General features: G+C 41.7%; 1 protein-coding gene, 1 non-coding gene and 1 pseudogene across 5 annotated transcripts; 1 reads left to right on the plus strand and 2 right to left on the minus strand.

Moving 5' to 3' along the window:
• Positions 1 to 4,518: 4,518 nt before the first annotated feature.
• On the minus strand, positions 4,519 to 4,590 carry trnac-gca (transfer RNA cysteine (anticodon GCA)). Its single transcript has one exon. It is a non-coding gene; the product is annotated as a tRNA-Cys (tRNA).
• A 7,615-nt stretch (positions 4,591 to 12,205) lies between these two features.
• serpinh2 (serine (or cysteine) peptidase inhibitor, clade H, member 2) lies at positions 12,206 to 32,143 on the minus strand. 4 transcript variants are annotated; one of them, XM_085267303.1, is made up of 6 exons: positions 31,689 to 32,143; positions 31,137 to 31,359; positions 29,863 to 30,518; positions 24,911 to 25,003; positions 24,077 to 24,309; positions 12,206 to 13,426 (listed from the first exon to the last, which is right to left on the minus strand). In XM_085267303.1, exons 3-6 carry the CDS (start codon positions 30,509 to 30,511, stop codon positions 13,121 to 13,123), a joined length of 1,281 nt encoding a protein of 426 aa, XP_085123429.1. In that variant the 5' UTR covers positions 30,512 to 30,518; positions 31,137 to 31,359; positions 31,689 to 32,143; the 3' UTR covers positions 12,206 to 13,120. The 4 variants fall into 4 exon arrangements, with proteins under 4 accessions (XP_085123429.1, XP_085123430.1, XP_085123427.1 ...); XM_085267304.1 differs by lacking the exon at positions 31,689 to 32,143 and having other exon boundaries at positions 29,863 to 30,513; positions 31,137 to 31,580; XM_085267301.1 differs by lacking the exon at positions 31,689 to 32,143 and having other exon boundaries at positions 31,137 to 31,579.
• Positions 32,144 to 60,103: 27,960 nt separating this feature from the next.
• On the plus strand, positions 60,104 to 61,964 carry LOC146580529 (zinc finger MYM-type protein 1-like; annotated as a pseudogene).
• The last annotated feature ends 10,125 nt before the right edge of the window (positions 61,965 to 72,089 follow it).

Raw genomic sequence — 72,089 nt, forward strand, 5'->3', positions numbered from 1 at the left:
CCGACAGGATTTTGACAAATTAGTTAGAGAAAGAAGGACACTGAGAAAAAAGAGAGCCCGTGCTTTAACAATGGCCGCCATGCTTTCTTGTTTGTCTTCTCCGGCACTGATAATCCGGTCGTTAAGTGATGACATGACGAATCCTGCATCCGGGCCTAAAGTAGTCTGCGTTTAATATGGCTTTTGTGTTGTTAACATGTTTAATGTTTTGTATTTTCTTCTATTTAATCTCAAAAAGCTCCTAAAACAGTCAGTGATCACTGTTGACCTCCCTCGGCTTTTATTACCGCTAATCATTTATTTAAGCTCAGTTTTTAAAACCTTAGGATGTAACTACAGCCCAGCCCATGCAGCAGTATATGAATGACTAACCTCGTATTGTGGATGGATTATCTCAGTTGTTCTCCTGGCTGAAGTTTGGTCCTTTTACAGCATCCTGCCATGCGATTACATTTGTTCCTGACCACCGAGAACACTCACGTTAACTTTTATCGAGTGGAAAAAAAGTTAGCTTGTTTATATTATGCTAACGTAGCTGTGTCGCTAGCGGTCACGTAGCACATCATTATATACCAGCTAGCCAAACTTCAGTAACCCTACAAACGTCACTGCTGTTTAGTTTTCTGTCTTCATTTATGTTGGAAGTGATAACAGAGCTGTACGTTTTAATTTGTTTCCAAAACCCCGCAGTCAGGACATGCTATATTGTATTTAGATAGAAGCTAGCGAGCTAACTTCCTGCTAACTTCTAACTCCGTTAAATGTCATAAATTCCGTTTTCATGGATGCCTGGATGTTAAACTCAACTGTTACACCTGGTAGAGCAGAACGCTGATCATTTTATTAAAGATTAAAGACTTTAGACAGGTTTTCAACTCTCAGTAATGCCATAGTGATCATTTGATATATGGACCTGCAGCGGAGTTTAGACCCAGACACGGCTAGTGACGTCAGACTTAACAACCGGATTGGCATCTGTGTGGTGTCAGTGACGTAAAAGACAGATTTAATGCGACATGACCATTCAAACAGCAGTCGCTTTCTAAAACATCAGGTATGTATCTGATTCAGTACCACATACGAAAGTGACCCAGGTCAGATTTGAAAATATCGGATTTGTGCTGTTCGCACTGTCATACCATGATTGGATATGGGTTGCATAGGGTCAAAAAAGTCGGATTTGATGTGCTTTAGCCTGCAGTGTGAACGTAGCCTAAGAGTGAGAGACAACTGGCTCTCCAGTCAAAGTCAATGGGACTTTATCATTTCACTATTTCAGAAACTGTACAAATTTAGAAAATCTGAATGCACGATGGAGCTGAGTGAACGAGTGAGAGAAAGCTGCTTATTCGGTTTATGATGATGTCAACACGTAAGGGCAAACACCGCAGTCAAACGGCAAAAAAAGATTTGCACAATTACACCCAAAGACACGCATCCCCCAATTATAACGATGTATATCATAATTGGAGAAGGTTGCATTCTAGCTGCGTGAAGCCCCACACCCCTGTTCCCACCTGGCCTCCATTTTTCACCAGCAATTTCAGCACAGAAGCAGGTGGCGCCTAAGCTAGCTGCAATATTATCCAAATGATATCACTATGCAAATTACACAGGGAGCTGTCTTGTCCAATAATGCTAACAGGCAGGTACAGCAAAATGTGCGTGTGCCATTGTGTGACTGTAGGTATGTGTGTGTGTGTGATCACTGTCCATGCTTAGCAGCTGTTCTTTTCAAGGGTAAGGTGCATGAACACACACAAACGCATAAACACTGCAGAGAAGGGATTATGGGTCACCGCATGTAAATGCCAGCAGAGTGTTCCCAGGCAGAGAGTCATAATTAATTCTGTTAATTCAACTGATGAGAGAACAGTGACTGTGCAGGTTCACTGAGCACATGCCTGCAATCTCAACCTGGCCACCATATTCTCAGAATCTGGCATTTTTTTCTCTGCTGCTTTCTCTTCACTGAAATTGCTTGCATAATTTATGCTAGGTCAAAAAAATGAAGGACCAACGCTGAAAAGGGACAAATATGAGTGAAATTAGGAAAATTAGAAGATGTCAGAGTGTTTTCTTAACTCTGTAAAGCCCGAACCATCAAATAATTTTCTTTTAAAATTTTTAATATTTTTTTTAACCTTACCTTACCAAAAAAATAATAAAAATAATAATAAAATAAATTTGCATATTTAACTTTAAATTTGTATCTTTTTGCTTAATCTGGCATTTCTGTGCAAGTTGTTGCTTAAAAAATGTATTGTGCAATTTATTCTGGTTTTTCAGGAAAGAAAATCACACTGAGGATGTGGAGTCAAACACTCACATAGTCTCATGTGTCAAGTATGATACAGTTAAACTAGTCTTCTTGCATGGAGCACATTTAGACCAAACACCGAATTATCTTGACCATGTCTATTATTAACCTACACTTATATATAGCCTAAATAGGAACGGAGCTAGTCCCGTCAGTTTTGTGGTGGCTAATTGTTCACAGACAGCGTGATGAAGAACTAACAAGCTTTTCTTAAGTTGACCAAGGTCTTAAAGGTCAACTTAATGATTCATTGCTAGAAAACTGAAATCCTTGTAATTTAGAAACTATGCTTCTTACAAGTGGTGTGTATTGTCAGCATGTAAAAAATTATCATGTTACATTTGACCTCTGATTTCACTTTTATGTTGTACATCTGCCTAAAATGTGTTACATTATTAAATAATTAATCCATTTAAAAAAAAAAAAAGAATAATTCTACTCAAAAATTATATTTAAAAGTATAAAATGGATTTCAAACAGGGCAAATAAGAAAAGCCTGTACATTGCATATGTTTCCATTGCACTACAAACTTCCTAAAGTGCATTTAAAAGGTGGAAAAAACAGAATGACTTTACAGAAAATACAATACTATTCCCTCCCTATTTGCGCACTTCTTGTGTTAAATATTAGTGAGGGTTGTCAGAGCATAGGTCGGGGTCGGCACTCGGGCTAGGTATCAGTGTTGGTCAAATTACTTGAAAAAAGTAATTAGTAACTAATTAATGATTACTTCCTGAAAAAAGTAATCCCATTACTTTACTGATTACTTATTTTCAAAAGTAATTCGTTACTTAGTTACTTTTCAAAACAGGATTTACACCCTAAATAAGTAATAAAGCAATAGATCTTTCAGCCCAATTCTACTGTTTCTGCATAATCCATCATATAAAATGTAATAAAATGAAAAAAATCTCTTTTTAAAACTGGTTTTATCAGTTTTAATCTTTTAACTTTATGCATCAAGCAAACATTAAATTATATACAGCATTCTCTGACTGGAAGAAATTTGTTTAACTTTTAAACCTATTCTCTACACTTTCTAGCACATAAAATATAATAGTTTTTTGTGTTTGCACTCACTCTTTCAAATAGATGCAAGTAAAACACAGCAGAAAATAAATAAAATCAAAGACTCAGCGGTCCTGTTGCTCTATTTTCACCTGTATAGCAGGAGTGGGGCAGGCGGAGGTTTACCCTGGTGCAGGTGTGTCGCGGTGGTCAATGGAAGGATACGGCAGTTTCTCTGTGAATTTCACTTTCCAGCGGCAGCGTATTTGGTGCTTGCTCGGAAGTTCAGGAGTTTTTTCGATGGAAAAAGAAGTTTTCTTCCCACGCAGTGAACAGCGGACGCTAATGTTTTTGTCACTTTTTACAGAATCAAACTCAAAGTAAGGTCAGTACTTCCACGCTTTAAACGCTGCACGCTCATACTCTGTCGCACTTGTTATATGATCCATTTTTGATCTGCACACAGCTGTTGCCACGAACGTCGCACTCGCTTACGTCACTGTCATGAGACACTCTCGCAAAAAAATCGCGATTAGTTAGTAACGTAGTAACATAGAGTTCTTACGTGAAAGTAACAGTAATGTAATTACCTAATAGTAATCCCTTACTTTACTCGTTACTTGAAAAAAGTAATCGGATTACAGTAACACATTACTTGTAACACGTTACTGCCCATCTCTGCTAGGTATAATACTTGTGGAAATTTTCTATATTAATATTTAAATGTTGTTTTTTATCATTTGCAGTCATGCTAAGGTGATGCCTGTAGCTGGATTTACGACCACTGCATAAGGGAATTAGTGCAATCTTTCACGAATTGGTTACACTTTTTTGCCTGTTTTCCCTTCATCTCCAAAAACAAACAAAATAAGAAAAAAAAAAAAACAGAAGTATATACTGTGCACACTGTCTTGACCCAATGACCTGCCTGGTATACTGAAATCAGGACAAAGCTACAATAAATCTAATAATAGTAATGATATATACTTTATTGATCCCTGTGGGGAAATTACTTGCTTTTCTCTGCATTTGACCCATTCACTCAGTGAAGCAGTGGGCAGCCACTAAGCAGGCGCCCGGGGAGCAGTGTGTAGGGACGGGACCTTGCTCAAGGGTACCTATTCAGTGGATTCGAAACCCCGACCTTGGGGCGACCACTCTAACTACTGAGCTATCCCTGCCCTAAAACAGGGGGCACCTGGATTTGAACCAGGGACCTCTTGATCTGCAGTCAAATGCTCTACCACTGAGCTATACCCCACAATCCCTATTTATTATTCTATATTGAGATTGAACACATGTTAGATTGCATTTGTATTACTGACAGGTTGGGTGATGATGTGGAAGCAGAAGCTATTGTATATACTGCATACAATATTACAATATTGCATATATGTAGTGCATCAGAGGAAGGAAAAAAAAAAGGGAAAGAACAGCAATCGCTTTTACATACTGGAAAAAAGTTTGGTTGAACACTGGTATTGTCTCTATTCAAAAATCGCCTTTAGCTTTAATAGAAAACATAAAGCAAACATCTGCCGGCTCACAAAATCTGATTTCCACTCACTGGTTATGAAGCACCGCTGAGGCAGCGAGTCTGCTCGACGCAGCAGGTAAGTCCTGGAAGTGTGCTATTTCTGGCTTTGGATGACAGCTGTTCATGTTCACAAACACTGGCTGGATTGAGGTAGAGCACATACGGTATGTCGTGATTTGAGCGATATCCCAGTCTAATGTTCATCTGCAATCTGAATAATGTTGTTCTAATCCTGCAGAGAGAGTCACTGTGGGTGGCTGGGAAGCCATGACCATCAATTCTTCACCGCTGACAAGGTTTCCATTTCCAGGTTGATGGCTTTACCAACCCAGTGTGAACATTCTGCACTTTCAATTTGTCTGAGGTTTACAGCATGTGAGTGGAAACGCACACACTGAATATGCAATGACAGATGCAGCGAAAAGATTACAGTCGCGCTGTCAAAACAGTCACAGCAGTCCAAACTTTTCAAAACTGAGCTGCGAGCTACTTTTGTACAAATGAACATTTTGACTCATGAAATATGAACTGTAAGAAATGCATTTCTTCCCAACATTATCACAGAGTTCCATATTTATGCATTTTTTATGAGTGATCCTTGTTTAAAGATTTGCTGGGGAACGCATCAGAAGCAAATTATTGGTGACAGCGGTCATGCTGTTAAGTCCTTGAGCACCTGAAACGACTAAATAAAAATAGATAAATAAATAAAAACAAATAAATCACTCGGAAAATATACAATTAAATGCACCAAAATTAATAGTACATGTAAATTTACATGAAGACTAAATCGTTCATAAGATGTGACAAATTCTTGCATTTGTTCAAATTTGCTTCAGTATTCTTTAACCCTTTCATTTTTAATTGTGCTAATAGACCACTCTGCATTGAATCATACTTGTTATTAATCTCTGTCTCTCTTCCACAGCATGTCTTCTATCCTGTCTTCCTTCTCTCACCCCAACCGGTCGCAGCAGGTGGCCCCGCCCCTCCCTGATCCTGGTTCTTCCTGTTAAAAGGGAGTTTTTCCTTCCCACTGTCGCCAAAGTGCTTGTTTATAGGGGATCATATGATTGTTGGGTTTTTCTCTAGGTATTATTGTAGGGTCTACCTTACAATATAAAGAGCCTTGAGGTGACTGTTGTTGTGGTTTGGTGCTATATAAATAAAATTGATTTGAACTGAAGTCTCCTATCCATATATTTATTAATTTTGCGTTTCTCTTTGATTGTGTATTCAGAGTTTGTCTGAAAGTGTAGCTGAAATGATTGTATGGTATTATAATAGCTTTTATAGTTTTATCAAGCTCTTTCTGAGTATGCATGCACCTGATCTCGCGACAAACTTCCAGCTCCCATCTTCCCTACAAACCCCTAATTCTGGGATTGACAGCTAAGGCCTGTGGGAAGTGCGATGAATAATTTGTAGGCAAAAAGAGCTGCAGGCGGGTGGAAAATTCTTAGCCAAAAGTAACAAAATGGTGGAGTCAACAGCTTCATGAACTATTTATCTTTCTGGAACCGATATGTCCTTCTTCAGTCTCTTTCTGTACTCCTCCACTCCTTCCACCTTACTTGTCAAAGCCTGCAGCAGTCCAGGCTTTATTGAAACTTTGATTCAGTTTCCCAAGTTGTCACTTTCTAAGGACTGTGTGCAATAAAGTAGACAGGTTATTGGGGAGAAGAACAGAGAAGGGGACTAATGAAAAAAGAAGCTTTTACTGGAAAGAAAAAAGCAAAGAAACTGCACACCCCAGTGTGATCTGAGGTTGGAAGAAACACAAGAGCTGACAATGATCAATAACATTAATATTGGCTGCCGCAGACAGCCTGCTTCGGGCAGATTAACTATCTCCTGGTGAGAAAGACAACAGACAACAGTGACAGAGTAAAGCTATTGTTTTATATTTTGCCTTGAAAATACTTTTATGGGCTTGTGATTTGAAAGGGGGATCCCACCTTTCAATATTTAAACTTGACATATTTTTATATGAAACCATCTAGTTCAAACAGTTCACATATTGACACACAGAAAAGCTCGACTTGACTTACAGCTTCCTCTTGGAATACTGCAGGGAGAGTGCAATGACTATTCTGGCTAGCTTAGCCCCATTGGTCAGTAAAACTCCAACCTGCCTGTCAGGGCATATTACTGTGTATTACCCCCATAGGCACAGGTGTAAAAATCAAGCTCCAAGCCATGCAGCCTGTCTTCACAAACATTTGAGAAAGGATGGGTTGTTCTATAGAGCTCTCTGACTTCAAATGTAGGCAGTTCATGTCATTTTTCCCTCCTGGATATTCCACAATCAACTGTAAGTGGTAATTTTGGAAAGTGAAAGTGTTTAGCAACCACAAGGTTCAAGGTTCTTTATTCGTCACATGCATAGTTATACAAGTATAGCACACAGTGTAGCCTGACACGCTCCTCGACATGTGCAAAAATTGGGGGGGGGGGTGTAGAGGAAGAACATATATATATATATATATATATATATATATATATATATATATATATATATATATATATATATATATATATATACACATACAGTATATACACTGGGTGAATGTGCAGTAGTAGCAGCAAGCAGGTGAATTCTGTACATTAATATGAATAGACCTCTGACTATTTTACAGGATAGACAATATAAACATATTTAAAATTAAAGGAATTGAAATGTACATTGTGCCTTGGTTTAGTGTCTGGAAGAGTCCTGTCTCAGTCAATTATAGATGATGTGAGAGGGCGGGTGTGTGTGTTTAGGGCACGGATGGCTTGGGGATAGAAGCTCCTCTTGAGTCTCTCTGTCCTTGCCTGGAAGATGCGGAACCTTCTACCAGATTGCAGAAGTTGGAACAGTTTGTTGCCAGGATGGGACGGGTCCTTCAGTATCTGCGCTGCTCTAGTCCGGCATCTCCTGGTGTAGGTGTCCTGAAGCGGGGGGAGAGCAATCCTGCAGCAGCGTTCTGCTGTACGGATCACTCTCTGGAGAGCTTTTTGGTCCTTCACACAGCTGTTCCCAAACCACGATGTCATGTTCTGTGTGAGGATGCTCTCCACAGCGCCTGTATAGAAAATCCTGAGGATCTTTGGAGAGACCCTGAACTTCCTCAGTTGTCGTAGGTGATACAGGCGCTGCCTAGCCTTTTTGGTCTGGACCTGAATGTGGGCAGCCCATGTCAGGTCTGAGGAGATGTGGACACCAAGATACTTGAAGGACTGCACCCTCTCCACTGGAGCTCCATTGATGATAATGGGCTTGTAGTCTCTGTGCTGACCCCTTCTGAAGTCCACCACCAGCTCCTTGGTCTTGCTGACGTTCAGCTGGAGGTGGTTGTCCTGGCACCACGATGCCAGATTCTTCACTTCATCCATGTAGGCCGCCTCATCGTTGTTGGAGATGGCACCCAACACCACTGTGTCGTCAGCAAACTTCACAATGGTGTTGGAGCCATGGGTGGCCACACAGTCTGAAGTGTAGAGGGAGTAGAGCAGTGGCGAGAGGACACATCCCTGAGGTGCTCCTGTGTTGATGGTGATGCTGTTGGAGAAGCACCTGCCCACCCTCACCACCTGAGTTCTGCCAGTGAGGAAGTCCAACACCCATGCACACAGACGGCTGTTAAGTCCCAGATCCCTGAGCTTCGTGAACAGTCTGCAGGGCACTATTGTGTTAAACGCTGAACTGTAATCAACAAACAGCATTCGCACATAGTTACCCTGTTTCTTGTCCACATGGCTGAGAGTGGTGTGTAGGACGTGGGCGATGGCATCCTCTGTGGATCTGTTGGATCTGTAGGCGAACTGCAGCTCACAACAGCTCAGCTCAGACCGCCTAAAGTCACAGAGGTTTGCAGAGAGATGAGTCAATGACTAAAGACTTCCAAACCTCTTCTTGAGTTAAAATCAGCACAATAAGTGTTTACAGGGAGCTTCCCTCCATGGGTTTCTTGTCAGATCTACTTGTCTGTCTGTGTCAAGCTAATCATTTTGACCTGGAATCCTTCCCTGTAAAACAGACTCCATCAGCTCACCTGCCTACTCACGCTCTGTGTATCTGATATTCCTTTGCTGGTGTTGTTCATGGATCATCATAATTAGTGTTTGCATTGGAGTACATTGGGTGGGTCGGGCTTTTGAATGAGATCAGAGACAGTTTTAGAGTCTTACATGTCTTGCTCCTACAGTTTAGTTTTGGGTATAGAGTATAGCCAAAGTTAGTCAGAGCAGAGAAACCTCTGACCCATGTTGTAAGGGACAGGGTTAGGGTTATGACCTCGGTTGGGTTTACAGCTAGGGTTATAGTTATGTCAGATTTACACAGACAGCTAGTTTCACTGTATGAATCCATTAATTGCCTGTTTGTACCCAAAGGAGCCACTTAATAGCAGGCTGCACTGACCATGTTGGATCACTTGAGAGCTTAAAAGCTAAGCTGGGTAGGGCCTGGTTAGTACTTGGATGGGAGACCCCATCTGATTGTCAACTGTCTTTTTTATATATATATATATATATATAAAGAAAGTCATACATGTCTTGTTTTTAAAGTTCAGAGTTGGCATCAGTGTTAACTCTTTATTCACAGCAGTGGATCCTCTGACCCATGAGGTTACAGCTAGGGTTAAAGTTGGAGCACATTGGGAGGGTTGAGTTTCTGAGTGAGAGCAGAGATGGCCCAGTGTACCATTTGAGTCAATAAAATGCCAGTCTTTGCTCGACAGAGCAGCTTATGGCCAGATTACCCTGACCACCAAGTAAAGCAGGGTAAGCTCTGGTCATTTTGGATGCGAAAATTGAAATAACAAGCTCCTTTTGTTTTTTTTCTGAAAGCCACACATAACTTGTTCTTAAAGTTCAGTGCTAGTTTAGAGTTAATTCTTTAATCAGAGCAGAGAAACCTCTAACCTGTGGGGTTAGGGCTAAGAAAGCTAATGAAATTTTGACAGCAACCTTCAGTCCAACCCAGTGCAAGAAACGTGTAAAAAAGTAAACTTTTATTAAAACTGATACACAATCACTTATTCCATCAGTTCCCTTTAAATCCCCATGTGAATAATCTATAAATGGTGTGAAGTTGACCACCTGTGTGTCTTTTCAGAATGTCAGAAAGCCATCCTTCCAGCTCACCACATAAACCTCTCTTTCCATGTACAACATGCCTGCCTCTTACTGATGACCCATCTCAAGCTTTTAACAAGAGCGAGGCGATACACTGAGAAAGTTGACCCACAGTTATAAAAAGTCACTTCTATGATTTTCTCTAAAGGGTAAGTACTGCACCATAACTGGCATGGCTCTACTGTGAGTGCTCTTTTGCTCTAAACGCTCTCTTCTCTGCCACTTGGACTGTCCGACGGTTGAACCCATCGCGTAGGCCAGCGGAGGAGACAGGAAGTTCGTGTCGCTCTAGCACATTATATTTTATTTAACAACGGGCGATTAAACATTAAATGTTCTCAAAACCTTTTTCTGTCACGTGACGGTGAAATGGTTGAAAGGAGACTACCATCGGCAATGGTGTCAAGCTATCAAGTAGTGCTCATGAAGCAGTTCACCTTGACTTCCTGTCCAAAATATTGCTGTTCTGTATTGCCAGAGTGGTCCCAGAGACACTACTCTGAGCCAACTGAACATTTCTTTCAGGTGCTTTTAACTTGAACTAGTTATCATGGACTGTTGCTTTAAAACACTGGAAATTTTTTTGTGAAATAATTGGGCACTTGAAAAATAAAACGAGTCAGAAATGGGACACAGAATTAATTCAGACAGGCAATAACTCCATCTTGCCAGCCCTCACCAGGTGATGGTTTTGATAGCACACTTCTACATATCCATTTGGCCACTGTGTATGAGCATATATGCTATTTGAGCTGATTATACCTGCCCACTTGCACCTTTACAAGTCACTGCAGCCCACCTTCACCTGAGCTCCTTCTTCTATCCCGTGTGTGAATTAATCAGTGTCACATGTTGTACAATATATTGTCACTGATGCTGGATCACTTCTGTGCTCGGGGTCTTTATGCCTCCCACTTTCCATGTCCCTGCCTACTGCATTTCACACACAGGAGTGTGTCAAAATAGAGCCATAGCACCAAATTTACATTAAATGAGATGTAAATATCAGGTCCTAACTACACTAAATAAATGGAAAATCCTAAAACATCTTTATAAAGGGAGGATACATATTATTAGTTGGCAGAACTCCCTTCAAATCACGAATTACTACATTGATTTATGCTAGGTTGAATGCTACAGCTCCACATCATTGAGTTACGGCTTTCTTACCCTTTTCTTTAAAAATCTGATTATGTCTGGCTACCTGTGAGCAGATGTGGAACATGCATGCGGTTGTAGGTGCTCCGAATGAAATGTGAAGGTGAGCCAGCAGGGAGCCGGTGTTAGAATAAGCAGGATTGATGAGCTCACAGCAGACGACCACTGATCCATCATCGGCTTGTCTGAATCGAGTCCACGGGTTATTCAGTATGAAGTATACCCGCTATATAGTGCCCTTTAGAAATCTGTGCTGCACAGACGGCCACTGCAGAGAGGATATTGTTATAGGTGCACGGCTTCACAGGAACAGTACACATGCACGCCGTGCACTGTTGCCGAGCAGACCTGTACAGGTGGCTAATTTAGGAACAAGGATGGACTAGCACAGTGGTCCTGGGAGGGATTTTGTTGAATGCTGTGAATCAGACAGTCCAGCTGTGTGCCTCTAGACCACTGCAACAAGACAGATGCATCTCACATTTACATTTTCGGTGTTTGACGCTAGGCTTTTAACACATCTGGGATAAAACCATCACACATCAAGTATTTTGTTTGTGCAGACAGATGGGCGGCCGGTGCAACGAAAAAGTCTCCTAAAATGTTCGGGTGCTTTAAATAAAACACTTCAAACACCGAAGACACCAAAACCCGAACGCTGTTTTAAGAGGAACGGCAAGCAGGGACCTTCGTTTTCTTTTATTCAACCATAGATTTGATTTCTCAATTATTTATCGGTGGAAATGGAAGAAATGCATTTGACCTGAGGTTGTTGGAGAGCATTCTGTGACTGTGTTGACAAAGTCGCCTGCTACACTTTCAATGCACTGCAATTCTATCATGTGTTGCCACTAAAATTCAGTAAGTGATTTAGTTTGGGGCTTTAAATCTACTTCCATAGACCCTGGCGGCGCATGCAAGGCCTTTTAGTTCAGGGTTGAAGTTGAGGAAAATAAATTACCTGCAACAGACATCTGACATATCAACAGGACACTTTTGTTTGTTTTGAATCAGTGATCAGGTGATGAGACTGACAATAAAGAATTCAAAAAATCCCCCCAAAACAGCCCTTTATTCAAACATTGTCCTAAATTTAAAAAAATATATTCAACATGGAGACGTCATTGAGTTTGTGTAATCTTTCTAAATATAAACTTGTTACATTTACATCAAGTAATGTAAGTTACATTTGTTTCCAACAGCATAATGGTGTCATTGATCCCCGATGGCATTAAGAGATTAAAAGGTTCCCCGTCCTCTCCGTGTTGTTGACAAGCGTTGTAACGCATTACAGTCATTAGCATTAAGCTGGCTCATCAATAAGCACTTGGCTGAGCCATCAGTCTTCCTTGGACGTAGCCCTGGGGACCCCGCCAATGGTCCCTGCCAGCTTAGAGACTGGCCACAGGGGTACCCTTGATGTGTCGGTCACTGCGCAAACACACAAACGCGCACCTGACCTGACAGCAGAGTTTCAAGTGTCACTGCGAGCTTCTGTTTGTTGAAGTTCTTTGTCGGTTGCTTATGTTGTGTCAGTGTAACTACTTGTGCTTGTCAAGCATGTTGGTGTTTGTCATCTCGTATTGTGTTGACTTGATGATAGAGTCCTTGTGCGTGCGTGTGTGTGGGGAAGGAGGGGGAAAAAAAAGGCAAGCAGTCTCTCATAGTTAGTGTTTTTGGTGTATCCGTCAACTTTAGTAATGTCTCTTACAGTATTTTTGTTCTATATGCCATGTTGGTGATACTGTGCGAGTGTGACTCTGTCGAGTATGGCGGTGTCGGTGTCAGTGTCAGTCAGTGTGAGACTACGCGGTGTCAGTCTGACAGCCAGACGTAGTCTGATGCGATTGTGTGCAACAGTGAATGACAATGTCTCCACTCAGAAACCAGTGTGCAGTCTTTTGAGAGGGGGATGCGAAAAGAAAAGAAACATCAAAGATGAGAAAAGAAGGATAACGCAACAGGAGGGAGGGTGCTACAGTTCATCGTGTAAGGGCTCTCCCTCCACGTGGTCCAGAGCTCCCATCAGCAGCAGGGCTCCCGTGGCGCTGTCTCTGACGAAGAGAATGAAGGGGTGATCGGCATAGAACAATTTAGGCCGATCAATGTGTTCCTCCTGTAGGTCAGCATCTTCTTTCCCTGCCTGAGCAGCCAGCTCCAGGGTAGCCCAGTGGAGGACGCCACCAAGGTGAAGCTTTCCTTTGCTCTTGGCTGACACCCCAGAGAAGTCAGCCAACTTCTGGTCCCAGGCATCGGTCAAACCTAAAGTAACCAACTGTTTCTGCAATTGGAGGGAAAGAAAAGATGATAAGACTTCATGGCTGCCTTGAGTAAGTTCTCAAACAAGTTCTCAAAGCTTGGTGCCATCGTAGATAAACACGCTCTCCAAGTGCAGCTGCCAGGACGCTGATCAATTATGCATGTGAGGGGACCAAACAAGGAGCAGGAGGGAAAGCAGATTTTAAAATTTCATGATGCTGACATTCAGAAGTTTGGGACGAGCGGTGCCCTAACCAAACCCTGCAATATGATTAACTTGCACATAAAGATGTGCTTAAAAACACTCAATGAGTAACTTTTCACAAGCAGCATTTTCTTTACTTACCATAATATTTATCTACTTTATATACCCAAAAATTTGAGATAGAAAAGAGGCTGACAGTTGCCCTTGTTGTGAGCTGGCAGAACAAAGTGGACGACAGGCAGAGAGGAGACGGAAGGAGGATGCAGAGGATGAATAATTTAAGAGTGATGCCCCGTGACCTCGGCACCTCCTTTGTTTTGCCTCTGATATGAATTCCACAGAAAGTCGTCGCCATGACAGGTAGTTTATCCTCCCATGGCAGAAGGCCACTCACAGTGACAGGCTTCTGCAAGGGCCAGATGAGAGCATGTGTGGGTGTGGACGTGGGGCTGTACGGACTCATCTGTGCGGATGCGCGCGAGGCCACGGCTACAGAATATCTGCAGGGGAAGATGGGTGGGTGACGGTACTGTTTTCCGGCATTCTTTAAACTTTAGCTGACAAAACTCCTTACTGGAAACGTCTTTTACTAGCAGACAACAACTAAGATCTTCCGGCTGTTCTGTGGGTGCTCCCTCGCTGAACCAAAACCACACTGTTTTTGCTCACGTCTTAAAACCACAGACTAATAGAAAACTGCAATAAACCATGTAGAACATCTGCTTTTCGTTTAAAAGCTAAGATGTGCATGCTCGAAAAAAAAACATCACCCCGATCATCACAGGTTAAACCTAAACACAAAACAAGTGCTTGTATATACAGTTGTAGGCATCTGTCACTCCCATTCCAGTGTTTTCATGCATTTGTGTCCACAGAGAACGAGCACCACCTCCTTCTCTAATGCACTTCTATTGTCCTCATCCATTATTCCTCTACTCTTCTCTCACCCCCACCCACCCCACACGGTTCCACTACATCACTGTCTTCCTCTGCAGCTCTGACACTCGACCAGCGTCTCCATACCTCATCTGGCCCACGTGCCTCCATGTTATCCTATTCTTTTTCTAACTCGATCCTTCTCCTTTTTCTTGGGCAGGCCTACTCACCCCGCTTTACAATGTTCTTGCAAACTGTCAGTCTCCATCGGAGATCATTTCAATTTTCTTCCTCCCCTAAGTTACTTAACAAGAAACTACCTGGCATCTCTCTCTGTCACTCACGACATATATATATATATATATATATATACATATATATATATATATATATATATATATATATATATATATATATATATATATATATACACATATATATATATATACATATATACATATATATATATATATATATATATATATATATATATATATATATATATATATATATATATATATATATATATATATATATATATATATATATATATATATATATATATATATGTATATATATATATATATATATATATATATATATATATATATATATATATATATATATATATATATATATATATATATATATATATATACACATATACATATACATACACACATATATGTACATATATCCTGTATATGTGTATGTATATACATACATACACACACATATACATATCTCTATATCTATCTATCTATCTATCTATCTATCTATCTATCTATATACATAAATAAGAGGACCCAGTGGCAGCACAATAAGAAGAAGCAGGCATGTTAGCGGAGCCCACTGAGGCCTTGTGCGCTGCGGAGGTGTGGCACTACATTATACGGGGAGAAAAACCTCTGGGAGGTGCTCTTTGGCTGCCCTTTCTCTCGGACGCACCGCATGAATCTTAGATGGAACAGCACTGGGTGGACTGCTGATGCCTCGCGCACAACATCAACGAGTTTTTTGTCTGCGAGTGGGAGCCACAGGCATTGTCACCTGGAGATTTCATCTAAGAGTGTATGTGTGGCCAGGGCTACCTTTACCTACAGCAGTGCAGTCTAACCAGGCCCGAGGTAGCATGGCCCTGAGGCATGCAACACTCAGCATCCCATTATTTCACCTCGATGGTCGGGCCCACTAAGAAGCTTGTCGGGTGTACCTGTGGGGGGTTTTAAGGTTGTGGCGGACATGGACACGTTACAGCTCTATCAGCGAGCAGTTGTTCTGGATGCTTTAAAAAAAAAAAAACAGACCAGCTTTAATAATGATGAAGTTAAAGAGGAAAAAAGATGAGAGAGAAAAAAAGCAAAGATCAAAAGGGAGGTCGCTGCTAGGCAGCGCTCCTTTCAGCTGTTGTATGCAAATGATGCTATTTGAACTTGGGGAAAAGACCTTAAGATGATTCAACTCTATGAAGACCTCACACCACACCAAGACTATTTACCTCGACAGTTAAAATGGAAAAGAAAAAAAAGAAACAAGTGGTTTGTCTGTAGTGCTGAATGTGTTCACTGCAAATTCTTATTTTCTTGTGACCTTTTATGTCTGTGAACTGCATACTGTATCTAATATTTCAGAAACTAAATAGTGAAGCCAACGTTTCTCTTCTAATCCTGCAAAAAATGATTTTTTTAGTTGACAATTAGAGAAGAAAAGCAGGTAAAATGGGAAAAAACCCCACTTCATTTGGATCACACAGCAGGTAAGGAAGAGGGACTACAGAAAGCAAAGGGTAGGCGAGAGTGAGGCCGATCTGTGCCTCTGGACAAAAGATAACACACTGGATAATAAAACGATTCTCACTGTGCAATCTAATTTACTTTGTACTAAACTAACAACTTTCACTTTTAGAGTCTTTGGTCTAAAACTGTTAGAACACAGAGAAATAATGAGGTTCACTATTCAAAGTTATTTGAACAACAACAACAGTAGAAAAGTGCTGGGACGACACCGAAATCCTGACAAATGAGGAGCTGGCACAAGCAATCTTTGGCATTTTTCCACCGTAATCACCGAAATAATTCATCAGTTACTAAAACACTAACTTCTGTCAGTCAACTATGCATTAGTGTGTTATTTCATTTCTATTTTAATGCTCCTCATTATCTTTTCACATTGCCTTTTACACTTTCTCCCACACTATAGCAATGATTCCACTTTCCCATACATTTTAAGTGAGTGGAATTGTTAAAAGCACATGCTACATGAACACTGTTAGCTGGAGTGCTTTTTTTTTCACATCATCCTCCTCACTCTGCTTTTGTTTCCTTCTTGGCTCAGCTCTATATATAGCTCTATATTAAAAGGCAACAAAGCGAATAAATAAATAAAAACTAAAAGAATTTCTAATTTTCTATCATCTTATACTGTTACAGTACAGTGGCTCCATGTGGTTAACACTTTCTCCACACACCTGAAACGTCTGTGGTTGCACACCAGGAGGGCACACAGACTCACAAGCTAGTAAACTACTAACTGTTCCTGTAAAAGCGAAGCTTGTGTTAAGAAGGGCAATGGGCATAAAATCTGTGCCAAATCACATGCAGACCCATCTACTATGGCAACCTTGGGAAATAAAGGACCAGCGTTGGTGCTGATTTCCCAGATTTTGCCACCTTAAGTAACTCCAGACACGTTCTGCCTAATTCAGTGCTGCCCTAAACATCCCCACGTGGGTGGTTTGAAGTGTGCAGTGTGCGGCACTGGCATCATCGCAGCACCATTTCATGGACACATTTGATGCAGGCTTTAAAGAAAGCCTTTTCTTTTTCACACATTATCGGCTCTCGAGGCTTCAAAGCCTCACCATCGCTTTATTAAGGTCTCATCAGCATCACTCCTACTGGTATCTTATTTACATGGGCTTTTACCTCTTCTACACAGTCAATGTGCTCTGTGTCTCATTCACACAGACACATGAGTAGCGCTTTATTCTATGAGACCATTTTACTGGAGAAGAGAAAAAAAAAAAAGGAAAATAAAGCCTTAGCTTTCAGCGAGATGTTTAACTAATGGCCATGAAACACATCTGATTAATTCATATGATGCAGGGCTATGGTAGCTGTGCTAAAACAGCTGCCCCTTGACACTGTATACTGCAGAGTGCGCTCTTGTAAATATTTGATGGCCTTTTGACCTCATTACCCATGACTGAGTGAGCTCTCTGGTGAACACTCATATGTCTTAGTCACCAATCGGAGATATAGCCACCGAGGAGCTCAAGTTTGGCCATTAGTGAGTGTGCGTGCATGTGTGTGGCCTGGTCAGCAGTGGATCAGAGAGAAAAGGAATGAGTGTGGTTTATTCTGTGACCTCTGGGTAAGGCTTGTTAAGAGGGTTCTCCGTCTCTGGCTGCAGACCCCGTCACACTCCTATTCTTCACCGGAGAAAAACGCCACCACCGACAAGACAGAAAGGAAGAGAAATGCCACACTTTGCTGCTCTGTATGGGTCTTCGTGTGCTTCCCACCTCGTCCCCAAGCAATCATTGACCCCTCTCGTTCTCTCCCACCTCTCCTGCTCACTTTCCCAGCCAGTGTCACTAGGGCTGGGCCATATCATAAAGTTCACGGTAATACCGGTATAATTTTGGGCAACGATAGAAAAATGAAATATCGCGATAGAATAGGGGTAAAACGCGCATGCGCAGTGCCTTTTTGCTGAGCACACGTCGGAAAAAGCATGGCGGCGAAAGCAAATCGTTGAATGAACCAGATGAACCAGAATCAGTTTGTAAAAATGCTGCAACTTCAGTGGTGGAACTGGTTTAGCTTTCGTCCGTCAGACACACAACAAAGCACTATTTTTGGTAGAGCATGCTAGCGGGCCGTCGTTATTACCATGTTTTTTGGAAAATACGGCACACTTAAAATCAATCCTTTGATTTTTCTGAAACTCGACAGTGTCCCTTATAACCCCGTGTGCCTTATGTATGAATTCTGGTTGTGTTTACTGACCTCGAAACGATTTTATGTACACGGTGCTCGAAAATCGGTCAAATGTTTTAGTACGACTTTGCTAAGCTACGAACCCGCACCGCTTGATGGATTGTCGGAGCGTTGCGGCTATTGTAGGCAGGAGCCTCGCGGAGTGATACGTACTGTGCTTCAACATAGTATTACGGTATTGTGTGTGTATAACCTCTTTAAGTTTTGTGGATATTATACATCGTTATGCTGAGGATTAGGGATGGGTATCGTTTAGGTTTTATCTGATACCGGTGCCAAATCGGTACTTTTGAAACGGTGCTCAAACCGGTGCTTAAAGAATGGAGAACACAAACTTTGTCCAAAAACCTCTCATGTTCAGCTGGTTTTTTTGTAAAAAGATAACAATGTTAGCCTTTTCTGCAGCTATGTGGCATATATGGCATCACTCTTGGCTGGAAGCAGTGCTTAAACAATGGAAAAAACACAAACTTAAACCCTCTCATGTTTAACTGTTTCCCACTTTTTCTTTGGTCATTTTAGCCTTTTTGGCCAGGGTGAAGGGAGTATCTGCCATCAAACAAGAGGACAGCCGCATGTAGCTATGATGATGTTTGCTAGTTCACCTTACATGCATTAATGTAATAACATGGTTAGCCTACTCAACGTAAATTACACACGAACAACATGAAGCTACTCACGCAGAGAAGAACAGCTGCTGCTGCTGCATCATCCTCATCATTTCTGCTACACTGGCAGGGCTAGGGGCCAGGACTCTATTCTTCGGGTTTTTGGGGGATGTTGCTCCGGGTCCGATAACAGGCACCACACCCGCAGTAGATGTGCACGGTGTGAGGTCTCGCAGCAAGCTATCAAATACGGCGCATTTCTCGGCTTTTAAAAAAAACGCTATGCGTCGCCAGCTGTTTAATCGGATTCTTGGTGTTACCTCCTTTGACAGTATCACAGTATCAGCTTAAAGCACTTGTTGCATGCTGCTGAGTTTGCATCTTTTGCTGTGAAGTACAGCCAGACTTTTGACCGCTTCGCCATTGACATTTTTAATCTGTAGCTCTGCTCTAACAGAACGTACGTACCTGGCCCCGCCTACTATCCTCGGAAACGTAAAATGATTGGCTAGAAGTGTATCACAGCTCAGGAAAAAAAAGCACCGAAATAAAGCACCGAAATGTGCGCTGCTTTTCGGTCTGGTTACTACCGTTTATGTCAGAACCGACACCGGTACCCATCCCTACTGAGGATATGTCGGCCAATTTCCATTGGAAATGCCTTTTGGTTAAACTGTCAGCAAGGAATTTGCATTTGCACTGTTAAAGTTTTATATAACTTTAACGCACATAAAAAACAGCTGCTTGTTTAAGTGAAAATACATTGATGTTTTTTTTTTTGCACTAATAAAGTTGTGGAGTTGTAAAGTATTTTGTCTAGTGTCAATTATATCGTCAGTTATATCGTTATCGCGAATTTTCAAATGTATATCGTGATAAATATTTTTGGTCATATCGCCCTGCCCTAAGTGTCACTCCCATTTAGGTCAGCGGAGCCAAGGTTCAGTCGCTTAGCGATGGTTTACAAGAGGCACATGTTTGACCTACAAAAAGGATTTAGATCCCTGTGACTGATACGACGGGGAGGACTGGGGTGAAGGAGCGAACGATGCCTTTGGATGTGGCAAATCCGCTCAACATGAGTCAGAGGTGTGCGATTTTGTTTGTGCTCATTTGCTACGCACACAAGATGAAAGTCTTAGACACACACACACACACACACACACACACACACACACACACACACACACACACACTGCTAAGATCATCGTTTTTTCCAAATGCTGCCCTCTAATCTAAGGATTCCATGGCCATCCGTGGCACTGACAGACAAAGTGGTAAACAGCATTAACGCACGGTGATGAGCAATTATTTGGCTGACCCAATTGGAAAAAATGATTGTCAGTGAAGACACGGAACTGTCGCTGGCCAGAGGGTTTGGGAAGACAGACGCAATGAGATCAGAGTGGGTAGAGTGGGTAGAGGGTTTTGTTTGGAGCTTGAGTCCTTTCGCAATGATTTCTCAAATGCGCTTATTTTTCTTGAGAGAGCAAACGGAGGAAGACAACTCATCACGAGTCAAACGGGGCCAAAACGTGCTCACCCATAATTAGGTTGCATAATGAGAACACTGTACAGCTACTTTTAGTTATTTAAGACCATTAAAGGTTTTCTGTTTTTTCTGTCCGTAAAACTGCCTCGGAGAGACAAAGGAGGGTCTGTGCAACAGGATGCTTTCTGCTCTTTCTCTGGCAAAGTCATAGGCGTGTCAGAAGCCATTTCAAGCTTTAGTTCTATGTTAATGTTAATGTCAAAAGCTTGTTCTCCGGGGCGCAGCTAGCAGAATAACATGGTAGCACAGCTCTACAGAGATGTTTGCTAAAGTAAAACGAGGGCAAAGTGGATTTCATCAGTCCATGATGAGGTTACAGCATACATATGGATAGGACGTCGGCAAAGGTTGCAGTCGGTGTCCACTGCCCTGGGGAAATGGGTTTTACTGGGATGCTTCTGCTTCTGTCAGGTTAAACTAACCTCCCCCCGTTACTACTTCTCTCTAGCTCATCTACAACTGTTGTGTTATCAACTCTGGGTGTAGTCAGATTGAAGACTAAGCAATTTTTCAAAGTAGAACAAGTCACTGAAAAGATGCAAGAGGAATGAAGAAAAAAATAATTTAAGTAATAAAAGTTTGAAATGGTAAAAAAAGCAACCTCCAGAAAAAATGGTGCCAGAAGCTGCAGTTCCTCTAACGGCCACTTGAGAGTAAACTCCATAAACCGATGTTACCGATGCTAGAAATCCACTACTGAGCTAAATCTAGGAACATTTTAATGGCTATCAAGGATCTTAAATGCCATTCCTTTCTTTACTCTCCTTATTCTTGCTTTGCTGCATGCATACCTAGATCTCTGTTAGGAAATTCCTTTATCCTACATCTCTTGCAAAGGTGCAAAGATTCTTGTAGCAGCCTGTCATTCTGAGCCAGCGCTCAGCATAGCTGTTCTGGTTTCAATGGCAAACTTCTTCTTTGAAAGGCTCCATCAGTTGTCAATAATAATAACAACGTAGTATTAGTAATAACAGAGCACAATTAAACTGGCTGTTTGTCACAGGCTACTTCCTGTGCTTTGCTCAAGATACTTGGAATTAGCAATCTCAGCCATGTTCCTCTATTTGTTTTTTCAACAGTTTACTTGGAGCCACAAAGGAAAATCTGAGTTTGATTTTTTTATAATTACAAGATGCCACATGGAACATCACATGGAAGAACAGTATTTCACAAAGAGAAGTGAAAAGTTAACCTATAGAACTGTGACTGCAACTAATGTCAATTCCATAAACCTGACCAGAAAACTTTCCTTCCACTTTCACCCCCTCAGCAGGAATTTCCTGAAGGTGAAAGGCCCGTGTGATTCTAGCAGCTTGTATGTTTCTGTGTCCCTGTTAGACACCTCTCGGCCTGGTAAAATACGTGCTCTTCCACCAGCCCGACAACTCTCAAGCCTCCCAGTCAGCAGCCTCCAGTTTGGCCTGGATGAACCTTAACAACCCTAATGCACTCACATTAGCATCAGCTGCCACTAAGCTGCTTTCTGTCCGCTTGGCTGTCCTATTCACTTCTCAGTACCTCAGACCAGCTACCTGCTGGCCCTGGGAGTAGCAGGAGCAGAGATCCACATTACCAGCTGGGCTGTGGCATAACCTTTGTGCTCTTGCAAAATAAGGCCTGTGGGAGGCACCGGGACCCCACAGAGGAGGTACAGGTCATGGTCATCTTCAGGCCCCTCTTAGCCTCCGAGCAGGAAGGTTTGGGTGCCCAGGTTTGATACACCTGGGCACCCTTCACCTCAAGAGTGAGAAGAGAATAGTGGAAAGGACTGACATTTGAACTCACCTTAGCCAACGTCTGCACTGAGGCTTCAATTACAGCCAGTACTAAAAAAGAATAAACAAAAGCAGTCGAAGAAGGAGGCACAAAACTAAGTAAGACACAGTGGTCACGTTCCGAATGGAAGGAGAAAGTAAAAGAAGGAAAATAGAAGCGAGAAACACGACACAGCATAGAGGAAGAGCAGGAAGACCAAAGGATGGGGTGGGAGGGGGTGCCAATATGTGTGAGAAAAGGGTAGACAGATAAGAAGAGTGCAAGACAGGAAAAGCAGCCGGCCAAGACAGAGGCAGGGAATAATGAAGAGATGCGGAAAATCCAGAGAAGGATAAAGCAGGCAAAGAAACAATGAGAATGATGACTGCATTGCTGGGTGAAATGAGAAAGCGTATCAGGTGGAGTGAAAAATGATGCAGTGCGCAGATACAGGGAATGAATGGAAGAAGAAACTAGAATTGAAGCTGCACGCAGGGATCCACTCTGTCAAATTCAACTAGGGTTTGAAACAGCTGCACAGCTCCCACTTCACCGCACTTTAAACTTACTTAAAAAACAACTTGGTCTACTGGTCTGCGTATAAATGCAAAAAAAGAAAGAAAAAAGAATAAAAAAGGAAAACAGCATCGTGACCATAGAAGCTAGAGGAGATTGTGACCCAAGAAATTTGGGCAAAGTTATACCTAAAGACAGCGGTGCCTCCAGAATTACTTTCATAGGGGTGGCCTCTAAATATACTGGGCTGGCACATCAAAAACAGTGATCTATCCAGGGATTGGCACCAGCTTTACCTTTACCTTTTTTTAATTATTACCAACGTAGGACAGGCATCCTCCTTGGTGGCGCCCCTGTCTAAAGAACGTAACACTTGAAAATGCCAGTTCACTAATCATCATCAGCACATCTTCTTCATTCACCCCCTCAATGCATTAGTGTCCATTACAGCAGGGCCACAGATTCCTTCAGCAACAATCTATGGACGGAGGTTGGAGGGTTCTAGCTCCTAACTTTGTAACCAGTTAACATTAGCAAAACTACCAGACCTAAAAATGACTAATATTAGCATCAGCAGCCTTCTTTTCTTGTAGGTTAACATCAACATGCTTGTATTGTATGTGGTTACACACAGCTCCAGTAGGCATTTCCTGTCTCAGCTGTTCATTTTCTAGATCAAAACACTGCCCGGCTATAATGACACAGGATGTCATTCTTCCTACTTCAAGCCTTGCTACCTCGGTAGCCAACGGTAATTAACAATCCATAGCAACGATGACATCACTCGACAACAGCTTTAATTATGAGGTTTTTTTAAATAATGAATAAAATAAACAAAACACAAGTAATGCATAAAAATACAGTTGTGAAATATTAGGAAAATAAGGGAAAAAAAACTATCCAAGCCTACTGATGTCTCTTTAACACATGGAAACAGTACAAGGTGTAACCAGGACTCCTACATGCGTTTCCAAGAAGTAAGATTAACTCAACCTTCTATTTAAGCACTTCAGAGCCATACTTATGCCATACTGCATTAGCAGGACCCGTTTGAGACTTATATGACAATGAAAGGCAGTATGAGCTGAATTTAAAGGACCTGACTCACAGCAAGAATGTTTTTATGCCACTGTACTAAAACAAACTTTGCTGAACTAACCTGCAGACTGAGCGTGCTAGTGATGTTTGCCTTGGGCAGAGAGATGGCCACACTGGTTACACTGGCCTTCTCCAGCCACTTGGACAGCAGCTCCAGGGTCAGCAGCTTTTCCAACTTAGCCAGATTTTCGACATGAAAGGGCAGCAGGAGCACGACGCTGGCCCTGCCTCCCCACAGAGGCGCCTCTAGAACTTGCACCATGTTGTCAGTGTCTTCATGAAAGCGGTACAAACCTGTAGCAGGGGGACAGCAGGGGGCAGGCAAAGAGTTGAGCAAAGATCAGAGAGTCAAGGAGAGAAGCAGTGCTGTGAAGTAACGTTTTCTTTTTTAGCAGTAGTTTAATGCAGAAGTTCTCTTGGAAGTTGGTTCAGAGCTGCACTTTCAGCCGTGTCGCTGCAGTCGTTCGGCGCCACCTCCCTCTATCACCGAGTGAACTCGCAGAAGGAATGCTGGAGTTAGTTTCGCTTCATACATAAAGGAAATGCAAGCTGCGACAGGCCGACAACAAGCCAGCCGTAACACAATTCTCACTCGTGAGTTGAAAGTGACATTATAGATGAGATTAAAAGAAATATACATCCGGTCTACGTCTCTTAACTGTTATCCTAGAAGAAACTCACCCTGCCTTGTTGCTGTTTTAAGACAATGCATAAAATATGGAAAATGTGCTAAATAAATCATTAGGGACACACTGATAAATTAGAGCGAGGCATATTGGACCTCACAAATATTCACGTCCCTTTTAGAGCTGGATTCCTTCTCGCTGCATTTATTCCCTGGCAGGAATAGAGCAGTGACAGACTGCGTACAGCTTTTTATTATTATTTTTTTTACCTGCTCTGTGCATCATCACCACTTTGGTGTATTTCTTTCCCAGGAAGGTACGACGATCTGTGCTTTCCTCGCTGAAATCTCTCTCCCACAGCCCTGAGCAAAGGGAAAGAAAAAGCAGTTTTAAATACAGCATGCTTCATATAGATGGACTGCATGGGGAGGGAGAGGATAAAAACAAAATCAATGAAACGGGAGAAAAAGTGAACAATAGGTTAAACAATGCCATGTTCATAAAACACATATACAGCGACACTGGCTGGCACTGCTCATGAATCATCTGTGTGTACTGCCCATTAAAAAATGTATACCCTCCTGAAAGCTGCTGAGGCAGAGTGCTGTACTGCAGCAGTTATGAAGACCTTAAGGCTACTGACCCCTATTCAATGTTCAACACATCCCCACTTGGCCCTGCTAACCTCCTGACAGCTGTCAATTTAAGAGGAGCTAAGAGTGGAGGAATTACCGTTGTAATAACCTCAGAACACACTCTGAAAGCTGCTGGTCCATTCAATAGGGCAGGGGACATTGGATGGGGCGTAGAGGTCGGCAGATTATGACTTGTACCCATCGCGCTCTTTGTGAATGACACCTGAGGCCGGCTAGGGCTATAACTAATGATGATTCTCATTATCGATAAATCATTTGAAAAGGTCAGCGCTCTCGTCACACAAAGCTAAGGTTCAAGGAGGCCAAAAACTATGAAATGCCTCAATTGGCAATGTGAAAGCCTGCAGACTGATTGCTTGGTTTTTATTATTAAGCACCTCTATTAAGAACTGTGCACAGACTCGTCTTTTGTCTGCGCTGTTTTTAATTCCTCTGAAGAAAAACAGACCAAGTTCTCAGAGCACAAGGTGACACCTACAAGCACAGGAACTTTAAGGAGAGATCAATACAAGACACAGTGCCCCATAATTTACCTTAAGACAAAAAGATATACCTCACATGCCATAAGTTGTGAAGACAGATGACAGGGGAAAATAAATCATGCTCAGCCTGATTTAGTCAAAACACTCCTCCACACTGCTAAGATAAGTATACACTGTACTGGGTTTCACTAACAAAACAAGACACAAGGAAACTGCTTCTGCTCAATTTTGTGCAATTTTGTTCTCATTTTCCCAAGAAACTTGCAGATGTGTGTATTTGACAAAAACAAACTACAGTTACATGTGACTAACACACCCAACCAATAAGCCTGCACTCTGGTTTCTGATCATACAGTCTGTAGATGCACCTTTGCCAGTTAAGCTTAACTGGTTGACATCCTGACACGTCACCGTCCTTAAATACGGTGACATCAACTCCAGCTGCCTGACACGGTGGCGGCTGAAACAGGTAGTGCTATCCCACAATTCACAAGGACGCCAATCAAACGATCAGCAAAACTGCCAAAGTGCCAGATGTACAGATTTATCAGTGCATTTTACATGATATGGTCTCAGCAGTCTGTAACAGGCTGTGTTACAGCTACATGTCAACCATCAACATCAGTCTGTTCCAGTAAAAGCATTTGAACTTAGAACATGGGTTTAGATATACGTGTGTAATAAAAATAAGAAATCACATGTTGAGTATTTCAGCATCTGCTGCCCATTTTGGAGAAATTACTTTTTCCTTACAGAAATATCAACACCGTCAACAATTATCTTCTATTCTAAAGACCTTTGTGAGCCTCTCACCTTTTCACCAGCAGCAGGTCAAAATAACAGTGCTGTTTGGTACTAAAGTGTAGCGGAAAAGCTAACAAATTAACCAAGATGAAGCCAGATAAGCAACATAGCATCGTCACTGCGTTACCTCACTGGTAGGGAACACTTATATACACAAGACATATTCAGCCATCATCTATTCATCCACTGGTTTAAAGTCCATTATCTGCAAATCTCTTCTCTAATCACAAGAAAACAAAACAAAAAAAAAAACACTCACTTCATTACCAAAGTGTTACAAAGAAACACCGACTCACTTATGTATGAGGATCACAGAGTTGGTTGGCTGAAACTTATTCTGGAAAAGTAAAATAAGTAAATAATCATAAAAGCAACAAACACCATTATGGTAAACCTCAAAGATGTTTGGCTCCATTTATCTCCAGACTAGAAAGTTACAGAGACGAGGAAGACTGTTTTCACACACTGTTAGGCCTCGTTACACTTTGTCTACATTTGGAGTTTCTTTAAACTGTTTAACTTATTATTAAATTCCACACTTATTCTTTTTTTTTTTTTATTAATAGCTGCCTGACTAATTGTTTCAACACCATGGGTGGCATCTCCAAAAGCCAACCAGACTCGAATGGAGCGCAGCCAAACACAAATCGCAGCAGAAAAGACGTGTGATTGTCCCTCCCGGGCATGCTAGCACACATCACAGGCATTCAGTCCGCTTCCTGGGAAACACGCTTTGGAATTCCAAAGCGGCCGGCTGAAGGTTACCTGAAGCGGCAACAGTGTTGTTGAAATGATGTCACGACGATGAACAATTTTCTCCACGGTACACACGTGTAAAAACAAGCACGGGGGGGTTAATGACCTGCTGACCTCCAAACAGACCTGCACAGCAGCAGCAGAGCGACGGCTTTAAACCTGAACCTTTTAATAGCTGTCAGCAACAAACAGCGAGACGACTGCGCGGCGCTCACACAGCTACCGAGTCGTCCTGTTAACTTAAAGCGTAACCCAGTGGAGAATCGATGCGGGCTCGCGGCTCGGTCTCTTCCCTCATCGACTCGTGATGGCGTGCAGTTGTGCTGTTTCAGAAGCTGTTATTAGAGTTTAAATAAGCTGGGGCTTCATGTGCCGCCTCTCCTTTTTCAGTCCCCCAGTGCTGTCGCATTATCTTGTATAAGTTTCACTCCACTGTTTTTTCCCCAGTATTATTTTCCTCTGCTGTCACTGGTGTTTGTCTAAAGCAAAACAAAGCATGAATTAATTAACCAGAGTGGACTGGAACTCCCAAAGGCAGACCCTTTTACAATCCCCTCCACCATGACAGTCCATCTCTTTCACTCTCAGCAGGCCAACCTCTCCCGCTTTACTTTTCTCAGTTTCCTCCAATCACTCCCATCTCTTTGCTTTTCTTCTGCCCCTTTCCACCCAGAAATCTCCCCTTTTTATTCATTTAATTTTACCCTTTCTTTCTCCCCCCCTCTCTTTGGCCCTCTTTGCTTTTCGCATCTCTCCGCTATAAACATGTTCCGCTACTAATTGGCCCTGACCTTCCTTTTCTTTGAAAGCTCTGTACAGACCGAGGGAGGAGCGACAGCAAAGAGCTTTTTTCCTTTTTTTTTTAAATTCTTCCTTCAATAATTAACTGAAGGGAGGGAGAAGGGACACAAACAAAAGCGGGGAGGGGGGGGACGGACGGATGGAGATGCCTACTCAGTGCCATCTAAAATAAAATAACACCCGAGACCTCTGAAAACATCCCATTAATAACACATCATCAACTGCTTTAAGTCCTTGGAATCCCAAACATAACGAAAAAAACAAAAGTTGGAACAAAAGCAGGAGCTGCTGGTTTGAGAAAGGAGCAAACTATCGACCACGCTGAAAATTATAAATCAAAACTAAAGGAATCCAATTTTCCGTAATCTAATTTGCAGCTGCAATCTGCTGCATAATCTAATTTGTATATTTGCTCCACGAAATTAATGAACCAACCAATGAGGGTGGGCTCGCAGAAAAAAACAAAAAACAAAACTAATTTTGTAATGAAGTCAAAAAACATCAAACAAAGAGAATTAATTAAATTGCTTATCAATGTATAGTCTGTCAGGGAGTGTTATTTCTGAAGGGTTGTCTATCTTTGCCAGAACCCTGTTTTCACTTCAGGAGCCTTGCCTTCTATTTTTTTCTACCTAATAAAAAGAAAAAAAAAAAGCAGTACCTGCAGGAGGAAGGAGAAGGAACAGAGGCAGATAGACACCGATAAGGAGGATGTGAACAGGAGACATGTGGGAAGGAGAGGGAGAGGAGACAGGGGTAGATTAGACATGTGATAGAGAGTGACAAAAGCACAAAAACAGAGACCAACGCTGCAAAAAAAAGGAACAAGCGAGACAGAAGGATATATTTAACACATCATCATCATCATCTTTTGTGGAGACCGCAAACAAAAAAAAATGAGAATCTACGTCAGCGGGCATTCAAAATGTTGGCTGTGCTCTGAGACACGAAGGAGGAGATGGTAGATTCAATTCCACAATCACACAAAAAAAGGAAAAGAAATGAGAAAAAGGAAAATAAGTCATTTCCTTGACTCATGATAAGTGCGGATGAACAAATATTGCCGACCCTCGAAAATAAAATGCGATATTTATTGGCACATTTAGCGTGCCATAATGAACCTCAGATAAGGATTTAGATGGATATGTTTTTGGGATGCAACTGTTAAATCACAGATGGAGCTTCTAACCGACTGCGTCCGTGCAGAAATATTGACTGCTTTCCACCACTGCAGCCTGTCACAAAGAGCAGAGCCGAGCCAAGCTGTGCCGCCGCAGACTTGGAGCGCTCCGAGCACAGATGTTAGGCATGACATCGAGGGAGAGAGAGTCTGGACACTTGTTACTCAATTATTTAAGATGACACATCACCCCCCAATGGAAGATGAATAAGCTCTCAGTGATAGACCCCAGAATCATCCTTTATCTGCTGTGTCCACCAGCTGGAGTCCAACGCATGCACGCGCACACACACCCATGGAGATGCAGGGTGCACACAGGTGGGATTGCTGGCACGCGCCACAGAGCGAGCAAAGACTTGTGCGGACTGTCTGTGCTGTGTGATCACTAAAAATGGCGCACGCCATACTCTCATCTAAAACGGGAAAAGACATCAAGCTTTTTCGCTCCCACAGTTTTAAAAGCAAAATTGGATGCTCACTGTTATCTAATATTTCAGTAACCCTGCACTAATTTAATTTACAATAATGTTGTTTCTACACACCTTTTAAACGCACTGCATTCGCCAGGATCAAAGCTCCAGCCCTGGCCTTGATTTCGGCCTCCAAAGGAGCGCCTTCCAGTCCACTAAGGCCGGCCTTAGCCCAGTCCTGAAGCTGCTTCAGGTCAGCCTTGGAGTCTCCTTTCCCCAGATTCTGATGCTGCACTCTGAACCTAGCCTGACTCTGCTTGACAAAGGCCTGGTCGACTGGAGAGACCTGCTTGGAAAACACAGCTGAGGATGCGTGCAGGTGAAAGCTGGTTCCGTTGGCTTCACTGAAGCTCTTCAACGCCTCGGCAAGACGTTCGGGAACCTGCGTCCCCGCCTTGTCGGGGGACGGTGGGTTGAGGATACCTCGGACCTGGCTGGAGGTGTTACCGACTGAAGCTTCCCCCAGTGCTCCGAGAGAGGAGGCCACCAGCAGAGGAGAGAAGATGACATTTACGGAGCTCGAGTCGGAGCGGAGGGCCTGGTAGAGCCGCAGACCTAGGGTCCAGCTCGGGTCACCCTGAGGTGGAGGAGGCAGTGGCGGCGGACGAGATACTGGACCGGCCGGGGCATCGGCACTCTTCTTGGATGAATTATTGATGCTCCCTTGCACCAGGAGAACTGGCAGAGAAATTAGGAGACAGAAAGGGAGCCTGGGCAGCATGGCTGTTCTGGAACAGAGAGCACGGGAAGGAGAGTCAGATAATCTGTCTGTGTATACATAACAGCAAGAGGAATGAGGAGAATGCACCCCTCTCATTCTCAAGGCAAGCAAAGCCCCCCTCCACAACTATTCATTGCGCATATTTTGACCTGATTTTTAATAGTGTAATACTCATACTGCAACACTCATAGTTGAGATAAAGCAATATAAACACAGCCTGAGGGCTCCTTTTTTCCTGTAAAAGTGTCATTTGTGTAAACTGCTCCTACAGAGCCACAGCAGTGAGAACTTGATTTTCTAAATTCCTCCCCACTTGGATCCACGGTTATTATCTCACCCGCTGCGCGAAAGAAGCAACGTGCGACAATTAACGCTGATGAAGTTTTCAGGCTGGGACCGAACAAACGAATGAGAGGGGGAAATGTGCGTTTTCAATCTTTCCTTTAAAAGAAAAAAAGAAAAAGGCAAAAACTTCGACTCCTTACTTTTGCCGAAATTCAACAGAAGTGACGGCAAACATCTGTCGTCTACTTCAGCTTATACTCTCTCAAAATTAACCAAAAATGTAAAAAGTCTGGAAGACAGGGAAAGAGAGAAAAATGTCGTGTTCGTTTCATTAATTTACCGTTAATTAATTCACGTGTGTCCCTGTCGTTTTTGCGCCGCGGTCCTGGCTGTGAGCTCCGGAGGAGGTGCTGCTGCTGCTGGAGCTCAGACGTAGCAGAGGAAGCTTACCGTCCCCGCTAACTTCAGCTCCCGGTTAGCTTTCTGCTCTTCCCGAAACTTCCAGGCTTCCACGAGGAGCTGCCACCGTGAGCTTATTTAGCTTTGGGCTGTTTAGGTGCGGGCTCCATGTTAAACAAGCATTTAAAAAAAAAAGAAAGAAATTTAGTTAACAACCTAAAATAGGGCACACTTAGCACACAGTGTGAAAAAGAACTATAACGCTGTTTTCCAGTGCAGTTCTATGAATGACATGTAATCCAGTCTGAACTCAGTTTTACTATATATGACAGGTAAATATGCAGCTAATGGTATAAAAACGTTTTAAACCCATTAAACCCTGCCACTTTGTGTCAGTCCTGCTATTCAACTTCTCCCCCCCCCCCCCCCCCCCACATTTATACTTTACAAAACCATAATTAAATATGGCTAAGTCATTGTTGGGATGGGATACCTTTCAGCGGTTCCCTATGGGCTTTTCAGGGATTATGTGGGTGCAGTGTTGGTCTTGGTACAGGTTTTCAAAATGGACAAAAATCCACCGGTTGCAGCAAATGAGGCGTTTCTCCATTCTAAAGAAACCCTTGTGGGTTTGCCGGGATAATAAACTCTTGTTCTGGACTCAGTGGGGGTTGTAGTTCCCAAAGGCACTCAAGCGGGGTCGCTAATGGTCTTCTCATCGCTCCAGCTCAGTGACCCCGTGAGAGGCTGCCTCATGTGGTCCAGGGCCTCCCAAACTTGACACCCAGGCCTCCCATTGCGCAGGACATAGACCACAGCGCTGGCAGTCAGATTTTTTTTTATTTGGTCAATTTAAAGATGTTTTTTTTCTTTTTTTAAACTTGTGATTATGTCCTAAATCTGACTTTATCTTGACATGTTGATTACGGAGAGCATTTTATTTTCTTTATAAGTTCAAGTGCTTTAAGTTGAGTTTCCAGGGAAGCCCCCCTACACACATACACACACACACACCTCACTTTTCAGTAGCCTACTATGAAGGAAAACTAGGGCACACTATGAAAGGCTGTATTACAGCTGACCCTTCCGAATGTCCTCATTCTGTAGTCTCCTCATTTCGCCTCCTTAAATTGTACCTGCCCTCCATCTACAATACTACAAGGAGTGGAGAGCAGATAACTTGTAAACAGTGCTTTGGCACAGGGATTATTGCCCAAAGTTAAGGATGGAGAATGACCATATAGGGTCCTAATCAATAAATATAGAGATAGACTAAGGAGGCTAGAGGAGGATCAGAGAGGGATATGGAGGAAGATAACTGCTTGAGACCACCAATGCTTAGCAATCAGGCCGAACATGACAGCTTGTAGACCCAACCAATTATTTACCCCAGCCAAATCAATAGAGCTCTCTCCGAAAGATAGCCATCAGCACCACTATCTGGAACACATTCGCAGCAGAAAGTACAAGCACACACTGAGCACTCTGCTCGCTGCCACTCTCGCTCTCTGTCTCTTTTGAAAACGCACACACGCACTTCCCTCAGAGACACTTAGTTATCAGGCTTCCTTAGAAATAAGACACCAATCAACTAATTATTGAGCATCCTCAGTGAAAACAGAAAGAGAAAAACAGCAACATATCAAACTACATCTGCAGCTAACAAGAAGGTGCATTGGAGGTGCAATGTATGTGCATTTGCACAAACGTCCAGTGAAGCTCCCTCGACGGCCTTGGGATGCACGGTGGTGGTGATGAGTCGACCGGTGCAACCACAAAGGTCGTAACCCTGCCAGTGGCGTCACCACCCATCCCTTGAGACCTCCCAGGGTCGCACCACAGTCAGTCTTTGCAGTAATGAGCAGCAACTTGCGTTACGGTGCGAGTGATTCATAGAAACTAGGGCTTGCACCTTCAGTTAAACGAGTCCCCGGGGATAATGCTTTGGAATGCGATAAGCTGCTCAGTCAGGACATTAACTGCGATGTGGCTGAACACCTTCCCCTTTACCCGCCTCCAAAAGGCCCACCTCCATGCTGCCCTGCTTGCCCTCACCTATCCGCACCTTGTCCAAGTCCTGAGCCCCGATTCAGTTTCCCAGCTTCAGATGTCAGCGTCTCTAGCAGAAAATGTAGCAATATGCTTAACACATTATCCATTTGTGCTGCTGTTAGACCTGGCTCAAGGGCTCAGCTACAGAAGCTGCACCTTGCAATGAAAGCACTTACGGTCACTGCCAACTGGCCTCGAGCTATCCACTCACCCCACGCGCAGTTCTTGCTCTCATCTTTTTCTTGTGTTTCTCCTCAGCCCCCCCTTTGCAGTTTCACACATATTGTAACATTTATATTATTTTACTACTGATGATAAAAAAAAAACTCCATTAAAAATTGACAACATAGAATAGTATTAAATGGAAAGGACATAAATTATTGATCAAAAAGCTTCAGTCAGAGTATTTGCCCTGATCCCTGCTTTTATAAACACACCTTTTCATAACATACCAAACAACTCTAAATGCACTGTTTTCTGCTTTGGGTGTTATCAGTGCAGGTCTGGATTGTAATGGTTTGAGGCATGTCATTTTTAATTTCTCTGAGCTGACTTGTGTTGCACATAAGTTTTTTAAATATTTGTATAGCATCAGTTCGCCCATACTGTCACACAGTATGGAACTATTAAAGAACAACACGGTATACAAAATGAATGTAAATCTAGGTTGGCCTATATTTAATTTTTATAGAGTATTACAACACGTTTTGTTTTTACATTGCTTATATTTCATCAACATAATGTCAGAGGTGTTTTCTTGGATTTAGGTCTGGCGAGTGTGGGAAGTCAGTCAGTGTTATCGGTTACTTCATCCTACAGGAACTGTCTGCATACTCTCACCACATGTGGCTGTGCTTTGTTGTTAGAACCCAGGACCCACTGCACCAGCGTAGGGTCCAAGGATTTCATCCTGATACCTAATGGCAGTCAGGACGCTGTTGCCCAGCTAGTAAAGATCTGTGGATCTCTCCATAGATATGTCGTCCCAGATCATCAGTGACCAACCATGAAGACTGGTCATGCTGAGCAATGTAACTTGCTCTCATCTGTGAAAACTCAGGGCACCAGTGGTGGACCTGCCAATTCTGGTATTCTATGGCAAATGCCAATCAGGCTACATAGTGCCAGGCAGTGAGGACAGGGCCCAATAGAGCTTCTGATTGGTCATTATTGCTGGAGGTCATTATGTAGCTTTGGCAGTGCTTATCCTGTTTCTTATTGCACAAAGGAGCAGATATTGGTCCTGTTGATGGGTTAAGGATCTCCAGCTCTACTAGAGTAACTACCTGTCTCCTGGAATCTCCTGCATGCTCTGGAAATTTTGCTGGGAGACCGAGCAAACCTGGCAAAGGCACATATTGATGTACCATCCTGGATGTGTTGGACCTGTGCAAGCTCTGCAGGGTGGTGAGTGGTGACACTGACACTAGCCAAATGCAACACTAGTGAAAAAAAATGTCAGTGACCTCCACCTGTAAAACTATTCCTGTTTTGGGGGTTGTCTCATTGCTGCCCCTCTAGTGCGCCTGAGGTTAATTTCATCTCAACAGCAAAGCAGCTGAAACTGATTAACAACCTCCTCTGCTGCTTAACTGACCAGATCAATATCCCAGAGGTTTAACTGACTTGGTGCTAAACTCTGATTAAAAAGTGTTCCTTTCATTTTTTGAGGAAGTGTATTCTACATCAATTCCACGTTATGTTTCACCTGCTCAGCTTCCTTGCGCTACGTTTTGACTTCCTATTGTGCTTTTTGCTTTACCTCCAATGAGGGTTGGATTGGAGACGAGCACATCGACACATAAAGAAAACTGCAACCATTTTACTATTTCGCCAAAACTCAAAAACTCTTTCCTTATGAATATGTGAAAATGTCCTCCCACCTCCACCTTCCCTGCAACATTTGCCACCTCCTCTTACTCAGTGTCAACCCATTTCCCCTCCGCTTCTCACCTCCTCTCATTTCACTCACTCCTACTCAATTCCCATCTCTCCTCTCCTCCGTCTGAATATCACCCCATGCTTCCATGTCTCACATATTTTGGAGTCTGTACAGAACAAACAGCATGTAACATGTGAGCCCCAGTTTTTCAGCTCTGGCCTGCCTGTCTGTCATCAGGTCTGGCCTGTTTCAGCCAATAGAGAGTTGGTTCAGACCCCGTCTGGACAGACCCATGGGATGCTGTTGGTTTCCATCAAGTTCCATTGTGGTCTTTTAAAATTAGGGGCTCTTTCTTAATGTCTGGCTGAGCTGCTAAGCTGCAATTATGATTTGTACTGAAGCGCTGCTTTAACCCCAGCTTCATCCTGGTTTGGGAATCTGGTGCCAAACCTTCTCTGTGAATTAAACCGAAACACATAACGAGCATATTTAAAAGTCACCAAGATGTTGGCTTTTGCATTTTTAGTATGAGTGGCTTCTAATCTTTGGGATTGCTCATTACTCGGTGTAATAGGTCGTAAACGGCCAAGGAGGAGATGGAAGAAACACAAGCAAATGCACAAATATGAAGCTGTAACTTCTGAAAAGATGTTTAGGTTTGCTTCACTGAGTATCTAAAAATACACATTTTCGATGGGGGTTTGGGGAGTGGGATATGTCAGTGTCCCCCCCCCCCCCCCCCCCCCAACTGGGATGTTCTCCCTCCCCGTTATGGATCTAGGTCAAAACTTTATAAGGCAACAGGAGGTATGGGCGGGCAGATGGAAAGAGAAATATGTGTATTTAATCAATGGAGGGGAACGAGAGGGGCCAGCAGAGGAAAGGTGAGGAGGGCCAGCGGTATTCGGGGTCAGGTTCAACATGTTGAAAAGTGTCAAAATTACAGACGCATCTGGTGTTCATCTTAAAGGTTTTCAATAATCCTTAAAGGTTTCCTGCAACCATGTGAACGCCTGCTAATGCAAAATAGGAGGTTTGATGTTTGATTTTTTTGGGGGGGTTTGTGAGAAAACAGTTCAGAAATTTATATAAAATACTAGAACTTTGGTGAAATGCTGGGAAGTACAAAAGCAAGAGCGAGCAAATCATCTCCGCTGGCACACAGCTACACGGCAACAAAGGCAAATAAGTGGCTTTTAATGTGCTCAGTGAGTCAGACAAGAGAAGCAAATGCCAAGCACCCACAAGAGTACACAGCTGCTTCAAGCAAGTGTTGACAACTATCTTTATTGGAATTAAATATTACTCTGAGCCCCACCCCAAAGTAACCGGCACACCTGTGACTCAGATCACTCAGACTCCGACTCCGTGACACCAAATCAACACGTCCGCGTTTCTTTTTTTTCCACACTTAAGACACCCAAACCTAATCTGCCACACAAACACAACCCCAAGCCTGTCAGAAGTGTGGACGCACACACTAAAAAGACAGATATGTTGACTCCCCCACCCCACCAGCCCTCACCACACACACACAAGCTCATAAACACACACGCACACACACATGCTGCTTATATCCTCTGGCTGTGAGTTTGCCAGGAGCCAGCTGGTACTGTCATGTCTGATAGGCTGGAACAGAGACAGAGACGGAGACGAGGCCGGGAGAGAAAAGAAGGAAGGAGGGAGGCAAGCTGGGAAAAACGTCTACAGCAGAATGTATTAGTAAGACCCTGTCTGTCTGGATGAGTGTGTTGCTGATTTGAGGAAGACTGTATCAAAGCCTGGCAACTCATTACACTGTCTCATTTGGGTCCGTGGGGAGTATCTCCTATCCCTCCATCCCAGTCGTCAGCAGAGCATTTGTCTCATTCTCCTCCTTTCTTAAATGACCTGCACTTTCTGTGCCCCCCTCCTTCCCTCCACCCAGTCGTTATTTTACATAATTCGCTAATTTTTATGCAAATAAATATTAGCGCGACGGCGATGAATGGTGCGCTGACAACCAGCATTAGTGAGAGAAAGTGTTTTTGTAGCAGTTCATGTAAGAAATGTTGTTTTTAATAAAAGGGAAGCGAGTCTGATTTTCGCTGCCCTGCAGGACAAAACATAATTAAAATGTTGTTGATCAAGACGAATCACTCAATTATTCTGCGATGTTCATTCTGGTTCAGAAAAAAAAGGAAAAAAAAGCTCATAGTTGTAATAGACAACAAAGCTGAGAAGACAAAACCCTACCTCAGTATTTATCTATGTCTGCATTTGCGTCTGGATCGGGCTGTTCTTGCATTTAATCTAAAAATGTGGAGTTGTGTTTGGGAGAGTTAATGGCCACATTCACCGAAGCCAGGAAAGGTCATAGACTTCTTAATGTAAAACCAATTGTCCATTAAAGACAAATCGCCCTTTAGATCCAAAGTCAGTACAACTGTCCTGCTTCAAAGTTTGCGTGTTTTCTTGAAGATCCCGGATGATTTAATGTTCTGCGGTGATGTTGTTGTTAATATTATTATGCCTAACAAGCTTATTCTTTAATTTGGCTCTGTATAGGAAGTCAAAAAGAAACCGCTTCACCCATCATTAAGCCAAAAAATAACTCCATAACTCCTACACACAGCTAAAAACGGCACATGCTCTGCTGTGTTTTTGTAATGAAGATCAAACAACCAAAATCTAACTGTTTCTGAAATGAATCTGGGTCCAATTTGTTCAATTTTCTCATCGTTCCCAGAATGAAAAGTTTTAGGTATTTCTGTAAAAGCGTTTAATTAAATAACACTAAATGCCTCCAGCTGTGCTAGAAGCTCTGCAAACCGATGCGCAGACGCAGCAGCGCTTCAATCTAAATGCTGATGTTTCGGCAGGTGCAATGTTTTCATGTTTGCCACATTCACTTAAAGCGTGTGAGATTTAGAAAAGTGCTAAACCAGTCTGTTTACCATTCATCTGGATGTAGCCGTTTCTGTGGGAGACTATAAATGCTACACCCACATGAACAGAATCAGCTTTCAGGGATTTCCTTACCTGGATGATTGAGCACGCATCAAGACAAAAATAACTGCTGAAGGGAAAAAAAAAAAAGAGGATACCTGAATTGACTTGATGATAAAAGTATGCATATCCCCAGAGCACTTACAGTTCACCTTGAGAAAAATGTGTCTGTAACAGCTGCCTCAGCATCCAGGAGTCCAGACAATCACTCAGCACAAACAGCAAACCCATCTGCTTGGCGACTCATTGAAAGTTGAGACAAAGTTAACTAATTTGAGGGCCAACCTGCTGCTTTAGGTCTCCCAAATCAAACGCAGCACCATTGACTGTTAAAAAAGCTCCAGATTCTTTCAAATCCTATAAGATTTTCTCTGATTTCTCTGGTATTACTATCAGCCAGCGGCGGCTATAATAAGAGGTGTTAAGAATGGTAAAAGTTAAAAGCTAGTAAATGGGTTGGTTATGGGACACCTGAAGACACTACACCCTGTCCTGGCTGATGCAATTATTAGTTTAGTATCATCCTGAGAACCAGCATATTTATTTGTGTCTTCTGTAATGGACATTTGTTTTCAGTCTATATCTTTTGCTTTATTTAAGCTAGTCCTGTTTTACTAAATAGACGACATCCTTTCTGTTGATATGCCAATGAAACAATCTAGTTCGATGGGACGAGTCCTTTTTTCTTGGTTCTCAGGGGAATATAAAGGCACAGAAGTACAGGTATCTTCTAGAAAAGAAAAAGAAAAAAAAAGGATTAATTTGTTCCTAATAACTGAAGGTCAGCATGTAGGTACGGCATATGTTCACACAGCTGTCAATTGCCCTGACACAACAGGAAGGAAACACTGAAAACGGAGAAAACTGCAGACAGAAATTTGTGAGATGACAACATCCACAACATCGCTACATGAGTTGATCATTTTACGATAAAAAAGCAAAGACCCTAACCTTCCTCCCTGTCATCATAATGAAATTTTAAGCCCGGCAGTGACTGTTTCCTGAAGCATTAAAACTGCTGTCTAAGACACACTAAGCTGTAGTATGTCGTCAGGTTTTAAAAGCTAAGCTTAAAGCCATGCTCCACATCAACATTGCTATAAAACCTGTAGAAGGATAGAATGACAGCTGAAGTGTCGTCTGGGGCTCGTGTCAACTCAAAAAACAAGGGACAAAAACACACTGCAACCCAAAACATGAAAGCCTTAGCCTACGTGTACGAGTTTGGACCTGGAAACAAATATGAAGCTGAAAAAGTTGGGAAACACCAAAGTCTTTAACATATATTATCAGGAGAGCAGCAAAAGCTTCGAGTGGTACATCTACAGGAAGTCCATGCTGACATGCATTATTGTGCAAAAGTCTTGAGCCACCCCTTATATCTTTATATTTTACTTCTGAGGAGCCAGACGTTACCTGGTTTTGAGTTCTCCAGGATTTCTGAAGGGCTTTCAAATTTTTTTGAAGCACTTTTTGATTGCTAAGCCACTTAACACTGACATGTGAATCCTTCAGGCATGAAAAAGGCAACTAACTCAAGTGATGAACTCATGTTGTGTCTCCCATGTGACAGGCAACTTATCAGTGAGCAAAATATAGATTATATCTTTATGCCCTTAAAGTGTGTTGGAAAAAATCAATCATTTGTAGCCATAGTTGGCCTTAAATTGATCAGGAGTGAGGTAGAACAGTGAGTGTCTACAGCCCTCTGTAAAAATGGTGGAGACTCTGTCATGGTTTGGGGATGCATTTCAGCCAGTGGTGTTAGAATTATGAATGCAGAATGTAAAGTCGGATTTTGATTCACAACGCAATAACGTTTGGCAAAAGCTTCATTTTTCAGCTTGCCATCCATCCCAAAACACATTACCAGTGCAGTAAAAACAGATCTGGTTAGAGAAACACACAGTGGATCACAATCAGTCATGTATTGGCCTCCACAGAGCCTGTATATCAACATTACTGAAACAGTGTGGGATCATTTTGACACAGAACACAACAAAAGACAACTAACATCCAAAAAGAAGAGATTTGAATGTCCTTCAAGAAGCCTGGAGAACTATTCCTGAAAACTACTTTAAAAAATTACATGAAAGCTTATCTAAGAGAGTTCAGACTGTTTTGAAGAATAAAGGTGGTCATGCCAAATATTAAACTCTAAGCTCACTGGAAATACACAAACTATACTATATACCAACATATTTATGTTTGGACAAATTTCTTTAAATTGCTGAAGCAAAACATACAAATGGGCGTGGCTTAGGACCTTTGCACAGTACTGTATTTCACAAGCAGAGCAATCATTTGGGCCTGTTTAGACTAGGAAAAGACTAGAAAACACCAAACTGATCTAAATCCACTCAGAGTGCCCAAACCAACTTTTGAGGTCAGCCAGATCAGATGGTTGCTGACAGACTTCAGTCTGGGCCAAAGTTATGAACCATCTAACAGAATTGTTAAGTAGGGCCAACATTTTTTAATTTCCTCAACTCATTCTTTCAAAACTAAAAACTAGAAAAGTATGATCTCAATATAGATGCATCCCAGATATGATGATCAGGCTTTTCATAACTGGGAGAACATCTTATCTAGGTCATTATAAGCAGGTTATGATGTTTACACGCATCAAGTAAAAAAAAAAAAGTCTATCAAAACGAGTTATCCATGCAGAATTACAAGTACCTGAGCTGCAAATAAAAATCCTCAGAGTGTTGTTTGATGTCAGAACTTTTTTCTGCCATCTAATAATATAATTAAAACTTTTTGTGGTGACTGTTTAAATAATATCCCTGATATTCCTCATACGCCCAGAGTGTGCACATGTTCAACAGTCATTCTTATTATAATTCTTATCATTTAGTATTTTAGTATTTAGTATTTAGTATTTATTTATTTATTGTCATTGTCAAGAACAATGAAATTGTGTTTGGGGCTTCCATACAACCCCAAAAAAAGAAGAAAATAATAAATACCCCTTAAAACCCAAGTGTACATATTTAACCCAGTGTGACTCCAATGCAATAAGACAATCCTTAGCAATAATGTTCGTAGAAATTCAGACAAAGACCTGAGAAATACAGGACAGTCAAAGAGCACATATTCACTTTAACACAACTCACACGATGCGGTGACATTTGAACAAGATATTGTGAAGTCTTCACAATCACAGGCCGGTAACAGCCTCAGATTAACATCCATAAAGAGTACCATAGGCTGTTCCATGTTTTATTCACAACCCCTCTCTGTGCATTACCATACATATTTATAGATATAACTACATTTACATGTACACAGACATCCCTGGCCATATGTGTGCACACACACACACACACACACACACACACACATACATAAAAAGACATGCATAGAAGTTCAGCATATCCCTGAGGGTTAAAGCTGTCATTTAAGTCCTTCACAGTGATTATGTGTGTATTCTATGGTGCACACACCATTGTGTGTGTGTGTCTGTGAGATTCAGATTGACTGATAGATGATAGCTGCAGGGCAGCTGGGCATTGAGTCATTTGCGGGTGTTGGGAGGTGCATGGTTGGAGGGGAAATCGGTGGAAAATTTCAGAGGAGGGAGGGCTGGAAGAGACGAAGTTAGGTAGAGGTAGACTGTCGGTCAGGCTGCCACTCATGCCTCATGGGAAACTGGTTCCACCGCTGCTTAAGGGCACAGCGATCAAGGCAGGAAACCAAAATAATGTGGGAAAGGAAAAGATCCAAGGCTGAAGGGGAAAGGGTAAAAGGTCGAATGTCGTGGCACAGAAAAGAAACGAGAAACTGGGCATTGCTTTATTATGGGGAAGGTAGAGGTTGTGATAGATGAGCGGAAATCAAAGACACGCACATTAAGATGCAATCTCAAAATGGGGGAATTCTGTTAAACAGCGAGCAAAGTGAGAAGCAGGTGAGTAATGTCACAGGAATGATGAGGTGAGCATGTACGGGCAGAAGAAGAAGGCATATAAAAAAAGGGGGCAGAAAGCGTAAGAAGTGTTATATATCACCGAGGCTCTGCAATCAAATCAACAGGTGATGTCATGTGCTTGAGTGAAACCCAATCGCGCTGGGTTTAGGGTGACAAGATTGAGATTGGTAGAGGGAATGTAACCGCAGCCTTACAAAAGAGAAAAAATCTGTTCTCTCCATTCTCATTATCCTATCATCTCCCCCTCTCTCCACTTTCTATCAAAGCTCCTCTGTCTGTCTCTCTGCCACTCTCCCGCGCCTCCTAAGCTGCTCTGCTATTCGCTCCGGCGAGGCTTAAGATGGAGGGATTTTGCCCTCTTCTTCCACATGTCAGTTCATTTCCAGCACAGAGTGCTATATGCAGAGCCTGCATCTATCAGCAAGGAGATATAAGCTGCTATGAAGGTCAAGGGTCAACTTGTGATATTACTATGCTGTTAATGGCCCACCATGTTAGAGGGCTTCTAATACCCCTGAAAATGACTGCTCAGACAGCCGAGTGTGAGAGAGAGAGAGAGAGTGTGTGTGTGTGTGTGTGTGTGTCACATCAGCAGGACAATGAGATCACCATGCACAGTCACATGACATCAACTAATAACGATGCTTTGACTCAAAAAGAAAAAACTTTTTGGGGAGTTCATCTGCATCCGGCAAATACACACCCACACTCTACCCCCGAGAGACACACACACTTTTGATCATTCATTTGCACACCAACCAGCCTCGGAATGATTTTGACCTTTAGTTTATAGCTCCGCTTTGGCCCCTTTCTTTCTCTAAAGACTGCAAATACAGTGAGGTTTTTTAAATAGAGAGGACAAAAGAGGGTATTTTATGGCCTTTATTCAAGGTGTGATCATGTGTTTGGGTAAAAACACAAACATGGCAATCCAGTGAGCAATCACCAAACCTACATCAGTTTTAGCTTTGCCCAGCGTGAAGTCAAAGACGTACACCGGGAGGCTTGTAACTCTAAAGCGTCCGCAGGTGCAGGCCTCATGCATTTATTTAAAGTGCATTTGAATTTTTAAACTGTTGAATTACACGGTGTTGTGATGGAGATGTGCGCATCCCGCTCATGTCTCTTCCCTCCTGATGCAATGAGCAATAAAAAGACTCACACGACCTCAGAATGGGATGCCATCCTCCTTCCGCGGTACATTCAACACACTGCAGGTTTAACCTAAACGCGCACGTTCTCTTTTCCTTGAGAGTGATGGTCCCAAAATTACTGGTTCCATGTGGACATTTAAACATCAATAATTCAGTGTCACACTCATTTTGAGACATAAAAGCCATTACCATAAACAATAAAGACCACAGCTGAGTGGAACAACAGCCTTTATTGGCCTCTGTGCACCATAATACGCTTTCTATGCAACACTATGTGCTGAAATGGAGGAGGGTGCAAGATGGATGGTACCAATCATCTCTGCTTTTGTCTCAGCTGATTGAAGTATTTATCAAATGTGAACGTTAATTGATGCTCTGATGTGGTAAACGTTAAGATTTCTGGATGCAGCGGTTTAAGATCTTTCTCGAGTGCAGTAATTTATGGGCGCATACTTTTTATTTTATAGTTTCAAGATGACATTGTTCAGCTAAGCTGTAACAGTTGTCACAAGGTCTATCTGACTGGGTGTGATTCATTTCTATTCCCTGAAGTGTCCTTGCATTGTCCTCCTTTCAATTGTAACTTCGCAAGTTATGTTTTTCCTTCTATTAAAGCTTATTGGAAAAAACAGAGGTCAAAAAACAAAACTATTCAGATCGTTCAAATGTGAGTCCACCATTTAAAATAATTCTTAAGTAAAAGGAAAAAAATGTATTAGCAAGTTAATTATAGTTTGTTTGCTTATTAAAGAAGGCTTATGTCACAGCATTAAGTTATTGTTGAACAAAAATCTGAGGAACGTTTTAATTTTGCCAATCAAGGTGCAATCAGTCCTACATATAAGGATTGTTCATCTCACTAACAGCTGTCCAGCAAACACGAGTAGAAATAAGTAGGTTGCACAAATTAAAAAGCCCTTGCAGAACACGTGTCACCACCTGAGTGGTTGAAAAAGAGTGTTGTTGTCAACTTTCTCTATTTCAACCACTCGCCTGCTGTTTGAGACTCAGCCCACGTGCTGATTGGCTTTGCTAGAAAAATTGGGTTCATTTATAGATAGCACCAGTTGGCTGTATCCACCAATCACTTGCTGCTATTTCCGGTTATCCTTTCAATTGTAAATGACATCAGTCATACCAACTTTGAGCCAAGCAGTTCTGTTTTTGTCTTTCTTTTTTGATGGAGATGCATAAAATTTAATTTGGCACCACCAGTGCAAATGGCTAAAACCATGTAATCATGAGAAATAGGGACAAAATTCATTGTTCTCTTTATGCGAAAAATGTGTTCTATAGTTTCTTCTGAAAACTAAAAGTTACATGAACTGGGTAATTCAGACTACTGCATTGATACAAAGCCATTTTATATATGAACTCTGTCTGCAAATTGTCTGGATTGTCTGTGTCAGCTGCATTCTCATTATTAGAAGTACTCTAGTTGAGATGAAAGGTGGAGTAGACATTCAGCAGACATAACACACTCAGTCGCTAAATTATCCAGGCAATAGCCTGCAAGATGTACTAAGAAGCAGGGAGAAGAAGCAGGGAGAGTAAAGTACACTTAATGTCTGGTCCTGACTTAGATTTGATTCTGATATGATCAAACCATTGGTGGCTTGGGAGGTGGACCGGGTTGTTTACCAATTGGAAGGTTGGTGGTTTGATACCTGGTTCCTCCAGTTCACATTTCAAAATGTCCTTGGCCAAGATACCGAACCCCTGATACATCCATATGACTGTGAGCATGTGCATGATGGGTACAGGATGAAGTGCTGTGTGCATATGTGTGTAAATATGGTGTGTGATTAAAAAAAACTCTTTAACTTATAGTAGTGATGCTATATACACTGTAAGCATCAGGCTTTATGTATCTCTGTACCAGAGAGCAACACAAATTATAACAGAGACCTCTGGCAGCTTGGTTAAGAAGGATGATGAAATCTAACCTGTTGTTGACAAAAATGTATATTCTAACCAAAACTAGTACCGAAAATACTTTTGGTGGCTAAACCAACCAAACAGGATATAAAACAACACCAGAGGCTAAGTGTGATGTCATATGCGCTATTGACACCTTGCCTCAGGTGCCGTCAATAGCTCACACCATGGGGTGGAGCAAGGTCTCGCAGTGGTTTCGATGATGGTAAGTAGATCAGATGATCAGTAGAAGGTCAACAACCCTCACGACTTCAAATCGGAAACCCCCACTAGGCGTTAACCGGATTCTCTACCTTTTGTTTTGGACGAGAGTTGAAATGTGCTCACAAGCCTAAAGAAGTCCAGTTGCCTTTTTATTGCGTCACTCTTGAGAGTCTGCTGAACAATGACCTCCCCACCCTTCCGGCATCTGAATCTGGAATTGTACTAACCTGAAACACATTGCCTTGTACTTCCATTCACCAGGCCTCAACTGCATACATCGAATGAGGTGATAACTATCTACTGGAAGGAGGCCTCCTACTGTAAACGTCTAACAGCATGTAAAAGGGTTATGGATTTGATCCCCCATCTCTTGAATGGCAGGATTTATAATAGGCACTGTGGAGAAAAGGGATTCTTAAAAGCTTTCACGATCCTCAAGTTAACCTCTATCTTAGATCAAGGGTGGTCTCAACCTCCTTTAGGTTTCTACGGTTATCTGCTCTGTCATTGCCATTGACCTTGGCTGTCAGTCAGTCCATTTTCTTGCAGGCTTTGACTGGTTTTAAACAGATAGCTGATGTTATCTGATTTTGGTGTTCATTCTGTTCAGTCTCTGAGTTCTCCACAAATCATCAGTTTCCATCATCTGCTTCGAATATTGCTTTAAACCTCTTCTGCTTTCTTCTGTGGGGTGTGTGGAGAGTTCCTTTCTTTAGGATGCTTTCAATAAGCTTAGTTCCGGACATTCTTATATATGCAAAGATATAAAATGCAATCTAACATGTTCCTGTTTCGTTACGAGCCTAACAATAATTTGCACTGCAGATACACTTACCTTCCTGAGTAGTACATAAGCAAATCTTGACATCACCTACCAGGACATCACACAACTCTCCACAAAAAAAAAAAGCAAATCCTTCAGAAAATGAGACCAATTGTAGTTTTTCTTCACCTTTAATAACCCTCATCCTCTTGCACTACCTGGTTTGATTTACAGTCGCCAAGGTAACCACTCCATTATAGGCCTAATAGCTTGCGCAGAACAATGCACATCATAATTTTGACAAATTTCTGTATGGCTTGCTGGAAAATCATTGTCATCGTAATTGCGATTACATGTGTGTACCACAGCATGAACACATACCTGGGCACCTGGTGTATATTTTTTAAATGGTCTGGCTCTGACAGCACAGACAAAGAGGGTAGAATAAGCACCATGCTGAAATCTGTTCTATGCAGCTTTTTTCTCAGACTCCCACTGTTTGGTGTTTTCTTTTTGAAGGCACTTAAAAAAATTTTTTTTTCCCCCTTAACAATTTCTTATTCAGACAGCAGGAGGCCGACACAGAGGCACGGGAGAAACATTCTGCACGGTCGGGACTCTACGAGCTAGCATGATACAGACCACTAAAATTCAAAAGGAGCAGCTACTTTGCAGCAGGATCATATTCCCGCTTTGTAGATGCGATGAGAGCAGCGCATGGACACGGAAACAAACCGGGAGGCTGCAGTCTTAGCTGAGCAGCGGCCTTTTGAATAATGAACGGTGTAATTTTCTATTTCTGTAATGCATTGTATCGGGCGTTCTAACAGATGAGAGCTCAGGTGGACAGAAGGCAGTAAAGAGCAGAAAGACTGTTGCCGGGTTTAGTGTGCTGTGGCCTCAGCTGTAATGAAGCAGGTGGATACAGAGGTAGAGGAGGGAGCTGTAATCTGAAAGGCTGTCTCCGTTATTACCCTACTGTCTTGTCATGAGGACACCACATACCGGGAAAAAGAGACAGAAAAAGGGCAGAAAAAGAGAGAGAACAAATTTAAATGTGTGAAGTAGAAAACCAGAGGGGGAGGAAGGGGAAGTAATCAGCCGCCTGGTCCCAATCATATTCTTCTCCTTTTCTTTTTAGCTGAAGCCCTGCTCCCAGCTCCGCATTTGGACACATTAAGTCGCCTAAATTATTTCATAAGCATCTCGGCCCTTACCACAAGCGAAGGAAGAATGCAAGGGAATGATGTACAAGGCACTGATTAGACCTAATTATGAATCCTGATTAAGGCTTTTAATTAGTCAAGCCAGCACTTCAGCTGGAGAGGGCGGTAGAGATGGAGAAGACAGCGAGAGAGAGAAGGGTGGAGGATGGGAGGGTTAGGGATTTTATGGAAAGCGGAGAAGCCTGCGAAGGGTACTGGGTGAGGTGCGAAGTGAGAAAAATGCAATAAAGCAAATGAGCTAGATGGAATATTGGCTTATTAATGTGACATTGAAAATGCTGAATATTAATTTGACATTTAACATTAAAAAGAAGAGAGTAGGCGACGCACAAGGGGAAGAATTTGAGATAGGAAGAACAAGAGTTTGACTTGGCTTGATCTAATCTGGGCACAAATATTTCAGGATAAGCCAGAACTTATTAGACACATAGTGGATTTTTGCGAGCGCATATTTTAAAATAGTTGACACTGACTTATGAAAAATACTGATACAAATCTTTTTCAATAATACTCTGCAAGTAATTACTGGACAAAGATGTGCAAGAGGTGACTCTGTTCCATGTCAGCCCAAAGTAGGGCTAAATATACTGTCATGGTACGCCTAATTGAAACATGTTTGGAAATTATAAATTAATATTTGCTAAAAACCAAGCTTCACAAAAAGGAAAGACCACTTTTTTTTTGTTAGATTTTACATAAAAGGAGCCAGACATTCTTTTCAAAAGATACAACAGCTCTCCAGGCTTTCTGGATGGGGTTCAAAGTTTTCTTTGGACATACATTGCTTTGTCGAAGCACTGTTTTGTTAGTTAAGCCACTAAACACTCTCCTATGAATTATTTAAGCAGTTATTCAAACCTGTTTTGTCTATGCATAACAGGCAAAATCGTACTTTCTTACTAAAAGGGAGTTTCCATTTCTGTGGTTGAATCGGTTGAAACTCTGGCGGATGTCAGAAAACAATAACGCTGAGTGTCTAGGGCGATCTTTAAAGCACGGTGGCGGCTCTGTCACGGTCAGCCAGTCGTGTTGGCAATCTTGTCAAAATTGATGGAAATATGAACACAGAAAAGTACCGTCAGATTTTTATTCATCACGCACCACCATCTGATTGTCAACAGCTTCACTTGTCAGCCAACTCTAAACAATGCAGTGAAAGCATACCTGGATAGAAAAAGCAGTCATGGATTAGCCTCCGGGATAGGCTCCAGCGCCCCCAGCGACCCTGAAAAGGACAAGCGGAAGCGAATGGATGGAAGGATGAATTGGCCTCCCACAGAGCCTGGACCTGAACATTACTGAGGCAGTGTGGGATCATAAAGAAAGCTTACCTAAGAGAGTTCAGGCTCTGTCAAAGAATAAAGGTGGTCATAACAAATACTGACTTTCAAACTGCACCTATTTACAATTTTCCTTTCACAATATAAAAGTAAATGACAGGTGGCTCGAAACTTTTGCACAGCACTCCAGTTTATTCATCTGACAAAGAAGAAAAAAACAAATCATTTTACAGCAGCCGTTTTAAACCGTATACTCCAGATAAAGCTGATGGTTCACTCCTGATTTCTTGAAATCAGCACTTACCAGCTTTCAGCTGTGCCCTGTGGTCTTCATCAGTGGATTGTGTTGACGCAGTTGTTATGAAAGAAGTAATGTTTTGAAGCCAGTCTTTTCACCGTTACCATCATAGCTTTTTGAAACCAGAAATCACAAATGAAGGGCAGATCTGGCCGTGAAACAAAGTTATGTATTGTAGGGAATAACTTTTGCTTCCATTTCTGTAGTTCAATCTGTGAAAAATGCCAATGATAACAGTTTAACAGACATAAAATAATGTCTTGTCAGTCACATCCTAAAGCACAGCCTGCTGTTCCATCCTTCTCACCCCTAACAGAGACCATAATTTGCAAAATAAAAACCATGTTGTCAGGCTCAAAATTAAAGATGAAATCCATAAACCTGAGATCTTTTTGCAACTACACCATTCAACCCCTACTGGCCACTATAAAGAATTAGAGACCCTTTGCATTTCAGAAACTCTATCCTTTTTTATATACAGTCTATTGGCTGCAAGTGGCCCCTAAAGTCACGACACACCTGACAACTGACCCAAATGAGGTGGCTGAGTTCAGGTGGCCAGACTTGCTCTGAGTGAACTCTGTCTGTCAAAGAAAACTCTGCTCCTTAAGAGCAGATACAGACCTCGAACATTAAGTGCCATCTGAGTACATCGTGTCTACACAAAAGGTGTAGTATGTGCAGCAAGTTAGTAGAGCAGCAGCAGCAGGTGCTCCTTCTGTAGATGGGCTTTATCACTTAGCACAATGAGAATTCATTACAAATACGATATTCTGGTACAGTAGTTTAAATTTCAAGTAAAAGCCAGTATGGAGCAGAAGTCTGAAAAGCACTAAGCATAATGGAACATTTCAACTTCTGCTGTTCTGTGACAACTGAGCAAACTGCTTCTGCTGATAAAAACTATATGACTGATGCCATCCTACAGAGTGGAGTGAGTGAAGCTTGACTTTTATTACTCTGTGAATCGTGTTCATTCAAAATACATGCTGTAATTTTCATTTCTAAAAATGTGCGGTTTTATACTTCTCCTTGTACAAATAAGTTGACCAACCACAATATGTTAGAGGATAGTACACTTAGTCAGGTTCCTCCAATCTGGGGGAAGGTAACTAGCTCAAGGCTAAAATAAGACTGAATGGGTGCAGTGTCGGCCACGCTTTAATAGACCCATGTGATGCCCCAAAGGCATCTATGTCATTTATCTTTTATGTTTGCTTTAAAATATTTCATTTATATGTAAGTTATAATGAACCGTAAAAAGGTTAAAAATGTTAAATGAGAAGATTTTATTTTGAAGGTGAACTTGCTAATAACCTCACTTCCTGTTGGATTACCTGGTTCATTACCTGTTACTGACTCTTCCTGGTTGCTCTGAGAGGGAGAATGACATGCAGTCATGCTCTGGGGCTGGATGACTGAGAACCTTCACAGACATGTTGAGATATACACGACCAACCAAGGTGATACAAGAACCTTCCTAAGGCCAGTTGCACAAGTAGTTCTTCTTCTGCCTAAGGACTGATTTAAGGACTGTTGTTTTGGACTCCTTCGAGTTCGTAGTGGCCTCACATAGGCGGGGAGTGTGATATCTCAAAGGCATTTATGTCATTTATCTTTTATGTCTGCTTTAAAATAATCCATTTATATGCAAGTTATAAAGAACAACAAAAAGGTTAAAAATGTTAAACCAGAAGGTTTTATTTTGAAGGTGAACTTGCTAATAACCCAACTTCCTGCTGGATTACCTGTATTGGTTCATTTTCTGTTTACTGACTCTTCCGGGTTGCTCTGAGAGGAAGAGTGGCATGCTGTCATGCTCTGAGGCTTATCCACAGCCATCCACTTTTAAACACTGTTCAGGCAGCGCCATAAGTCTATATATTCCACGACAAAGGTTTAGCTTGGTGTTTAATCAGAGTTGCTACACTATAACCCATTTGAGAATGTTTCATCAACTATAGTCAAGCTGCTGCAATGGTCACAAGGATTCTTCTCAATAAATATACATTTGAATAATTATACTGTAGTGTAGTACCGTGCAAAAGTCCCAAGCCATTTTCTCATTTCTACATATTTTTGTTGGAAAATTGGAAATAGTTGCAGTATATACGACAATTTTTTTTTTTGATATTTCTGATAAATCTTCAGGAATAGTTCTCCAGACTTCCTGAGGCTTCTTAAATACTCTTCTTAGTTTTCTGAATTAGATTCTGCTTTCTGTAAAGGTAACCCCACACTGCTTCAATGTTGAGAAGACCATGTATGATTTACTGCATTGGCAGTGTGTTTGGGATAATTGTGATGCTGAAAAATGATGTTTCCAATCAAATGTATCCTAGTGGGTCTTAGATGGTGGATCAAAGTCTGACTTTCCAGTTTTGCATTGATATTTCCATTCATCTTGACAAGTCATTCTTCATTCCACAAGTTACCATTGGTTTTCAGCCCATTTATTGAGTAATACTTCAGTCTTTTCTCCCTGTTTTCCCTTATTTAAGAATGGTTTCTTGACAGCCACCCTTTAACTCAGTCCATTTCTCAGGAGGCTTGAAGAACAGATGAAAGGCCAGCTGTGTCCCTCAGGTACCGTGTCAGGTATTTGCTGGATGTTTTCCTTTTTCTCAAGAACATGACTTTCAGAACCTGTTTATCTGCTGTAGATCGTTTTTAGACCTGCCACTTCTTCTTTTCTCCTCCACTTGTCCAGTTTGTCAAGGACACACTGCACGCCATGCTCAGATATGCCAAGTTTTCAGCTGATGGCTCTTTGGTAATCATCTGGTTGGTGCAAAAAAATGCTATTTTCTGCCCGTCAAACTGTGTTATCGTTGGCATTTCTCATTCAGCTAAAGAAATGGTATCAAATGATATGTTTTTGCAACAAGCTGCTAGTAACAAACTGCCTCAAATTGGTTCTTTGCTAAGTTTTCTGTTATGTAGACAGAATATTGGCTGAGTTAGGTGCCTTCTTTATCCTTGAATGTTTCATGCGTCAACATCAAATGGCTTAACCAACAAAAAGTGCTCTTAAAAAGCAGCCAATGCTCAAGGAAAACTATATTTCAGAAAGCCTGGAGAACTATTGTTAACACTACTACTAAATTATAACTCTGGCTGCTTGGAAGCAAAATATAAAGAAAGGAGGGCTGGCTAAAGAGTTTTGCACAACTCTATGTGTCATGTAAAAAAAAAACATGTTTTTTTTTTTCATTTTTAATTTAAAAAAAAAAGCAGTTTGTAATATAATACAATTGCGGTGCCATTTCTACTGTTAATCTTGGTTTTCCGAGATTCTAATTGTATTTTTCCTGTACGAGTGGTAGAGCTGCTGGGGTTGTGTAAATTAATAAACAGCTTCAATAGTTAAACCAGCACATGCTCCTGGAAATTGCTTCTAAGCTACACACAACCCTACTAATCATCCGAGCAGGGAATAGAAATGTATTTCCATAAAAGACAATCACATGTCAGTCCTCATTCTTAGTCTTTGACCTGACTCGACCACGTCCATTGCGCGTGATATTCCCTGAGGATTTTCTCTGTGGAGTACAGGGACATATGTTAAGTGTGAGAACCACATCTGTGCCTTGCACCAGAGAATAGCAGGCGATGCTGATAGTATCCTTTGACTTCCCCACCAGTGTTTGCATCCTTCCTTCTGATCTTCCTCTGTAGTAGAGCCCTGATTTGCCTGCGCGCTGTTGATCTCCATGTTCTGACAGATCCTCGTTACAAACATAACCTCTCAGTTGTTACATTCTTCGCCTCTCATCTTCCTCCTTTCCTCATTTTCTTGTGCTTTTCCTTTGTTCTACTTCCCATCTGGATTTTTTTCCCCCTCAAAGTACTTTATGCGCTCTCCCTCTCTCTCTCTTTCCCCTCTCTACTGTAGACCATTTGGCACAAACCTCATCTCTCCTCCTCTCATCCCTCGCTCTCACCTCAATTTTCGGTTGTTGCATAATTAATTAGCAGCACTGTTCACTATCAATGCAATTACTCCAGAGAATGGGGAAAGAGAGAAAGGGAGAGAGAGCGAGAGGGGAGGGAGACAGGGAAATAAAATGGGAGAACAGGGCCAAAATGGAAATGCCATGAAAAACATGGAATAAAAAGGAGGAGAGACAGAAAGGGAGGGTAATTTCAACCCTTAAAGGGATGAAGTCAATATGGGCTAAAATCAAAGTGGTAATTTTGACAATGCAAAATCCATTTGCAGGCTCTGGGATCCAGACTGGGAGACAACACGGATTTGGTTTAAAAGGGAATATTATACAAATCCTAATATTCTTTTTAAAAAAAGACATCATCCATATATGTTCTCTCCTCATTGCATTTAAGATGTTTGATTAGTAAAATCACACACTTTGTCATCTTTAAAAAGCTGCATAGTTTCCGGACCCACAGAAAGATCTGCATGCACAAAAGCTGACGGCTTCATGGCAGATTTATACGCCTGAGTCATTATGAAAGTGTTTGCATGTGTGCGAGCCTAACGCCCATTGCCAAAATAATTCACAAATTCATGTCAACAGTCTGCTGTTTAATCTTGTTTGGACAAAACCCAGGCTCATTCCAGATGTGTTACGCACAACCATAGGCTTCGATACACTGTGTACCGTGACCCATAGCAGCCTGCTAATCAGAACAACGGCGCATTATGAAGGTGGGTCACATTTATGATTTTTCTCGCTTCCGAGATGCTGCATAACAAGCGAGCACTGAAGTCCAGCTGAAACAAAGTCATACTTGTCGAAAAACTGATATTTATTTGGCTACAAACGTTCCAACTGTTGCTGGAAGCTGTGATTTTTTATTTTTTTTTAAAAACGACTGATGTTTCAAATGAAGACATATGGTGCAAAGCGTGCGTGAAGGTATGCACATTTTTCAGTGAGAAATACCAGGTTGTCTGTGCAGGAGCAGTTTTCTTTAGTCTCGATACCTCTGGTGTCCGCTAATTAGATTTTTTTTTCACTACCACTGCACCATAAAGGACACAATTACAGGTCACATATTTGGTAGTGGTCGACCGAGATAAGTAGAAGCAGCATTTACTAAAAATGACATTTCTGCTAGTGTCCTGGTTCTCCCAAGAGCTGGCAGATATCATTCATGAGCGTAACCTGGCTTGGGCCAAAGCGAGGAAAACAGGCTACCCCAGTGATTGGCTTCTTTTCAGACAACTAAGAAACAGATGTACTTCCTCTATTAAGAAAGCTAAAACTGAATATTATCTGTCTGTCACCACTAAGAACCTAAATAATCCACAGAAGTTCTGGAAAATCATTAAGTCTCTTTCAGTGAGTAAAAGCTCCCACGCTCTACCCACCTATGTTTTTAAGGATTCTGTTCCTGTTTATGATAGGAAGGAGATTATGAATTGTTTTAACAAGCACTTTATATCTTCTGGCTCTTTGTTTGACTCTCTGAACCCAGTCTCTGTAAAATCTGGCACAAACCTTCCGGTGTACACTGGTCAGCCATTTAACTTTGTTCCTTTCTCTGTGCAGGAGGTCTGTAAAGCTCTTAAACTGTTAGATCCTAGAAAATCTCCAGGGCCAGACTTACTAGATCCTTACTTCTTGAAACTGGCAGCTGATTTTGTAGCAGAGCCTCTCACAACACTTTTCAACCTCACACTGGACATGAATAAAATTCCCTCAGTATGGAAATCAGCTTTTGTTGTTCCTCTATTAAAAGGGGGCGACCCAGCAGTGTTAACTAATTACAGACCAATATCTAATCTATCTGTGCTGGCCAAAGTTCTTGAAGCTCTTGTGTGTGAGCAGTTAAAGGAGTTTTTGCACATCAATGCCATTTTATCTGAATATCAATCAGGCTTTAGGAAGAATCACAGTACTATCACAGCTGCAATTAGAGTGGTAAATGATATTACTATTGCACTTGATAAAAAACAACACTGTGCATCCCTTTTTATTGATTTGTCAAAAGCATTTGACACTGTTGATCATTGTATTTTAAAACTTAGGCTCTTCCAGTCAGGACTCTCTGAGAGAGCAGTGGCATGGTTCTCAAACTACCTCAGTAACAGGACTCAGTGCATTAAATCTGACGGTCTATGTTCTGACTTTGTTACAGTGCACAGCGGAGTGCCACAGGGTTCTGTATTAGGTCCCCTTCTATTTATCATTTACGTAAACAATCTTAGTCTACATGTGCCAGATGCAAACTTGCACTTCTATGCTGATGATACAGTTATTTACAGCTGTGGTTCAACTCTTGTCCAAGCCATCGACTCCTTGCAGAAAGCCTTTTCTGCTGTCCAGCACTCATTACATCAGCTTAAACTTGTTCTCAACGCAGACAAAACAAAGCTCATGTTGTTTTCTAAATCAAGGAGACGAGCCCAAACAATCCCATCAGTAACCACTCTTGAAGGTAATAAAATAGAGTTGGTTCACACCTATAAATATCTGGGAATCTTAATTGATGACTCGCTTACCTTCAAACCACAAGTAGAGAATCTTGTGAAAAACCTGAAGTTAAAACTGAGATTTTATTTTCAAAATAAGTTGTGTTTCTCTTTTAATACAAAGAAGCGGCTTGTTGCTGCAACATTCTTGCCTGTGCTGGATTATGGTGATATTCTATATATGAATGCTTCTGCTCAATGTCTTCGAATGGTTGATTCTATGTATCATGCTTCTCTGAGGTTCATCACTAACTGTAAATTTCAGACTCACCACTGTGAGTTATACTCTCAGGTAGGATGGCCTGCTTTGGTAAGTCGGAGGAACTCTCATTTATACAGTTTTATATATAAGGCGATACTTGGGTTGCTGCCTTCTTATATATGTTCCCTGCTTGTAATGAAACATGCTGGTCGGTATTCTCTTCGTCCGCATGGTTACTTGTTGCTTTCTGTTCCATTTGCCCGAACTGAACTTGGTAAAAGAGCTTTTGTCCATTTAGCACCCTCGGCCTGGAACAAACTGCAGAAGGAATGGAAAATGACTGAATTCATTTCATTAAGTGATTTTAAATCTAAACTACGAATCCTTGAGGCCAAGTCCGTAACATGCAACTGTTTCAATTAGATTGATTGTCATTTTAACTGACTTTTTATTTTATTTGAATTTTATTGAATTTTATTTTTATTTTATTTGTATTCTTTCACTTATTGTTGCATGTGTGTTGTTGCTGCCTGTGTTTGAGTAATTTCTGTAACTGTGAGACATCTGCTGCTGCCTATCTTGGCCAGGTCTCCCTTGAAAAAGAGGTTTTTAATCTCAATGGGATCTTCCTGGTTAAATAAAGGTTAATAAATAAATAAATAAATAAATAGTGTCTGGTTTGTAACAGGCCAATATCAGCTGGTATGTTGTTACCAGACAGAAGGCATTTCAATTTACTTGCAGTAAAACCCACAGTATCGCCCCGCAGAGATGACAAATTATTTATTGTGTCAACAGCACCAGTTTCACTTTATGTCATTTACCAAAGGAAAAAAGAAAAGCACCACTTTGTAGAGCTTTGTTTTACTCCACCTAGGAACTTGGCCTTTAGCAGAGATTTAGCCAGGGCCCATTACTTAACTCTGTTAAGGCCAGTTCATTCAAGGATCGATGCCATTTGTCTGTCTTTAATTTGTTAGCCAGACGTCATATTAGGCTGTTGATGCTGGAGTCCAGTATTTCATCCATGACTGAGGGATCAGTGGAGTGTGATGCATATGGAGAGGCTCACCATACCAAATCACCAGCAGAGAGGAGATGTTCTCTGCAGTCTGACAACCCGTAAATGACAGATGGACTAATACGACTTAATTCCTTCCGCCTGTAATTCTTTGTCCTCTTCTTAACAATATAATTGCGATTCAAGGCTGGACACGTTTTCGCATACAATGCAACTGGTGTCATTAAATGCTATTCTTGGCAGCCGGCTACACTCTCTGTCATGAGCTGTCAAGTCTATTTGATTCAGCGCAGATACTCATTGTCTTTACACTGGAAATAATAAACAGGATGGGTTAAAAAACTTGTCAAGTAACGGAAGAGAAGGCGCACAGGGAAAGCTATTTCAGTGCATCTCTATTCATCTGCGGCCCATTCAGCCCCATTTGATTGTAGTTTCTATGGCTTTACTTTCAGACGCCCATTACTGAAATAGCAATTCTATGATCATTAATGAGCAAGTCGCACAAAGGCATCAGCAAAGTGGAGACCAACACAGTTTAAAAGGAATTTATTAACACAACAGCCGTATACAACCTTTTGTCTGCGTATGAAAACACACATAGGCAGAGTAAAGCTGAAAGGTAATCCTAATTGCAGGCAAATGTATTCGATAATATTGTTGCAGCACTTTATCATTGGAGAATGTGATTTGCATTGAAATGTTTTGTGTGTATGTGTTAATTGTTTACTGCGGGCTAATTAAAGCCTGCCTGTCATTAATGATGATCAGTGCTCTCTGCAGATGGAGGCAGCGGTGACAGACCCCAACAGAGGGAGCACGGGAACAAAGGAGGCGACAGAGGGTGACAGGAGGACACAGCAAAAGGAGCCACGTGAGGCTTCCTTTTGCTGGCTCTAGGGATGTCGGTGTCTGTCGGTCAGTCAATCAATTCGGTCCAGACTGACATATCTCAACAACTACTGGATAAATCCACCGCCTTCAACTCCAGGGCTAAGGTCAGAACTGCTGCTGTCTGACAGATACGCACAAGGTGTCCTTTTGTGCCACTTCCATGATGCACCGAGTTATGGCAACTGCAAGTCTGGACACTACGGACACATGTTAAGGACTCTTTGGTGTCACATTTGTACAAGCTGAGTAGCCACATTAACAGAAATATGGCTAAACTTGATCAAAACATTCAGCACAAACCTCCACCAAGGCAGCTCACTGTCTCTGTGTTATTTAGTTTTAAGGGACTAGTGCTGTATAGTCTATATTTTATTTTCATGCTTGATTTTGTATATGATATTTTTAAATGTAGTGAATGTATTCCATTGTTTAGTAAAAATTAATTTACATGTTTAATAATAAAGATAAAGTTACTTTGTGCATGTATTCAGTGCATTTACATGTTTATAATCTCTTATTGTATTGTACATAATAAAGCTATAATAAAGTAACCTAATATGCCTGTGTGTTGTTAATACAAACAATGGCTGTAAGTTATAAAGTTTTAAATAGCTCTATATAGCATTATTAATGTTTTAATCTTCAGATCAGTCTATTAAGCTTAAAGGAGAGGTCAGAGGTCAAATGTGGTATGATATCTTTATATAGCACTTTCTGTATGTTGATAATAAACTTCACTCTTGTCACAGTTTCTAAGTTATAAGGCTTTTTGTCAATTTTTGACCAATAAAGCTGTAACGAGGAAACAAACACTACTAAGACTGTAACCTCTGAGGAGGAGGTAATAAAAGCAAAAGTACAAACCTGGTAAAAACAAAACTGCTGTCGTCAGCAGAACACAAAGCTCTCAAGCAGCGGCAAACAGTCTGACAAAACATGCGACTTATGCACCTACACTAGACTATTTAAAACAGGATTATCTCTCAGTGTCCAATATTGCTGTGGTCAGTGGCGTCGTTAGGCCTATTTTAGGGGTGCTGAAGCCTCCCTAAAATATTCTTAAGCCCCCCTAAATAATTTGGTGGGGTTTTTTTTTTTTTTTTTTTTTTTAACTTATTCGATTTTTTTTTACAGAACTTGCAGACAAATTCAATATAAAGATGCAGGAATATGAGTTTAAAGAAATAATAATATAAACCTGTCGCTATTCACACAAATATGATCATAACTCGGTTGGTCCCTTTCGCTTTACATTGTTAAGGTAGCGTCAGTGCTTCGTTATCCAATCCCTTCCAGTTGTTCACAGGGGACATCCACATGACTGAAAATCCAGTCCTCGTTTCACTGCTACTTTACACTCCGCTCGTATACACCTGCAGAAACACTAGCGTGCATGCGGCAAACAGCAAGAAATCGTGGATATACGCAAGTTTTTCAAGAAAGTAAGTCTTCATCACTGGCTGGTAGTAACAATTAGTTAGCTCCAGCTAACAGCAGAGAGTCCCATGTAAATAATGAACCAGGTGCTCCCCATTTTGTAAATAAAAACCTGGCTAGCGCACTAAGTTAAATTGTTAGCATAATGTTAATTTCTGTCACTCGTTTTAGCTCTGAAAAATCCAGCTGAGCTCATTCAGGTATAGTTATCATCAGTGGAAATAATAATAATCACTCCATCCCCATTAACCTGTAGGAGTCAGGGCAGAGGAGCACAGAGAGGCAGAGGGGAGAGACGTCTGCTGGAGAGGTGAGTCAAAGGATGGAGTCATTTGTGATGGAGACAGTCTGATTAGAATTTTATGGGACTCAATATGGATATGAAATATGAAACATTTCAGTCACGGTACAACATATAAGACCTGTTTAACTTGAGCTTTTATTTAGGAGAGTCAAGGTTAGAAAGTGGAGAGAGCAAAGAGAGATATATATATATATAAGTCAAATTAGCCTGACTCACATATTTGTGAGGGTTCTATTTTAATATTACTTCAATTCAAGTAATTTAGTAATATTTTTCAGGGCTTTAAATTGCAACCATTTTAGTCACATGCGTGCTCAAAATATAATGTTTGTAACTTCAAAATATTTGGGAGCAACAAATTACTGTGGAGCGGGAGCAGAAGTCATGATATTAGCAATTTACATTACAATTCAGTATGTTTTAATGTATCTTGAAGGGTGAGGCAGAAGGAGTGGCTGAGGGAGAAAAAGGTCAACAGGCAAGTTCAAGTCAGAGAGAGCAAGGAGAGACAGAGGAGCTGCAGCAAATGGATCGAGAGGCAGAGGAAGATCAAGTTATTACAGAGAGAGGAGAGCAAACAGGCCAAGAGAGGGAAAATGATGAAGCAGCTGCAGCAACTCATTCTACTACAGGGTTTGATTTAGGTGACAAAGACACAGGGCCCAGACAGGTGAAGCTGAAGAGCTATCCACATGATACTTTTGGTACACAGAAGCGAGCATTTAACCACAGCTGGTTTGAAAAGCACAACTGGTTAGAATATTCAGTCAACCAGAATGCAGCTTTCTGCTTCCCATGTAGAGTGTTTGGCAAAAACATCAAACATGATAGTTTGGTCAGTAACGGTTGCAAGAACTGGAAGAAAGCTTTAGTCATCTTTGGCAAGCATGAGATGGCTCAAACACATAAGGACAGTGTTGTTACATGGAAAAGCTACCAGGGAACTAGCAAACAGGGAAACGTTGCACAGATGATAGCAACTGCAAATGTGAGTGAGATAGTCGAAAGAAGAGAGTATCTCAGACGAATTGTTGCAGTCACCTCTGTGTTAGGGAGACAGGGACTCCCTTTTCGTGGTCATGATGAAGGTGAAGACAGCCCAAACAGAGGGGATTTTCTTGCGTGCATGGAGCTTTTGAAGGAGTTTGATGCTTTTCTTCAAAAACATAATCCCCCATCAAATGCACAGTATATCTCACCAACATCCCAGAATGACATGATTGACTGTTGTGCCCAGGAAGTTACTAGTGTCATTGTATCTGAAATGACAAAGTCTAAAGTCTATTCCATCATGGCAGATGAGGCAAGGGATAAAAAGGCAGAGCAGTTAGCTGTTTGTGTCAGGTACGTGTCAGAGGGGGCAGTGAAGGAGCGTTTCCTTGCACTTGCAGAGATAAAATCATTTGATGCCCAGTCCATTGCAAATGAGATTCAGCAGCAGATCCAAAACTATGGTCTTGCAGAGCTTAAGTGTGTAGCACAAACATATGATGGTGCAGCCGTTATGAGTGGCTCCACTGGAGGTGTACAAGCACATTTTAGAAGGCTCCATCCTGAGGCTATCTATGTGCATTGTTATGCTCATCAACTCAACCTGGTTTTGTGCAATACTTGCAAGGCTGTCCCAGAGGCTGTGGAGCTTTTCAGCTTGTTGGAGTGTGTGTATTCTTTCTTCAGCACCTCCCTAGTCAATCATCATAAGTTCATGGAGACTCAGGCAAAGCTTGGATTGACAAAAACTGAGCTTGTGCAACTTTCAAACACTCGCTGGGCATGTCAGTTGCGATCAATCAGTGCAGTTCTTGAGACATTGCCTGCCATTTTGGAGTGCCTATCTGCAATTGGATCCCCCATAGCTGTTGGTCTCAAAGCAAAGCTCTACAAGTTCTCAGCAGTCTATGCACTACTGATGTTTTAGTCTATTCTGTCGGTAACCAAAGGACTCCACAAATTCCTGCAGAAAGAGACTTTAGACCTGGCAGAAGCTTTTATCTGCAAACAAGCTGTGTGTGACACACTTAAGGGCAAACACTCAGATGCATTTGCTACAGAGCTGTATGAGAAAACCAAGGCCCTGTGTAACACCCACAGTATCCCTGAACCAGGTGCTAAGACAAGGCACAAACAGAGGAAAATGGAGGATTTTGTCCTGGAGGCAACTGTGGGTTCACGCACTGAATTGAACAACTCAGACACATTGAAAAGAGAGTTACTTTTCCCTTGTGTGGATCGGATGGTTGGCGAGCTTGATCAAAGATTTTGCAGTGTAGATGCAGGGCTGCTAAAAGGCGTCCAGGCATGCAGTCCTAAATCTGAGAACTTCTTGAGTGAACCACACTTGAATGAACTTGCAAAGCACTACAGACTTGACCTGAAAAAAGAGGAGGTTCTGGTGGCCAGAAACTTTCTTACCAAAACACAGAGGCTGGATGTCCACCCAAAAATATGTTGTCTGTGTACAACCTCCTTGATTCAGACATGTTTCCCTCTCTGAAGGCAACCATCCAAGTTGCCCTAACAGTGCCTGTCAGCAGCTGCTCGTGCGAACGGTCCTTTAGTGCACTGCGTCGGCTGCACTGCGTCGGCTGCACTCCTGGCTGCGTCAAACAATGGGTCAGAAAAGACTTCACAGTCTTGCAGTCATGTCTATTGAAAAAGACACGCTTCAGCATCTGAGTCACAACAGAGTGATTGACCGATTTGCCACTCTTAAAAACAGACCTCATTCTTTGATGCTTCCATCCACCAAGTAACTGGTGATTGCAGCCAGAAAAATGTACTTTTTTATTTTCAGTTTTTTTCTTGTTATTGATGCAGCAAACACATTTCCTCTGTTTTCTTGTTGTACTGTATTATAAAGCAGACTGAAATAAAACAATAGATCTATTGGTGGCCTAGGATGTTTAATCTGTCCAAAAAAGTAGGAAAACAATTTCTCAGTCTTTGTTTTCTGTTTGTGAAATTTTGTGCTCATTCACTACGTTCGTTCATGTCGTGTGCATCTCTTGGGGGCTAAGCCCCCCCTGTCCTTAAAACCTAGTGACGCCCCTGGCTGTGGTCATGAAAACGTCAGTGCCAAAGGATGTCTTCTGAGTATCTCAGCAGCATCGGTGGTCCTGGGATGAGAGCACGCTGGCTGGAGTGACAGGATGGATGCAACTGAAGATGAATCTGATTGTTTCCTTTGGCGTGAGTTTTAACTTGTCTTGCAAACTTGCCCAATATCAAACTAATACATCGGCACACAGTTTGTACTAGAAAGTCTCTTATTATTTTAGTTGCTGTCCTATTTTTACTTCCACCAAGAAGTGTCTTGATGCATGCTCAATCATTCAGGTAAGGAAATCACAACTTTTTGGGGTTCACCAAGGATCAGAATAAGCAGTTCTGACCAATCAGGCCAACAACTGCGCTGGTACTGAATCTACAAATACTAAAATAATCCTGTTTTACCTCAGACACACAGCTAGATTTGCTCCGGGTCAATTGGCTATCTGAGATTATTTCTCGGCCTCCTCAGATGTGGTCCCAGCCCTGCTCAAACTGCCCCACTGACATCCTGAAATATGTACGAAAGCAGCTGCCATACAGCTTCGACTCCTGGATCAAACCATGAAAGTCTCCCTGCTGCTGCCTCCTCATTAGAACTGGATGAACCCAGAATCAAATTTCTTCCTTCTTCTTGTTTAGAAACATCAGGAGCAACTCATCATCACTTCATGTCGGCTTCAGTTTTTTCCACAGTGCATTTTTGAGGATGAATGTTCGCTCTCAATGTGTGTATATATGTTACACGTCGAGTTTGTCAAGTTTGTATACGAAACATTCAGACTTTCGCAGCACATTTGGTGTGTAGTGCCCTTTATTCTTTTGGAGCAAGATTACTCATAATGTTAAGGAAGGCTTCACATGAAAGTTTTCATTAGTGATTTACATCAATCCACAAATATCCACAAAGTATGACATGATGCTCATATACTTTGAAATAAAAGTCGTTGTCTTGATGTTAAGAAGAAAATATCACAAAGTAATTCATGTATAGTGGAAGGAATGTCCAGCATTGACAGGAGGTGTACATCAACTTAACTTCACTATCAAGGCTAATATAAGGTGGTGAAAGCTGCATAATGTTATGCAGACAGACTGGGATCTTTACTGCTGTGACTAGTTACGGTGCTCATGCCACAACTTTTTCACAGACTCATCTTTGCAACCACAGTTTAATCAACATCAATCAGAAACAAACTTGACTTCACAGCCCAGCTGATGGGGAAATAATGGCTGCTATGTAAATAAAAAGCTGCTGCAAGCCTTTAATCAATTTCACAGATTCTTGTGTAGATTTCAACAATAATAAAACAATGCAGGAAATCAGCAAAAACATCTAAACAGTGTTTTAGTCTAGGATTACATCTCTCATCTCATGTTTAATCTCCTGCTCACTGGGTCACCTGCAGTTTGCCCTAGAAGTCTGTGCGCATGCCTCGTTTCAAGTATGCCTGGAGCACGCACAATCTCACAGCGCCGTTCTTCTACAAATACCAGTTTGTGCGTGAAACTGGCATGTGTGTGGTTTCTGTATACACTCTATTTATGCATCTGGCCCCGGGACACTGAACTTGGGAACGCAAATGGATTGCAGTTGTTATGTTATTAATCACACACATTTTCTGTGCTGTGAAAAAAAGATCTGCTGTGGGCACGTTGCCACGATAGTATTTAGCTCCGAGCACTACTCTGCCAAAATTCTGCCTCAGCTGCTACCATGACTTTTTGTCTTGTTTATGCGAAAATGATATACGCTTCAATACGGACTGAATCTTTCTGGTGAAAATGTTCACTTAATTATTTTAAAATAAACCAAAATTAGAATGAATAAGCATCTGTTCAGACTCGTATATTAGTTGAGACTTTAACAGAGGGAGCACCAAAATTTAGTTGGATTAATTCACTTAATCCAAATATCAAATATGGTTGGATTCCCTTCTTCTGCTCTTGGTTTGTGATGTTGAATAATGACCAGAATTTCCAGGTCGCTACGATGTCGCAGTGAATTTGATCTTTTGGATAAAATCTCATCAGTGTTTTAATCCTGTTCAGCATCAGTGTTATTTTTAATAGGAACCTATTATTCTTATTTGCCAGCATCATATGTTTGTGCACTTCACTAGAATAGCTTTGCATGGTTTACAGCTCAAGGTAATTAGCATTTATCTCATACTCAGTTTTAAAAGAAGTCCTTTTAGCTCCCGTTAACCTGAGCTCCTTTTAAAGACAACTTTGTTCTGATTGGCTCCCCCTCACGAGCAGAAGGTTTGAAGAGCAGGTGGGTGGAGCTAAAAACATTAGCATTTATGTCATCCTCAGTTTTAAAAGAAGTCCTTTTAGTTCCCGTTAACCCGAGTGCCATCTTTAGGACAACCTTGTTCTGATTGGCTGTCCCTTGTGAACAGAAGTTTGAAGAGCAGGTGGGTGGAGCTAAAATCATTAGCATTTATGTTATCCTCATTTTAAAAAGAAGTCTTTTTAGCTCCCGTTAACCCAAGCTCCTTTTAAAGACAACTTTGTTCTGATTGGCTGCCCCTCGTGTGCAGAAGGTTTGAAGAGCAGGTGGGTGGAGCCCTGTGCTTGACATCTATAAATGTGAATAGAATACATTGTTTGTTACATAGATTATGTAATCTCCAGATGGATATGCTGTATACAGATAAAAGTGAATGAAATTTTAAAAAAGAACAAGATGTACACAACATCAAAGTATGCATGTACAGTATCGTTATCTTTTATTTAGTGCTGAACACAAGTGCATCATTTGAAAAAGAAAACTGTGTTTCTTTTTAATTATTTAAACCCAGACATTGTGCACGTTTGCAGCTGTAATAGGATGTGTACTGTATGTGCGTCCCGTTTGTTCCCGGGCCTGCATGTTACTCCGCATCGGCCTCCCCGTGTGGCTGACTGTGCGTTAAAGACAGAGAGCTTTGTTCGGGCTTGTGTCAGTCACTGTTAGCTGAAATAGATGTGTTTGTTAGTGCTTGTCTTTCTCCATCACTGAGTGTCCATCCACATTAGATCCTACGGCAGGATTAAGTGGCACTGCTGAAGGTACACGGCGGCCAGGAGTGGTTATATCTTCATTTGCGACTGGCAGCTGGTGATTTGTTCCCGTGCACATCTCGTAGGTGTGTGCGAGTGTGTGTGTGCGCGCGCGTGCGAGTGTCAGTATGCATGCATGCACACGGTGACAGAAATAAATGGAAAGTGAAGAGATTTTAACTCAACCTGATCGACCGTGTGTATATCACATGTAGCGATAAGTATTTGTGTCTTTGCACGAGCGCGCGTGATCGAGAGACAGAAAACAGTCGGGAGTGACTGTTGCTAAATGTCGGGAGAAGTTTAATCTCTATGATAAGAGAGGAAAGATCACAGGTGAAGGTTGCTGATGTAGAATTGATCAGCGGGATGCAGACCTGGATCATTCTCTAAAAACAATCTGGACAGGAGACACTCGGGAACGCAACTTACAAATGAAAGCGGATAAAATGAACACCACAGCAAAGGAGACTGTTTTGTGGTGAATAGTTCCACCTTTTAACACGTCCGCTCGAACAAAAGCTCCATGGATGGATCGGCAGTTTTGTAAAGCTTGACTGAAAAGGAAACAGTTAACCCTTGAGAGTCGCTTGTGACTTGTAAATGGCTGTAAAAGCACTCAGTTTGAGAGCTTTGTTACTTATGTGAGACCCCAGACTGGGACACCAAACTCACCTAATGCAAGGAAAGACAGTCTTCATACAAGTTTGACTTTACATGGGTTTGCCTGTTTAGCTGATATCCATCCACTTATGTCCAGTCAAATCTGACCTGAACTAAACTGAATGTTCAATTCAATCTTGGTATATATAAACCCAACTGAACGCTTTACTGTGTACACCTTACTAGTAATGGGTAGGGCCCTTTTTGGCTTCAGAACTGCCTTAATTCATCATTGCATGGGTTCCAAAGGTCCTCGGCTTGAGATCTAGTGATTGTGGAAGTCATTTAAAAAAACAGTCAATTCATTGCCACAATTAAGAAACCAGTTTTAGATGATACAAGCTTTGTGTAGTGTTACCCTGCTAAAAGCAGTCATCAGAAGGTTGGTGCACAATGGTCATAAAGGATTGGGCATGGTCGGCAACAATACTTAGTGGCCTTTAAGCAATGCTTCGTTGCTGATATGGGGTCCAAAGTGTGCCAGGAAATTATACCCAACACCATTATAATCCGACTACCAGCAAGGCAGGATGGATCGCTTATTTAATTTGATTTTGCACCAAATTCGGATTCCTACTATCCAAATGTTGCAGCAGACTCATCCGACCAGACTACATTTTTCCAATCTTTGGTTATGTCTTAATTTCCTGTTTCATCTCAGGGAGCGGCACTCACTGTGGTCTTCTGCTGCTGAAGTGCATCTGCTTCAAGAGTCGGTGTACTGTACATTTAAATATGGTCTTCTGCATTCCTTGGCTGTATGAGGAAATTTCACCGCTGGACTTGTTGCACAGTCAGCATCCTGTCACGATACCACGCTGAAGTCTCATCCACCCAGTCACACATTCTGTATCTGACATTCACACACTAACATGCGATTAATGCATCAGGGGAAACTTGGAGTTCAGTATTTTGGCCAAGGATACTTGGCATAGGACACATCGGCTCTAGGAGCAGGGGACCAATCCACTGATCTTCTGCGGTCGTGTTCAGAACATAACCAGACTTTCTTGTTTTTTTTGTTTCCAGTATTTGTGTTAAGCTAAGCTCCCACTATATATTTTCTATTTATCTCACAGACATCAAAAACCAATAATCTTCTAATTTTCCTCTCAACAAGAGCACTAAAAAGCACATATTCTCAAAATGTGAACATTTTATTCCAGACTAGATTTTTTGTTGTTGGTTTGGAACCACAAAGAGCTCTAAAGCAACAACACGACGCTGTGTGGTATCGCAGCGCTTTTAAGGGAAGGTCAAACTATCCTGTTGTTTCACGAAGATTTCAAGGTATGGCCACAGCTGCTCCTGTGTTTTTGTGTGTGACAGCATATGCATCTTTAGATGAGAGACACAAAGAGAAATGCAGGCATGGATCATTGTCAGCCATCTGCCAATTTTACCGCCCCGCGGCCAAAACAAAATGACTATACATAAAATAAGTACAAAGGAATTAGAGTCACTGGTGTGGGATATAAATCATACAGTCTGCAGCAAGCGAGCCAACCCGTGTTAATTTGGGCCCAGCCATGCCTACTCATGTATGTCCTTCCTTGGCCAAGCTTCCAGTGCCAACTTCCAGCAGCACCTGCTTCCTCCCAGTTCCTGCCTGAACAAAACCAAATATTTTCATATCAGCATCAGATTATATAAAGAGAACAATAATTGTGTGTAGCAAACAAGAGCCTAATAGCGAGTGACATATTAAAAAATGACATATTGAAAAAAGCTTCTTTTTTTAGTGTGATAAAAGTGGGTAAACTTCATTTCCTGACTTAAAAGCTGAATAAACTATGTGTGTTTATCCTCTAACGGTGCCAATCAGCTCTTTGTCTATCTCACTGCCCCCAGGGTCCTGGCCCATATGCCTGCCTGGTCTGATCACACAGGTCAGGACCCTGCCAGCCTCACTGGAATATAAGTGTGTGTGTGTGTGTGTTTGGATAGGGGGGTGGGCATGGGAGAGAATGAGAGTGTGCACGTCCATCTGTTACAATCGAGGTGCATCGTGTGACAGATCACCCCTGACCTCAGCCCTCGGGGAGGGAGCGTGCTCATGTATATGTGGATTGCTCTTGTTACAAACTACAGATGTACTGTGTTCATATGCATCTGCCTATGATCATGTACAGGTTTTTGTGCTTGCATGAGGCCCCATATGTCTGCGTCTATCTTTCGAAGAAATGCCTGACTCCCGTCCTGTGAAGGCACCCTTCCCCCTCCTTTCCCCCCGTCATCTTTTTCGGAACCAGATGGGGTGCCAGGGTCACCTCTGACCCCCTGCTGCACTGTGACTGACGGGACAGGCCAGACTCACCACCCCCCTGCTATTGTACCCTGATGGGCATCTGACACTACTCAGACCCATTCATTAACAGAGCTACCACCACGCACCTGAGCTTCCCGAGCTCCTTAATAAGTGTGCCAATCAGTGTTATCCTATAGGCAGTTTCCTTCACTAGCCCTTTGTTGTCCAAGATGTATCATAGTGCTGTAATCCGTCACCTGTCATGTGGCACTTGAACTTTTTAATCATGCTGACAATCAATGTATTAGACATTAGAAAGCAACTGACCTTTAGTCAACGGGTCAGTTCACACAAATTGCAAAAACATTACTTATCTCTTGTGTAATGGGCTATGTCAACACTTTTATGGGGACAATCAGTACGAAATAGTCCAAGTGAAATTTGTGAGGTTTTTTAAATAATTCATTAATCACCAAATTCAGAGAGTGTCACAGTTTTAGGAAAGTTCTTGAGTAGACCCAATTGCTGACCAAAGGCTGGTCGTACCATTAAAGATGGTTTTTTAATTAAAAAAAATATATGAGGCAGCAGGAATATGTAGCAGCAAACAAAGCTAAACCAAGTGCCCAAAACAAGATAAAGCCAGAAGAGAACCAGAACTAACCAGAGCAGAGGACTCAGAAACAGGAGGGAGAGCAGACAGAGAGAGAAAACACAGGCTAATACACACACCGGGGAGCAGTGTAATAAGGCACAAGTGAACTCAATGAAGATAATAATGAGGGCGGGAAAAAGGCAGGAAAGCCACATGAGGAATTAACCTTCAAAATAAAGTAGGGAGTCAAGTGTAAGGGGGGAGCGAGAATAAAGTCGCCCAGATAACAGTGAGATGCAGACGGGGGAGGGCAAGGTGGACGTGGAAGGGGAGGACACTAAACAACGATCAACAATAATACCACGACACCAAGTGTTTGTACCATGGCTAAAGTGTCATTAATACATATTTGTCATATTGCGGTTCAGCAATATCTCTCTCTCTCTCTCTATATATATATATATATACATTAATTATTCTTGGGATGTAAGGGACAGTTTCTTTTCAGGAGTGTAAAAACTGCAAATCCGTCATCAAGGCCATCAGGAGGAGGTAGATGTTTCCCTCTCAGGATCTCAGAAACAGCCTCGTGCTAACACTTTGAGACAAATTAGCATAGAGACTCAGTCATAGCTGCTGTAAATCAATTTTTCTCCTTGCTGATATGCAATGAACACCATCTTTACCTATGAGAACTTTTTTCTTTCCCTTTCGAAGATTGCTTTTTCCGCTCCACTGTGAATTTTTAGGTATCATGCGAGTGCAGGATGAATGTTTTCTTTATGTTTATATATGTACACAAGAGGTCAATCTGTTTCCCTCATAAAAAAATTATTATCTCCCTCTCTTGTTTCCATGCATGGCTAAAGTGCAATTTTGTGCAAGTGTATTGGCCTCCGTGTAGCTACATGATGACTGCAGTGTTTGCTTTTACTGTAGTAGTTTTATCGTTATCTTGAACAGATGCAACGAGATAACAGGCACAGAAAATAACACCAGTCGCCCAGATAAGACAAAAAGTGGCACATAGTGTGTGGGAAGCAGCGAAAGCATGACCACGTTACAGACGACGCACGCAACATGCGAAGGTGTGGGTTTTTCAGCGTAATCAGCCCGCTTATTTAGTAGAAACAACCGGCTCATTGGTTTGAAGTCAGCTTTACATTTGTTCTCTTAAAAGCAGCTGGTTCCAAAAACAAGTTTCAAAAGGAAAGAATTTACAAAAGTCTAAATAAAAGCAATCTGAAAAAAATAAATAAATTTGCCATTTGCAATCCTCATCCTTTGGGAAAACGTGCATATGCAACGGTGTGAAGAAAAAAGGAAAAAGAAACATTTGAGGTTTTAAAGGTCAGATGTTGGCTGTGAAGCAGTGTCTGTACTCAAATGAAACCCCCGGGGCCGTGTTTTGAAGTGAGCGTTTAAAATGAGTACAGTGAAAAGCACAAGCAGTCACCTCTCACTTTGTGAAGGTTACACCATTTAAAAAGGGCACCCTGTCCTAGAATGAAGGGCTTTCAGGACTGCGTGCCACGTACAGTAATCTTGCAAGCCCACGACCAACCTCTGTGACTCCCACTGAAGGTGTCACCTCGAGATGCTTTTTCAGTTTAACCCACACTTCGGTGTTGACCGTGACATTTTGATACTGCGATATTGAATATTTCAGAGGACAAGTTTGGTTTCCAGCATAAAAGAATTCCTGAACCTGATATCATCAGAAATGTAAGTAATCCCTCACTGATTGCACATCTGATGCCAAAACACATCTGCAACATAACTGTTTGCCATATGTTGAATTTATTTATTGTATTTTATTTGTATTTTTTGCAGTGGTGAACCTTTAATAATTTAGAAGTCTAATCTACATCTGTGCTGCCTTTCCGCTTAATAAACAAAGACAGTGTTTCAGTCTAATTTAATCCAACAGTTAATCGCTGGAGATTACAGAAACACAATAGGTTTTCATGCTGAGCTGTTAAATGAAACTCCTGAATTTGCACTCAAATTGCTATCAAGCTTTCATCAGAAGCTTCTTTAATGTGCTAAATGCAAAAAAACGCCCCCAAAAGACAAGAATGTGCAAAAACAAAACCCAAGAAATCCTCATGGAAAATAAAACGGCTCCAAATTAATGAGATGTGAACAATAGCTGCATTTCAAATATTCTAATTTATGATGCATATTATAGATTACAGACTTGGCACTTGTCTGTGGGATTAAGAACGTGGAGAACTTGTGCAATTACTTGTGCGATACAAGTTCTGTGCAAGAAGAATAGACGATTTAAGCCAAACAGATTATTTTGAATGCCATGCTAATTTTCATACACAGCTCTAATTAACCTTTATTCAGGTTGCGCTAAATGGCTGCGACTCTAATCTAACAATCGCGTGCTTTCATCACTGCAAGAACCCTGTTGCCCCGGTGACAATCAACATCATTGTTTCACGTGGCCTGATTTCAATCTGAACCTGATTTTGAGAAAACCTCAGAAGAAAGAAAAGGTCAGAAGGCAGTCACTCAGAAAAGCAATGGAAAAATGTGGACAGTAAGATGTTTATGATTTAGAACAAAATGTGACAGCAGTTATCGTTAAACCTGGAGCGCTAAACGGTTTCATTACTACATCCCGAGTTGATTTTTTTTCTTTCTTTTTGTTTGCTTGCTTCAGATAACTTTAACTACCTTCCTAAATGTTTGCTTATGCCCTGGCTCATGTTGCTATTGCTCCCACTGAAGAACTCTGGATGACCTTAACAACAACATGTGTTTCATTGAATATTCCAGAGGCCTTGAGCACTGTTAGATGGCAGCACATTGATTTATAAGTGCTGTATGTAAACACAGGATGCATTTACAAATGATGGTGGATGGGATGAACCGACTGCCCCTGGCCAATTAATTAATAACGTCGATGTCACACATGCCACACAGTACATGCTGACTTACAAACTCTCCTCTACAAGCTCTGGAGCCTGTAGTATTAATGCACGGAAATATTGAACATGACATTGAGACGCTGTCACGTTGTGACACACACGGGCATCGGCCAAGAAGCCTAAAAAGAATTATGGCTTTGGTTCTGTTTATTTAGCTCAGTGACTGTGTCAAACTAAAGAGGAATACCACCTTAAAATTTTGCTAACGTTGCTGCTTTGGTGAAAATTGAAAAGAAAATTGTTCCATAAAATCTAATGTGGCACATGCTGGGTGAGTGGAATTTGACTCTAATGATACCTCACGTTCACCAATACAGTGCTGTGCCACCCCTCA

Source organism: Mchenga conophoros, linkage group LG3 (genome assembly GCF_057382185.1).
Source record: "Mchenga conophoros isolate Kocher_MC1m ecotype Shallow Benthic linkage group LG3, M_conophoros_male_GT1.1, whole genome shotgun sequence".
In the NCBI taxonomy this organism is placed as follows: domain Eukaryota; kingdom Metazoa; phylum Chordata; class Actinopteri; order Cichliformes; family Cichlidae; genus Mchenga; species Mchenga conophoros.

Bases quoted from the DNA above. Each gene is read 5' to 3' on its own strand.
- serpinh2 (XM_085267300.1), bottom strand. From the start codon at position 31,031: ATGTTTGCCGTCACTTCTGTTGAATTTCGGCAAAA. The intron at 24,310-24,910 runs GTAAAAAAAATA...CCCCTGCTACAG, and splicing joins GGTGATGATGCACAGAGCAG to GTTTGTACCGCTTTCATGAA. The intron at 13,427-24,076 runs GTTAGTTCAGCA...CTCCAATTGCAG, and splicing joins CTAGCACGCTCAGTCTGCAG to AAACAGTTGGTTACTTTAGG.